The sequence below is a fragment of the Cherax quadricarinatus genome, chromosome 65, assembly GCF_038502225.1.
Source record: "Cherax quadricarinatus isolate ZL_2023a chromosome 65, ASM3850222v1, whole genome shotgun sequence".
Lineage (NCBI taxonomy): Eukaryota > Metazoa > Arthropoda > Malacostraca > Decapoda > Parastacidae > Cherax > Cherax quadricarinatus.
Window position 1 is genome coordinate 16842715 of NC_091356.1, and position 72089 is coordinate 16914803.

A 72089-nucleotide genomic window follows, 5' to 3' on the forward strand; every position below is an offset into this window, starting at 1 on the left:
TGGCCCTGTTTATTGCAATATGTTCAGTGATAAGGTTTAAAGGCCCCCTGCCCATCTGACCTAGGTTGGATCCCTTGGTTCTGGGGAACTGGGCTCGTCCCACCTGTTCCTTGTAGTCCTGGACCTGTGACAGCTGACTTAAAACCTCCTTGAGTGGGTACTGGAAAATTAGGGTTATTAAAACCCTTGTGGTTATTAGGCTGATAAATGGGTGGCTTAAACTTCTGAAATTTCTTATTCCTATTTGTGGGTGGAGAAAACTTACCATTATTAGTATGTAGGGTGTGGTAACTGCTACCAAATTTTTGGTTAGCTAAAAATCTGTCACCCAGCTCTATAGCATTATTAAAATCATCAAGATCCTTCTCCTCAAGATATGCCTTAAGGTCAGGAGGAACATTTCTCAAAAGATCCTCTAACAAAATTAAGGTAATTACACCTTCATAATTGCCTACCACCCCCTTTGAGCGACACCACCTATTTAGAAGTGACATCTTCTCCTTACCATATTCCACCAAAGACTGCCCTGACTGAAACTTTAGTCCTCTGAATTTCTGCCTGTACCTTTCCGGCAACATTTGATAAGCCAGTAAAACTACCTCTTTTAGCTTATGATAATCAGAAAAGGCAGATCCTTCTAAAGAACTAATAGCCTGTAACCCTTTACCAACTAATTGGGTTCTTGCTAATGTCGCCCATTCCTTTTCCGGCCAACCTTGGGATTTGGCCGTACTTTCAAATAACAGAAAAAACTGGTCTGGGTCTTTCTCTAGGAATTTGGGCACAAATTTTATGGCTTTATCCAAATGAAAAACATCTACCCTTGTGTCTGTGTCTGGGTGAGAAGCAAGCTGTCTCTCTTTTGCTCTTTCTTGAGCCCTAAGCTCCTCTAAGGCTCTCTGTTCCTGGATCTTTGTGTGCTCAATCCTTAACCATTCCTTTTCTTCTGCAACTAGGGTTAATTTCATTTGTAAAATAACTACTTCCTTATCCAGGTCCCTATCATGGGGATTTGATTCAATGTCACCTTCCAAATGCATGTCATCCACAGAATTTTCACCAGTGTCAGCCATTTTGGGAAATAATAGCACCAAATCTTACTACCAGCCACAGAACTTACTGATATAAAATAATAAAGCACACAGCAAGGTACATCTACTGAAGTAGGATATTCACAAGGAGTTGTCATGTGACTCCCTCAAATTAAAGAGAACTGCACACAAAAAGAAAATCCTGGCAGAAAAAAAAAATAAAAGAGCTACTGCACTTGCAAAGGTAAATTATTTCCAGAAATTTAGGTGAGCATAACCTCCCAAAAATCAGCAAGATTGTACCTGCAAGGGTAAATTATGCACAAAACATTAGGTATTATTAACATCCTAAAAATCAACAATATGGTACAGAAAGGTAAATGATTTATAGAGCATTAATTAATAATAACACCCTAAAACCAGCAATATTATACAGAAAGGGAAATTATTCACAGGGTATTAATTAATAATAACACCCTAAAAACCAGCAATATTGCAAACAAAGGTAAATTATTCACAGGGTATTAGTTAATAATAACACCCTAAAAACTAGCAATATTACACACAAAAGTAAATTATTCACAGGGTATGAATTAATAATAACACCCTAAAAATTAGCAATGTTGCACACAAAAGTAAATTATTCACAGGGTATTAGTTAATAATAACACCCTAAAAACTAGCAATATTACAAACAAAGGTAAATTATTATTTTAGTGTGAGTGTTATAGTGAATGTTTCCTCTGACCAACCCAGTAAAGAATTATTATTGACTTTCCAGGTTGCAAACTTGAATTACCACAAAAATTTGATAATTCTCCCATTGACAGGCCCCCATGTTACGCAAAAATGTGGGATAGCTGGGGGCTTGAGCCTGGTCTAAGGGCAAAGGTAAAAGTTACACACATCTCAAGCCCAAACCGGCCACCCCGGGCTATCCCAGTTAAAAACAGAAAGCGCTAAACCAGTATGTGTTACTTCAAGGGGTTGGTTAACAGAGGGTTAGGCAAAAATCCCAATTAGGAAAATATATCTATTTAATCACCATAACATAAAAACCTTAATTCTACACGCCCAAATGAAGGTACACACAGCTGGCTGGAGGTTCAGCCACCATAACACTAGGCTTCGTCAGCGTCAGGCCGTCATGGCACCACAAACCTCATTTCTTACTTTATCACTCATCCCACAGCACCCTGACCATGTCAGTGCCTGGGTTAACATACAGGTAAGCCATATGAAAGCCTATGGCTTGAATTGGATAAACAAAATGAGTGTATTATTGCAAACTTAACTTAAAATATACAGCATCTCCGACGCCAGCTTCTACCACCATCCTAACGTCACGTGACCTCCTCCCCCACGCTTACTCTGCGTACCCAAACATCCTTGGAAAATAAATCACTAACTCCATTCTTTATAATTATAGTTAGAGTACTTTACAGTACCTCCAAAAGCACATTATGAATTATAAAATTATTCCTTACAACTACAATATTCATATTATTATGGCACACTTCCCCACTAATATGTACATACGATGTCATGGAGAACCCTGCATAACACTGTAGTATACATTATAACACTATGTATACTAGGGTGCCACTGTAGTATGCATTATAACACTATGTATACTAGGGTGCCACTGTAGTATACATTATAACACTATGTATACTAGGGTGCCACTGTAGTATGCATTATAACACTATGTATACTAGGGTGCCACTGTAGTATACATTATAACACTATGTATAATAGGGTGCCACTGTAGTATACTTTATAACACTATGTATACTAGGGTGCCACTGTAGTATACATTATAGCACTATGCATACTACGATGCCACTGTGGTATTCACTATAACACTATGTATACTAGGGTGCCACTGTAGTATACATTATAACACTATGTATACTAGGGTGCCACTGTAGTATACATTTTAACACTATGTATACTAGGGTGCCACTGCAGTATACATTATAACACTATGTATACTACGATGCCACTGTGCTATTCACTATAACACTATGTATACTAGGGTGCCACTCTAGTATACATTATAGCACTTTGTGTACTAGGGTGCCACTGTAGTATACATTATAACACTATGTATACTAGGGTGCCACTGTAGTATACATTATAACACTATGTATACTAGGGTGCCACTGTAGTATACATTATAACACTATGTATACTAGGGTGCCACTGTAGTATACATTATAACATTATGTATACTAGGGTGCCACTGTAGTATACATTATAACACTATGTATACTAGGGTGCCACTGTAGTATACATTATAACACTATGTATACCAGGGTGCCACTGTAGTATACGTTATAACACTTTCTATACTAGGGTGCCACTGTAGTATACATTATAACACTATGTATACTAGGGTGCCACTGTAGTATACATTATAACACTATGTATACTAGTGTGCCACTGTAGTATATATTATAACACTATGTATACTAGGGTGCCACTGTAGTATACATTATAACACTATGTATACTAGGGTGCCACTGTAGTATACATTATAACAATATGTATACACATTATTGTCAGGGAGATTTTTTCCTCTGACAAAGAAAAGTTCTATTAGTAATATTTTGCACACGGCAAGCTAGACCTATGTAAGTACATGTAGCAGGGAGGCAGGGAGAGTAGCAGGGAGGCAGGGAGAGTAGCAGGGAGGCAGGGAGAGTAGCAGGGAGGCAGGGAGAGTAGCAGGGAGGCAAGGAGAGTAGCAGGGAGGCAGGGAGAGTAGCAGGGAGGCAGGGAGAGTAGCAGGGAGGCAGGGAGAGTAGCAGGGAGGCATGGAGAGTAGCAGGGAGGCAGGGAGAGTAGCAGGGAGAGTTGCAGGGAGAGTAGCATGGAGGCAGGGAGAGTAGCATGGTGGTAGGGAGAGTAGCATGGAGGCAGGGAAAATAGTAGGGAGGCAGGTAGAGTAGCAGGGAGAGTAGCAGGGAGGCAGGGAGAGTAGCAGGGAGGCATGGAGAGCAGCAGGGAGGCAGGGAGAGTAGCAGGGAGGCAGGGAGAGTAGCAGGGAGGCAGGGAGAGTAGCAGGGAGGCAGGGAGAGTAGCAGGGAGGCAGGTAGAGTAGCAGGGAGAGTAGCAGGGAGGCAGGGAGAGTAGCAGGGAGGCATGGAGAGCAGCAGAGAGGCAGGGAGAGTAGCAGGGAGAGTAGCAGGGAGAGTAGCAGGGAGGCAGGGAAAGTAGCAGGGTGGCAGGGAGAGTAGCAGGGAGGCAGGGAGAGTAGCAGGGAGGCAGGGAGAGTAGCAGGGAGGCAAGGAGAGGAGCAGGGAGAGTAGCAGGGAGGCAGAAAGAGAGACAGGGAGAGTAGCAGGGAGGCAGGGAGAGAGGCAGGGAGAGTAGCAGGGAGGCAGGGAGAGTAGCAGGGAGGCAGGGAGAGTAGCAGGGAGGCAGGGAGAGTAGCAGGGAGGCAGGGAGAGTAGCAGGGAGGCAGGGAGAGTTGCAGGGAGGCAGGGAGAGTAGCAGGGAGGCAGGGAGAGTAGCAGGGAGGCAGGGAGAGTAGCAGGGAGGCAGGGAGAGTAGCAGGGAGGCAGGGAGAGTAGCAGGGAGGCAGGGAGAGTAGCAGGGAGGCAGGGAGAGTAGCAGGGAGGCAGGGAGAGTAGCAGGGAGGCAGGAAGAGTAGCAGGGAGGCAGGGAGAGTAGCAGGGAGGCAGGGAGAGTAGCCTGGAGGCAGGGAGAGTAGCAGGGAGAGTAGCAGGGAGGCAGGGAGAGTGGCAGGGAGAGTAGCAGGGAGAGTAGCAGGGAGGCAGAGAGAGTAGCAGGGAGAGTAGCAGGGAGGCAGGGAGAGTAGCAGGGAGGCAGGGAGAGTAGCAGGGTGGCAGGGAGAGTAGCAGGGAGGCAGGGAGAGTAGCAGGGAGGCAGGGAGAGTAGCAGAGAGGCAGGGAGAGTAGTAGGGAGAGTAGCAGAGAGGCAGTGAGAGTAGCAGGGAGGCAGGGAGAGTAGCAGGGAATCAGGGAGAGTAGCTTGGAGGCAGGAAGAGTAGCAGGGAGGCAGGGAGAGTAGCAAGGAGTGTAGCAAGGAGGCAGGGAGAGTAGCATGGTGGTAGGGAGAGTAGCATGGAGGCAGGGAGAATAGTAGGGAGAAGTGAGAGTAGCAGAGAGGCAGGGAGAGTAGTAGAGAGAGTAGCAGGGAGGCAAGGAGAGTAGCAGCTAGGCAGGGAGAGTTGCAGGGAGAGTAGCAGGGAGGCAGGGAGAGTTGCAGGGAGAATAGCAGGGGATCAGGGAAAGTAGCCTGGAGGCAGGGAGAGTAGCAGGGGATCAGGGAGAGTAACCTGGAGGCAGGGAGAGTAGCAAGGGATCAAGGAGAGTAGCCTGGAGGCAGGGAGAGTAGCAGGGGATCAGGGAGAGTAGCCTGGAGGCAGAGAGAGTAGCAGGGGATCAGTGAGAGTAGCAGGGGATCAGGGAGAGTAGCCTGGAGGCAGGGAGAGTAGCAGTGGATCAGTGAGAGTAGCCTGGAGGCAGGGAGAGTAGCAGGGGATCAAGGAGAGTAGCAGGGGATCAGGGAGAGTAGCCTGGAGGCAGGGAGAGTAGCAGGGGATCAGGAAGAGTAGCCTGGAGGCAGGGAGAGTAACAGGGGATCAGGGAGAGTAGCCTGGAGGCAGGGAGAGTAGCAGGGGATCAGGGAGAGTAGCCTGGAGGTAGGGAGAGTAGCAGGGAGGCAGGTAAAGTAGCATGGAATCAGGGAGAATAGCAAGACGGTCTTCTAATTATGTCCTAGAATCTGTATTGATAAAGCCACTGGATGGCGAAACGTCTACAATAAAGATATCCAGACGTTGCATATGTGTCTTAACTTTAATAACTTTTAAAATAAAGTTATTTAATGCAGTTAATAATTATAATTATATTATTTTTTTAATAATTTAACTTCTAACTGTTCATAGAAATAATTGGAGGTTTGTTTAATATGTTTTGATTTATCGAGCAAGAAACGGTATTTTTTGGTTCACATTTTTGTGATTTAGTACAAAAGAATTCCAACATTGTGGTGCCGCCACCAGTAGAAACTGAATTAGTTATTCTGGCGAGAAGATCCAACCAATTGAGACCAGAGATTAATTGATGACGTAGATAAATAGAAAAGTAAGACCCAGCATCCAATCAACATCAGTTATGCCACAAAGGCTCAGCCAATCAAAAGATCATAAGAACATAAGAACGAAGGAACACTGCAGAAGGACTACTGGCCCATGCGAGGCAGGTCCAAGTCTTCTACCGGCTTAAGCCAATGCACCCGACCTAGTCAGGTCAGGTCACATTGACTTAAGGGAGGAACACGGCAACCGACCTGGTAGCTCAAGCTATCAGGTCCAACTCACACCCACCCACATCTACTCATGTATTTATCCAACCTATTTTTAAAGCTACACAACGTTCTGGCCTCTATAGCTGTACTCGGGAGTTTGTTCCACTCATCCACAACTCTATTACCAAACCAGTACTTTCCTATATCCTTCCTGAATCTGAATTTTTCCAACTTAAAACCATTGCTGCGAGTCCTGTCTAGGCTAGATATTTTCAGCACACTATTTACATCCCCTTTATTTATTCCTGTCTTCCATTTATACACCTCAATCATATCCCCCCTAATTCTACGTCTTTCTAGAGAGTGCAGATTCAGGGCCCTTAGTCTATCCTCAAAGGGAAGGTTTCTGATACATGGGATCAACTTTGTCATCCTCCTTTGTACATTTTCCAGAGAATTTATATCCATTCTGTAATACGGTGAGCAAAACTGTGCAGCATAATCTAAATGAGGCCTAACCAAGGATGTATAGAGTTGAAGAACAACCTGAGGACTCCTATTATTTATGCTTCTTGATATGAAGCCAAGGATTCTATTAGCTTTATTGCGAACACTTATGCACTGTTGTCTTGGTTTCAGATTACTGCTAACCAGAACTCCTAAATCTTTTTCGCAATCCGTAATATTAAGATCTACATTATTTAGTTTATATGTGACATGGTTATTGTCCTGTCCAACATTTAGAACTTTGCATTTGTCTATATTAAACTGCATCTGCCACTTCTCCGACCACTGCATCAGTCTATTCAAATCTTCCTGGAGTGCTCGAATGTCCTCGTCAGAATGAATTCGACGGCCTATTTTGGTGTCATCGGCAAACTTGCCGATGTCGCTCTTTATGCCCTCATCTATGTCGTTTATGTAGATTGTGAACAGCAGGGGGCCCAACACTGACCCCTGTGGAACACCGCTCGTGACGCTTCCCCACTCTGATTTCTCCCCATTTATGCAAACTCTCTACTGCCTATTTGTCAACCATGCCTCTATCCAGGAAAAAATTTCTCCTCCTATTCCATGTGCTTTAATTTTCCTCAATAGTCTCTGATGTGGGACCCTGTCAAAAGCCTTACTGAAGTCCATATACACAATATCATATTCATTACCATGAGCTACCTCCTCAAATACCTTAGTGAAAAAAGTTAATAAATTCGTAAGGCAGGAACGCCCCTTTGTAAAACCATGCTGAGATTCGTTGATTAATTTATGCTTTTCAAGGTGGCTACGAACTGCCTCGGCAATTATTGATTCCATAAATTTTCCCACTATGGAGGTTAGGCTTATTGGTCTATAGTTCGAAGCTAAGGACCTGTCACCTGTTTTGAAAATAGGTATCACATTTGCCATTTTCCACTTATCTGGCACCATGCCAGTTTGTAGTGATATGTTGAAAAGATTAGCCAAAGGTGTGCTAAGCTCCTCTTTACATTCCTTTAGAACCCTTGCATACAGTTCATCAGGGCCTGGGGATTTGTTAGGTTTTAATTTATCAATTTGCCTAAGGACCATGTCACTTGTGACCCTAATCGTGCACAGTTTATTATCGTCCTGTTCTACATAATTTATCATTACTGGAATATCGCTGGTATCCTCCTGTGTAAAAACTGAGAGGAAGTATGTGTTAAAAATTCTACACATTTCCTTATCACTGTCAGTGAGCTGACCCGAGGAACTTTTGAGTGGGCCTATCTTGTCCCTGATCTTACTTCTGTATACCTGAAAGAATCCTTTTGGGTTAGTCTTCGATTCTCTTGCAACTTTAACCTCATAATCTCTTTTTGCTTTTCTAATTCCCTTTTTTATTTCTCTCTTTAACTGAATATATCGATTTCTTAATTGCCCCTCTCCTCTTTTGATTTGCCTATATATGCCTCTCTTTTGACCAATCAGATATTTTAATCTATTGTTCATCCATTTAGGATCATTTTTGTTTGATCTGATTTCCCTATTTGGAACATAATTTGACTGAGCAGCTAGAACTATGCCCTGGAAAGCATCATATCGGCAACCATCACCACCTACCTGACCCTTAGTCAGGTGATTCCAGTTCAGCCCACCTTAGTAATTTTTCAGTCCTATGAAATCAGCCAAGCGAAAGTCAGGGACGGAGACTTGATTGCCATTATTAGGGGAATTCCATGATATATTAAAACTGAGTGATTTGTGATCACTTTCCCCAAGCTCATCATTAACCTCAAGATTATTAATTAGTGTTTCCCTACTGGCAAGAACCAAGTCAAGGAGGTTATTTCCCCTAGTTGGCTCTGTCACAAACTGTTTTAAAAAACAATCCTGGATTGTATCAAGAAAGTCACCTGACTCTAAATTTCCTGTCAAATTGCTCCAGTCAATCTGTCTATAGTTGAAATCTCCCATTAGCACAACATTTTCGTATGTAGATGCCTTACGAATTTCGTCCCATAGAAGTTTACTGCACTCCCTATCAAGATTTGGGGCCCTGTAAATCACACCCAAAATTAGTTTTTCTCGGCCCTCGAGAAGCTGTAACCAAACAGATTCAGTGGCTGACGCTTCTAATTTAATATCTTGTCTAACACAACAATTTAAATTGTCTCTGACATACATCGCTACTCCACCACCTTTTCTGTTGACCCTGTCAGTGTGGAATAATTTATAGCCTTGTATGTGACATTCAGAGGGCATCTCTCTATCTTTCAGATTGAGCCAGGTCTCTGTTATAGCAATAATATCTATGTTTCCTGCACTTGCAATTAATCTTAGCTCATCTATCTTATTTCTTACACTCCTGCTATTAGTATAGTAAACCTTAAGGGAGCTGGTCCCTTGCTGCCCTCTGCTGTCCCCCTTTGTTTGCTGACCTGATCTATTGTCTTTATTTATAACTTCATGCTGAATGCCTTTTATACATTTACTGTTTCCAACCCTAGTGTTGCAACCTGCTTGTTTCCCACACACACCCATACCTCTATCTTCCATCAGTTTAAAATCATAGGCATTTCACCAATGGCCTTCTCAATCGAGTCTGCAAGTGCTACCACCCCTGCCCCAGAGAGATGTACCCCATCCCTTGCATACATATCATGTTTGCCATAAAAGTTGTTCCAGTTGTCAATGAATGGGATTGCAAGTTTCTTGCATTCATTGACAACTGGAACAACTTTTATGGCAAACATGATATGTATGCAAGGGATGGGGTACATCTCTCTGGGGCAGGGGTGGTAGCACTTGCAGACTCGATTGTCACAGCCTGGATACTGGTGGGGGGACGCACGTTGTCCCCTTAGTCGCCCCCAGTCAGAAAATTTGGCGTGGATGCGCACATAAGAATATAAGAAAGAAGGAACACTGCAACATGCCTACTGACCCATGCCAAGCAGGTCCATGCCACCCCTCCCCCTGCTTAGAACAATGACCACCTAGTCAGGTCACTTCCACTTAAGGAAGGAGCACGGCACCAGACCTAGTATCACAAGCTATTCAGCTTCTATGACGGTACTCGGGAGTTTGTTCCACTCATCCACAATTCTATTACCAAACCAGTGCTTTCCTATGTCCTTCTTGAATCTGAACTTTTCCAACTGAAAACCATTGTTGCGAGTCCTGTCTTGGCTAGATATTTTCATCCCCTTTATTCCTGTTTTCCATTTATACACCTCAATCATATCCCCCCTACTTCTACGCCTTTCTAGAGAGTGCAGATTCAGGGCCCTCAGTCTATCCTCATAGGGAAGATTTCTGATATATGGGATCAACTTTGTCATCCTCCTCTGTACGATTTCCAGTGAATTTATATCCATTCTGTAATACGGTGACCAGAACTGTGCAGCATAATCTAAATGAGGCCTAACCAAGGAAATTTAGAGTTGAAAAACAACCTGAGGACTTCTATTATTTATACTTCTTGATATGAAGCCATGGATTCTGTTAGCTTTATTGCGAACACTTATGCACTGTTGTCTTGGCTTTAGATTACTGCTAACCAGAACTCCTAAATCCTTTTCGCAATCAGTAGTATTAAAATCTACACTATTCAGTTTATAAGTGACATGGTTATTGTCCCGTCCAACATTTAGCACTTTGCATTTGTCTATATTAAACTGCATCTGCCACTTCTCCGACCACTGCATCAGTCTATTAAATCATCCTGGAGTGCACTAATGTCCTCAATAAAATGAATTCGACGGTCTATTTTGGTGTCATCAGCAAATTTGCTTATGTCGTTATTTATTCCCACATCAATATCGTTTATGTAAATTGTGAACAACAAGGGGCCCAACACTGACCCCTATTTGTCAACAACGCTTCTACCCAGGAAAAAATTTCTCCTCCTATTCCGTGTGCCTTAAGTTTCCTCAAAAGCCTCTGATGTGGAACTCTATAGAAAGCCTTATTAAAGTCCATATTCACAATATCATATTCATTACCATGATCTACCTCCTCAAACACCTTAGCGAATAAAGTTAGTAAATTCGTAAGACAGGAACGCCCCTTAGTAAAACCGTGTTGAGATTTATTTATCAATTTATGCCTATCAAGATGGCTACGAATTGCCTCGGTAATTATTGATTCCATAAATTTTCCCACTATGGAGGTAAGGCTTATTGGTCTATAGTTTGAAGCTAAGAACCTGTCACCTGCCTTGTAAATAGGTATTAGATTTGCCATTTTCCACTTATCACTACAAACTGGCATAGTGCCTGATATGTTGAAAAAAATTAGCCAAAGGGTTGCAGAGTTCCTCTTTACATTCCTTTAAAACCCTTGCAAACAATTCATCAGGGCCTGGAGATCTGTTAGGTTTTAATTTCTCTATTTGTCTGAGGACCATGTCACTAGTTATTGCAATCGAGCATAGTTTATTATCGTCCTGTTCTACATAATTTATTATTTCTGGGATATCGCTAGTATCTTCCTGAGTAAAAACTGAGAGGAAGTAAGAATTGAAAATTTCACACATATCCCTATCACTGTCAGGGATCTGACCAGAGTTACTCTTAAGTGGGTCAATCTTGTCTCTAATCTTACTTCTGTATACCCTTGCAACCTTAGCCTCATAATCTCTTTTTGCTTTTCTTATTCTTTTTTTTATTTCTCTCTTTAATTGAATATATTGATTTCTTAACTGCCCATCCTCTCTTTTGATACGCCTAAAAATGCCTCTCTTTTGACCATTTATTTGGGATAATTTTTGTTAGATCTAATTTCCCTACTCGGAACAAAAGTTGTCTGGGTAGCTAGAACTATGCTCTGAAAAACGTCATATTGGGAGCCAACACCAGCTACCTGACCCATAGTCAGGATATCCCAATTTATCCCACCCAGGTAATTTTTCAGTCCCATGAAATCAGCCAATCAAAAGTCTGGGACAGAGACTTTATTGCAGTTTACTGGGTAATCCCATAAAATATTGAAACTAAGTGAGTTGTGATCACTTTCCCCAAGCTCATCATTAACCTCAAGATCATTAATTAGTGAATCTTTGTTGGCAAGAGCCAAGTCAAACAGATTGTTTCCTCTAGTTGGTTCTATCACTAACTGTCTTAAAAAGCAATTCTGTACTGTATCAAGAAAGTCACTAGACTCAAGATTTCCTGTCAAACTGTCCCAATCAATTTGTCTAAAGTTAAAATCCCCCATTAACACAACATTTTCATATCTAGATGCCTTATGAATTTCGTCCCATAACAGCTTACTGCACTCCCAATCAAGGTTTGGGGGCCTATATACCACCCAAAATTAATTTTTCATACCCCTCGAGAAACTTTAGCCAAACAGATTCTGTGTCCGATGTTTCTATTCTTATATCATGTCTAACACAACAATTTAAATTATCTGGAGTTTACCTGGAGAGAGTTTCGGGGGTCAACGCCCCCGCGGCCCGGTCTGTGACCAGGCCTCCTGGTGGATCAGCGCCTGATCAACCAGGCTGTTGCTGCTGGCTGCACGCAAACCAACGTACGAGCCACAGCCCGGCTGATCAGGAACTGACTTTAGGTGCTTGTCCAGTGCCAGCTTGAAGACTGCCAGGGGTCTGTTGGTAATCCCCCTTATGTGTGCTGGGAGGCAGTTGAACAGTCTTGGGCCCCTGACACTTATTGTATGGTCTCTTAACGTGCTAGTGACACCCCTGCTTTTCATTGGGGGGATGGTGCATCGTCTGCCAAGTCTTTTGCTTTCGTAGTGAGTGATTTTCGTGTGCAAGTTCGGTACTAGTCCCTCTAGGATTTTCCAGGTGTATATAATCATGTATCTCTCCCTCCTGCGTTCCAGGGAATACAGGTTTAGAAACCTCAAGCGCTCCCAGTAATTGAGGTGTTTTATCTCCGTTATGCGCGCCGTGAAAGTTCTCTGTACATTTTCTAGGTCGGCAATTTCACCTGCCTTGAAAGGTGCTGTTAGAGTGCAGCAATATTCCAGCCTAGATAGAACAAGTGACCTGAAGAGTGTCATCATGGGCTTGGCCTCCCTAGTTTTGAAGGTTCTCATTATCCATCCTGTCATTTTTCTAGCAGATGCGATTGATACAATGTTATGGTCCTTGAAGGTGAGATCCTCCGACATAATCACTCCCAGGTCTTTGACGTTGGTGTTTCGCTCTATTTTGTGGCCAGAATTTGTTTTGTACTCTGATGAAGATTTAATTTCCTCATGTTTACCATATCTGAGTAATTGAAATTTCTCATCGTTGAACTTCATATTGTTTTCTGCAGCCCACTGAAAGATTTGGTTGATGTCCGCCTGGAGCCTTGCAGTGTCTGCAATGGAAGACACTGTCATGCAGATTCGGGTGTCATCTGCAAAGGAAGACACGGTGCTGTGGCTGACATCCTTGTCTATGTCGGATATGAGGATGAGGAACAAGATGGGAGCTAGTACTGTGCCTTGTGGAACAGATGGTAATAAATGGTATAAAATACCGACACAATGGAAATATAAACACAAATGCAATATAATGTGATCCTTTATTGACAACGTTTCACCCACACAGTGGGCTTTCTCAAGTCACACACGGATCTACCTGGGGTTGGAAGGTACAAGAGTATTTATAGTCAGAATGTTGAGGTCAGGTGAAGAATGCTGCATCTGATGATCCACCGGGTGGGGTTATAGAGTCTTGGGTAGCTTGGCAGGGGTATTGGACAAGTTGTAGACCTTCTGCAGTGTTCTATGTTCTTATGTGGGATAGCGATGAAGAAGTTTCTTGGCGAGTGGTTCAGCTATGCTATAGAAGCCATTGTTCTGGTTGAAATTGTTGGTTGTAGAGATAAGCGATGATTCCAAAACCAAACGTGGTGTGATTATAGGCTTCTTCCTACGTGCACTCAGAATCTGCAGCAATGAGTTCCTTGAGGAAGAATGCACTATAATTGAACAAGTATTTTCCAAACTCCAATATCCTAGTCACTTCATCAGAGACTGCAGACGGCGGGCATTAAACATCTTCAACACACCCAGAGAAGACACTGCCGAGAAGAGATACATAGTCCTCCCCAACAACTCCATTGCCAAACATGTTTCCAACATCTTTGCCAAAACATCATTCCAAGTATCTACCTCCACAACCACGACCATCAAGGACATCACCAGTAGTAGACAGGACAAGCCTCCATCCTCTGCAGGGGTATACATAATTCCTTGTAATGACTGCAACAAATTATATGTGGGCGAAACATCAAGAGACCTCCAAACACGCATTTCAGAACACCAATATGCAAGCAGGACTGACGATACAAGGAATGCCTGTGTACAGCATCGCAATTCACACAACCATTTAATTAACTACAGAAACTCAAGACTTATAGCCACAGAAGACAACACTCAATACAGAAGAATCCTGGAATCATCGCTTATCTCTACAACCAACAATTTCAACCAGAACAATGGCTTCTATAGCATAGCTGAACCACTCGCCAAGAAACTTCTTCATCGCTATCCCACATAAGAACATAGAACACTGCAGAAGGTCTACAACTTGTCCAATACCCCTGCCAAGCTACCCAAGACTCTATAACCCCACCCGGTGGATCATCAGATGCAGCATTCTTCACCTGACCTCAACATTCTGACTATAAATACTCTTGTACCTTCCAACCCCAGGTAGATCCGTGTGTGACTTGAGAAAGCCCACTGTGTGGGTGAAACGTTGTCAATAAAGGATCACATTATACTGCATATGTGTTTATATTTCCCTTGTGGAACAGAGCTTTTCACCGTAGCTGCCTCGGACTTTACTCTGTTGACGACTACTCTCTGTGTTCTGTTAGTGAGGAAATTATAGATCCATCGACCGACTTTTCCTGTTATTCCTTTAGCGCGCATTTTGTGCGCTATTACGCCATGGTCACACTTGTCGATGGCTTTTGCAAAGTCTGTATATATTACATCTGCATTCTTTTTGTCTTCTAGTGCATTTAGGACCTTGTCGTAGTGATCCAGTAGTTGAGACAGACAGGAGCGACCTGTTCTAAACCCATGTTGCCCTGGGTTGTGTAACTGATGGGTTTCTAGATGGGTGGTGATCTTGCTTCTTAGGACCCTTTCAAAGATTTTTATGATATGGGATGTTAGTGCTATTGGTCTGTAGTTCTTTGCTGTTGCTTTACTGCCCCCTTTGTGGAGTGGGGCTATGTCTGTTGTTTTTAGTAACTGAGGGACGACCCCCGTGTCCATGCTCCCTCTCCATAGGATGGAAAAGGCTCGTGATAGGGGCTTCTTGCAGTTCTTGATGAACACAGAGTTCCATGAGTCTGGCCCTGGGGCAGAGTGCATGGGCATGTCATTTATCGCCTGTTCGAAGTCATTTGGCGTCAGGATAACATCGGATAGGCTTGTGTTAATCAAATTTTGTGGCTCTCTCATAAAAAATTCATTTTGATCTTCGACTCTCAGTCTGGTTAGCGGCTTGCTAAAAACTGAGTCATATTGGGACTTGAGTAGCTCACTCATTTCCTTGCTGTCATCTGTGTAGGACCCATCTTGTTTAAGTAGGGGCCCAATACTGGACGTTGTTCTCGATTTTGATTTGGCATAGGAGAAGAAATACTTTGGGTTTCTTTCGATTTCATTTATGGCTTTTAGTTCTTCCCGCGATTCCTGACTCCTAAAGGATTCTTTTAGCTTAAGTTCGATGCTTGCTATTTCTCTGACCAGTGTCTCCCTGCGCATTTCAGATATATTGACCTCTTTTAGCCGCTCTGTTATTCTTTTCCGTCGCCTGTAAAGGGAGCGCCTGTCTCTTTCTATTTTACATCTACTCCTCCTTTTTCTTAGAGGAATAAGCCTTGTGCATACATCGAGTGCCACCGAGTTAATCTGTTCTAGGCATAAGTTTGGGTCTGTGTTGCTTAGTATATCTTCCCAGCTTATATCGGTTAGGACTTGGTCCCACTTTATGTTTTTGTTATTGAAGTTGAATTTGGTGAATGCTCCCTCGTGACTAGTCTCATTTTGTCGGTCTGGGGCTCCACGCATACATGTCTGAACCTCAATTATGTTGTGATCTGAGTATATTGTTTTTGATATGGTGACATTTCTTATCAGATCATCATTGTTAGTGAAGATGAGGTCTAGTGTATTCTCCAGTCTAGTAGGCTCTATTATTTGCTGGTTTAAATTGAATTTTGTGCAGAGATTTAAAAGCTCGTGTGAGTGTGAGTTTTCATCAGAGCTGCCTCCTGGTGTTATTACTGCAACAATATTATTTGCTATATTCCTCCATTTTAGGTGCCTTAAGTTGAAATCCCCCAGGAGCAAGATGTTGGGTGCAGGAGCTGGAAGATTTTCCAGACAGTGGTCAATTTTTAACAGCTGTTCCTGGAATTGCTGGGATGTTGCATCCGGAGGCTTGTAGACTACCACAATGACTAGGTTTTGGTTCTCGACCTTTACTGCTAAAACTTCCACTACGTCATTTGAGGCATTAAGCAGTTCTGTGCAAACAAGTGACTCTGCAATGTACAGGCCAACCCCCCCCTTTTGCCTGTTCACTCTGTCACATCTGTATAGGTTGTAACCTGGGATCCATATTTCGTTGTCCAAGTGATCCTTTATGTGGGTCTCAGTGAAAGCCGCGAACATTGCCTTTGCCTCTGCAAGCAGTCCACGGATGAAAGGTATTTTGTTGTTTGTTGCTGGCTTTAGACCCTGTATATTTGCAAAGAAGAATGTTATCGGACTGGTGGTATTGTTGGTACTGGGGGGGGATTTTTTTTCCGGCATTAGTATCTGTATCTGTTGGTTTGGAGTGGAGGCCATCGACTGTGGTTCCACTCCAGGAATGACTGGATTTGGTGTACGATTTCTGCCATTTCCTGCCAGTTTTTTTTCCTTCCTGGCACTAAAAAACCTCTCCCTCTTGAGTGGCTGTGGCTACCCAGGTTTTCCCATGGCCTGGATGTTTTGTATCTTTTCGTCCCCTTTAGATGGTATGCCTGGCAATTTAAGTTATAGCACAGTCTTTCCTGTACTGAAGAGGTACACATTTCAGGGTGAAAAAGCTTACAGGAAGGGAGTTTGCATTTTCCTGTTGTCATATGGGCATGACATTTTCTAGGGTGGTCATAGTTGCATGTCCCATCTGTTTTTCCAGATTTCCCATGCCAGCAGATACCAAGTGCATAGTATGTGTACAGGCTTGGTTTCCGTTTGCCTTGGGTTTCTGTGACTGTATTCCCTGTTGGTGCATGTTTCCCTGTCTTACTCCTATCCTCCCTAGCACCAACAATGGAGCTCCCACCAGTTGTTTTTGGTAATTTATCCTCACTATTGCTATTGGAGTCCTCTTGTTTGCTATTTCCTGCGGTATTTCTAGTTTGCAATATTGGTTTTATCTTATCTTTGACTACACTTGTTTCCCTACTATGGCTCCTGTCCTCTATGAGGTCATTTATATGTATTCCTTCCTGCGTATAATTCCCGACTACCTGGACAAAATCTCCAGCTTCACCATTACTGTCTCCCAGGACAGTATCTCCAGCTTCACCATTTCTGTCTCCCAGGACAGCACCTCCAGCTTCACCATTACTGTCTCCCAGGACAGCACCTCCAACTTCACCATTACTGTCTCCCAGGACAGCACCTCCAGCTTCACCATTACTGTCTCCCAGGACAGCATCTCCAGCTTCACCATTACTGTCTCCCAGGACAGCACTATCAGCCCCACATTTACTGACTACCAGGACATCACCTCCAGCCTTACAGTTTGTGACTACATGGCCAGTATCAAGGGCAGTACCATTCAGCCCAGACTTTTTATGTTCCCATCTGTTGTAGAAAGCTTCCAGGTTTTCTATGAAAGCAGCTTTGATGTTATCCTCTTTTAATACCCTTGTGATTTTAGTCCACAGATTTTCCTCATTTGGGCATACCCAAAAACACTTCTCTGTTTTAATACTGCTTGTAGCTAGTTCTGGGATATCTGCACAAGGAGCATGACACCAATTTCCACAAAAATGACAATTTATCCATGTGGAAGCCCGTTTGTTTGACTGACCACAGACTACACAGAGCTTCATAATGATTTGAATGGTTGATTTACTGCAATTCTACTAGCAACCTCTTGAATATTATATTAATAACCTTAAATGAAGCTCTAGCTATTTGTATTTCTGTTTCTAACTCTTTTTGTATATTGGACAGCTTACCGTCACGTTCCTGATTTTTAATGTTTGTGTTTATAAGGGCGCCTACAAACCCATCCGTTTACAGTCTGCTTTATTGTCCAACGAAACTGTTTGAAACCAGTCCCGGGTTCGGACATACATCGCCACTCCACCACTCTTCCTGTTGACTATCAGTGTGGAATAGTTTATAACCCTTTATGCTGCATTTAGGTCTCAGTTATAGCATTAATATCTATATTACCTTCACTTACAAGTAATCTCAGTTCATCTATATTGTTTCTTAGACTCCTACTATTTGTATAGTAAACCTTAAGGGAGCTAGTCACTCGTTGCCCTCTACTCTTTATTTGTTGATCAGTTATTATTATTACAATCAAAAAGGGTGTTGATCAGTTGCCTTGCCTTTATTAGGAACTTTATTTTGAATATTGTCTTTCAAACATATTCCTGAGGTATCCTGGTAATATCTGCTGTTTCCAGCAATAATACTGCTGGCTGATTGTTTTCCACAAACACCCATACCTCTATAATCTATCAGTTTAAGGTCCTAGACAAGTCATCAATTACCCTCACAATCAAATTGGCTAATGCAACCACTCCATCCCCAGAGAGATGAACCCCATCCCTTGCATACATATCATGTTTGCCATAGAATTTGTCCCAGTTATCAATGAATGGGATTGCAAGTTCCTTGCAGTACCTGTCTAGCCAGCAATTTATACCAATTGCCCTAGACATCCATTCATTGCCCACTCCCTTCTAGGCAAGATGCTACATATCATAGGGATCGATCCCTTAGACCTGACTACTTCTATAGCTGACCTGTACTTATCCAGTAGCTCCTGTCTCCTGCCCTTCCCAATGTCATTTCCACCAGCACTAAGACAGATAATGGGCTTGTTCCCATTACCTGACATAATATTATCCAACCTGCTGACTGTCACCAACACCAGCTCCTGGGAGGCACACTCTGTCTGACTTTTCTATCTCTGTTACAAAAGCGCACAGTCCATATATCGTACCTGAGAGTCTCCTACAATCAGAATATTCTTACCTTGATTAGCAGGGGAGTCAGAGGTACCTTTAACCTCACTAACCACTGAAGTACACTCGTCTTGGAGAACAGAGAATCGATTTCCTACCTTCACATCTTCTCTATTAACCCTCCTTATCTTCCTTCTTCCTGAACTGTGAACCACTTGCCACTTAAAGCGGCTGCCACTATCACTGGTGGTAAGCATTTCCTCCTTACCAGCACCAACTATCTCACACTCACTCCCAAACACATCTATGCGAAGCTTCAGCCTCCTATTTTCCTCTTGAAGAAGTAGAACCTCCTTCTTCAACACTTGAACCTGAGATTCTAAAACACTACAACAAGCCATGGTGCTTGGTAACTCCTCACGCTAATACCCAGACAGCTCAGGACAGGTATGACCACACGTGACCACTGACCTCAGCATACTGGCGAGTATTTTTTTTTCAAAATTGTCTAAAATAACTGTTGATTCACATTCACAATATTGTGTATGCACTGTGTGCTTGTCTCAGCTGCTGTTGACATGAGGAATGCGTGTGGGAAGTTTGATTTGAATTGATTTTTCAGGATTTAAGTAAGGTATGATGAAGTATTTTTCATTTCCAGAGATGCTGGCCCCCAGAACTGGTGTCGAATTCATGGCCCCAGAGCTGGTGTCGACTGCTTAGCCCCAGAGCTGGAGTCGACTGTTTAGCCCCAGAGCTGGTGTCGACTGCTTAGCCCCAGAGCTGGTGTCGACTGCTTAGCCCCAGAACTGGTGTCAACTGCATGGCCCCAGAGCTGGTGTCGACTGCATAGCCCCAGAGCTATATGCCGACTGTATGGCCCCAGAACTGGTGTCTACTGCTTGGCCCCAGAGCTGGTGTCGAATGTATGGCCCCAGAGCTAGTGTTTACTGCATGGCCCCAGAGCTATATGTCGACTGCTTGGCCCCAGAGCTGGTGTCGACTGCTTGGCCCTTGAGCTGGTGTCGAATGCATGGCACCAGAGCTGGTGTTGACTGCATGGCCCCAGAGCTGATGTCGACTGCATGGTCCCCAGAGCTGGTATCGACTGCATGGCCCCAGAGCTGGTGTCGGCTGTATGGCTCCAGAGATGATGTCGACTGCATGGCCCCCAGATCTGATGTCGACTGCATGGCCCCAGAGCAGGTGTCGACTGCTTGGCCCTAGAGCTGATGTCGACTGCTTGGCCCCAGAGCTGATGTCGACTGCATGGCCCCCAGAGCAGGCGTCGACTGCATGGCCTCCAGAGCACTGATGTTTACTACTTGGCCCCAGAACACCGATGTCAAGTGTAGTTTCTATGGTAACTATTAATTTGATCAATAATTATTTTTTTAATATTTTTTTTAATATTTTAACAAAAATATATGGCCAACCCCCTTCAAGGTCTTGCCTTAGCTACGGTGAAGGGCTCTTGATCCAGTAAAGGGGGGTCCATTTTGGTACAGGGGAAGGTGCCATGTGACTCCTACGGGTCGAGAGCTGCCTGAATTTTAACAGTGATCTGCTAGGCTTTTGGCTCGTCCTTGGAGAAATTTCATGATATCAATGTTGATGGGAAATTCTTGAGACGTAGCTGAAAATTGTAATTATATTATTATTATTATTATTATAATCATGGGTGAGTGCTAAATCCATAGGATTATACAGCGCACGTGGGAGGGGGGGAAGTGGAAGGTGTTGGCCCCAATAACAGTATGAGTAAATGAATACAATGTATTCCAGGTTATATACATCGATGTGTCTCCGTGTAGTAATGATCTAAAACATTGGTATCCCCACTGACGTGTAGTAATGATCTTAGCCTCCCTAAGTTACTGGTAACCCAGCCGGAGCCGGGCGGTAGTGACATACAAGAATCCGCTTATTTCGTTGGATGGACCATAGACATGTCGCTCCTCCTGCATGACAGAATGATGATAGATGGACTGACTGGTGTCAGTCTCCCTCAGTCTAAAGTCAATGAAATTCATTTGAAGTTTTTTTCATATCGTTCTCGAACTGCTAACTGACATCCCAAGATTGTAATCTACTCCCTCTTTGAAGATATATATCTTAACCAATTTATCAGTTCTATCATGGATCTGAAGAACATTGTGAGACAAAATCCACAGAAGCTGCACTCAGACTACACTGACCACAATCCTACCATACCTGTTTCTGGCTCCTAACACAAGCATGCCACAATATATACTTCAGGAGCTGAGAGCACTTATGGGTGATAGAGAATCAGTTACTATTAAATTGTCAACCTTAGATGTATGGACGCAATTGAGTTCAGTTTGAAGGGTAGAAGCCAAGTTATTGATGTGTGTTCCAGTTATTGATGTGTGCTCCAGTTTCTTTGAGTCATCACTTTGTATGACAACAGCAGCACTACCAGCTGCACAAGTGTATGACAACAGTAGCACTACCAGCTGCACCAGTGTATGACAACAGTAGCACTACCAGCTGCGCCAGTGTATGACAACAGTAGCACTACCAGCTGCACCAGTGTATGACGACAGTAGCACTACCAGCTGCACCAGTGGATTGAACAGAACCATCAACAAATAATTTGTGAGTGTGCTGTGTGACTAAGTCATCAATACAGCTTAAGGCGTCATGCTTGACTTCAAGGCGAAGCTTTCATTGTGGTTTAAGAAGTTTTTTTGGGAAAAAGGAGGGATAATGGTTGGTTAGAAATGGTGTAATATCCCATGGAGCAGGGAAGTGCCGCTGTTGCCTTACCTGACATTGATCATGTATCTGATTCATGATGAGGTCAGTTCCAGTTTTTATGATCCATCTGGAGGAGTATTCACCAGTGCTGAGGAAAGTTTGGAGGGCTTCCGTGCCAGGGTTTGGATGGACTTGCCTGAGAATATTGACCCCAATGAGGACATTTCTTTCAGTGACACGATCTTTGATGGAATATCAATCTTTTCCGCATGTTCAAAATTTTGGCAGTACGAAGACTAGCTGGTGCTATTAGGTCAGATGCTGTGCTCCTTCCTTAAGTGAATATGAACTAACGTGACTGGTTAGGGCATTGGCTTAAGCCGGTAGAAGACTTGGGCCTGTCTCTCAAGGGCCAGTAGGCCTGCTGCAGTATTCCATCTTTCTTATGTTCTAAGATGATCTTCATTGCTTCAGCCTCCAATTTTTTTTCAGCCCACCAAGCTTCCAGTCTGACACAAGAGCAAATAGTAGTGGGAAATAACTAACCAATAAGCATAATAGATCATTTTCAATTACCACAACTCTAGGTACTCTCACCTAATCTTTGTACTGGCGACAGTGTCTTGTTACAACAAGTCCAAACCATACCACGGGCGGGGATTGAACTCGTGGCGAGTGAGTCGTAAAACTGCAGGCCAGCCCGTAAGTCACTGGGCCAGCTGGCTACAATAAGGTTCATTCAACTAGGTATATTTATACACCATAGAGAGGTTAGCACAGGCCACCACTCTGACTACAAATGCAAGATTTTACAGATGAATCTCCCGCCAGCATGGCCGTGACGAACTCTAGCTCATGTCCCCATCAAAGCCGTCATCATGATGGCAGCTTTGAATGTAAATAATCTTGAAGTGAGGTGTAGCAGAAAACTTTATATGATGTGTTGTAGAAAACCTTTTTATGAGATGTTGTAGAATCTTTTAATGAGTCGAAGTAGAATCTTAATACGAGGTAAAAAAAAATCTTAATATGAGGTGTAGTGAAATCTTCAAATAATCTTGGTATGAGTTGCATGTTAATCTAGGTATAAGTTGTATGAGAATCATGATTAATTATATGACAGCCAGTGATGAAAATATTATGTGATTATCTTTTCAAAATCCATTAATAAAATATTATTATAAAATAATATAATGAAGACTCACTCTGATGAGTACAATGTTATTCATCATATTCGTGAGGATAAGTTATTAAATACATTGAGTGATAATGTTTATTGAACTTAAACCAATTAATCAATACTTCAAACATAACAGAATTTTATCACTTATACAAAAGTGTAAGAATACACACTAAATATTCTTTTTGATCTTTACATAAATTTGTACATAAATTTAGATTGAATAAAAGTATTTTGATCTTACTTGAAAACCATTTACAATGAATTCAAAGATCACGACCCTTCATGAATAACAAGAGTACCTACTAGTTATAATCATATCTATGACTTTTAAAGAGATGGACCGGTAAGCCAGCGGAAGTCCTCGGTCTGATGACCAAAAGCTCTAGCTGTCGGTCATCTTATGACTAAGATATGCATCAGCAAACACTTGTCCTATTTCCTGACAGACATTATACCTACCCACCATGAATAACAAGAGTGAAGCAGAGAGGTGTCCCTATAAGTACAGGGAAGACAATAAGTCATATATATTTGACTGAAAGGCAAAGTAATCTAACCATGAGTTTTATTTATTAAATTATATGGAACAGGGTGGTCCCACTTCTTCGACACAGTGGGCCACTTCAACACTTAACTTATATGTCGAGGGCCACACACATTATATATATATATATATATATATATATATATATATATATATATATATATATATATATATATATATATATATATATATATATTATATATATATATATATATATATATATATATATATATATATATATATATATATATATATATATATATATATATATATATATATATATATATATATATATATATATATATATATATAATATAAAGATCACAGTAAACATGTGATTTCAGAATATCCAAAACAACCACTGTGAACGAATAATGAAATTCCAAGCGCTTTCGTGACTACTCACATTATCAAGGAACAATAAAAGTGATGCATCAAAGGGAGGCATATAAAGGGTCTAGACCACACCTCACCATTACATCCCACAACAAAGCAACACCTGACACGCGACTCATAAGAAAGAGAACACTCCAGCAGGCCCGCTGGCCCAACTAGACAGGTCCTTCACACAACCCACGAACAAACTATTCTACCCAAGAATTAAGATTTATTAATTATAAATGGATCTAATTTATATAAACCAAAGGAAATATTTATATTATTGTCAAAAATGCTTTTTATGAAACAAGATTCAATTATATTCCTGTCGATCATGGACTTGCTTGATACAACTTACTCAACTTTTTGAAAGTCAATTGGATGGTTAAAATCTCTCACATGAATAAACAGAGCATTGGAATCTTGTCCAGTTCTAATGCTATATTTATGTTGTTTTAATCTTAGTTCGAGACTTTTACCAGTTTGAACATAAACTTTATCGCAAATTTTACAAGGAATCTTATAGACACATCCGTCAGCATTTTGGGGGGAATTCTTTATCAAAAGTTTTTTTACTGTATCAAGATTTTTAAATACAACTTTGATATTAAAAGTCTTAAGAAGAGAAGGCATATCAACCAAGTTTTCATGAGCCATGAGCCTTCTAGACAGGGCCTACAGCTGAATTCATACAGATATACTACTACTAATGAGATGTCCGGGGTTGAGACCTATTTTTTTTTTTTTACCAGAGTCTCCATATCGATTCTGATATTGGTAGTGGCAAGTTAAAGATACTCCTCCAGTGTTTCATTTGCATCTGGTTTTCTGGTTTTAGATTTTACTTGCTTCATGGTAGAAAACGTACATTCACGTATATTATCTGCTGAAGCTGAAGCAGCGATGCGGCAGGACACCCTTGCAGACTCCTCCAGTAGACCAGCTCCTCCCAAAGAGCACAAAGAGTCCCACTGGGACAAACCGATCATGGAAACAATCGCCAACACAATACTCACCAACGCTTCAGGAGAGGACAAAGCTCGTCTCCTGGCGGTGAAGGCACCAAACTCAAGAGATTTCCGTCTAGCTGTTCCCAATTCCTCCCTGGGCACCCGTCTCGACCCACAGGCCATTCGGATTGGTGTTGCTCTTCGCCTAGCCGCCCCCATCCTCGCCGAACATAGGTGTATTTGCGGCAGGTGATAGCTGATCAATTCAGACTTCATGGTTTCGTGTGTCACACAGCAGAAGGGAAGTATGTCAGACATGAGGAGGTCGATGACATCATAAAGAGAAGCCTCGCCACAGCCCGTTGCCCAGCTCAACGGGAACCCCAAGTGCAGAGGTCTGACAGAAGTCAAAAGCGTCCTGATGGAGCCACTATGCTACCATGGAATAATGGAAAGCAGATTGCCTGGGACTACACCTGTGCCGCTACATTGGCAGACACCTACTTGCCATACTTCGTAGTGGAAGGGGGTGGAGCTGCCAGCCACAGGGAGACCCAGAAGATCCGCAAATATGAAGACCTTCCCCCTTGCTAAAACTTCATCCCAATAGGGTCGGAGACCTTTGGAGCATGGGGAAAGTGTGCTCTAAAGTTTCTCAAAGAGCTGGTTGAAAAGCTCATCATAGAAACCAAGGACCACAGGGCGACCACGTTCCTCTTTCAGACTCACTGTCGCGATTCAGAGAGGAAACGCCTGCAGCATTCATCGTCCAGCTTCACCGCCGGGGAGATGGACAAAGTATTCAAGATGTAGATCTGTGTTGTTATCTATGTTTTACTTTCTATTGTATTTTTGTGAATGTTTTGTCAATGTATTTTGTCTTTAAATAAAATATATATTAAATATAGGGGGTGGTAGGAGAAAATTTTCAAACAGCTTCAGGGAGAACCTTGAGTTTTCCCTAAAGCAAGTTTATTCTTTTCTCTGAGGATGAGGGTCCCCAAGACAGTTATATATATATATATATATATATATATATATATATATATATATATATATATATATATATATATATATATATATATATATATATATATATATATATATATATATATATACTACTGAACATTGAGTGCAGCTTTGGTGCAAACTATCTCAGCATGGGGAAACTATCCTTGCAGATCAACTTCCAGAAACTCTCCTGATTTTCATTTTTCTTTGCAAGCAACAATGGATTACACTGTAGTTCACACAGTTCAAGCTGAAGTTCTAGTAACTGTTTCCACATTGACTTCCATGGCGTTGTTAAATAACTGGTGATTGGGTTTCAGTTTCTAAAACTCACTAGAAAGAAAAAAAAAAAATTTCTGACAAAACATGAAAAGTCTGACTCGATATCTGCCATGAGTTCACGACAAGAAGTGTGCAAGATTATTATTTCTTCAACACACAATGAACAGTTGCAGCTTCTTAAAGAAGCTTGAGTTTGTTCAGCTAGTTGAGAAACATTTTGTTGTTTGCCTTGTTAGCTCAGCTTCAGCACATTCAAGTGGGCTGTCATGATTGTTAGCAATGCTAGTGTGTAAACAAAATACATTGCTGATTAGTTTGGTACATCTGTGTATTGTTCAGCTGTTCATTTTGAGGAAATGAAAGGATATCTTTTTGCAAATATTTTAACTACTTTGTGGCTCACAGACCACAAAATATCAACTCGCAGGCCGCTTGTGGCCGACGGGTCCGAAGTTAGACCACCCTGATATAGAATATTAATAGAGCTACAACAATATGCTGAGAACAATTGACCACACACATTTGTTCTGTAATTTCTCAGCAAAAAGAATTTTGTCCCAATTTATTCTGCATTTATTTTTTTCCCTAATGAATGCACACACACACACACACACACACACACACACACACATATATATATATATATATATATATATATATATATATATGTATATATATATATATATATATATATATATATATATATATATATATATATATATATATATATATATATACATATATATGTATGTATATATATATAGTGTGTGCATGCTGTGCCGAATAGGCAATTAGCAAGAACTCGTGTAAAATAGTCGTTTCTAAAATATTCTTTTATGCGTTTAAAAAAATATTTTTTTATGTTAATGTAAAAATTAATAATTTTGTACTAAAAGAACCTTAGAAAACTTATCTAACCTTATTAAAACAAGCACAATTTAATTTAGCCTAAGAAGAGTGCAAGAAGAGGCCATCCAAAAAACAGTGTAGTATTCACTCGAGAGTAAAAAAAATGAACAAAAAACTTTTATTTCTCTTAAAACATCTTTGTTCTCCCATAAAATATAATATTAGACAAAATTAATAACTATAAACTAAGGTGAAACCAAGCAAATATTTTAGTGAAATAAAACACCTATATTATAGTGTTAAAAAATATTGTGAAGTGAAACTAAATTATAATGTGGAAAAACCCAGTTAATATGTTGGAGAGGTTGTTCACTGTGTTGATGATGGCTGCTGATGGTGGTAGTGGTGACAGTGGTTACTGTGTAGATGATGGTGGCTGCTGATGGTGGTAGTGGTGACAGTGGTTACTGTGTAGATGATGGTGGCTGCTGATGGTGGTAGTGGTGACAGTGGTTACTGTGTAGATGATGGTGGCTGCTGATGGTGGTAGTAGTGGTGACAGTGGTTACTGTGTAGATGGTGGTAGTGGTGACAGTGGTTACTGTGTAGATGATGGTGGCTGCTGATGGTGGTAGTAGTGGTGACAGTGGTTACTGTGTAGATGATGGTGGCTGCTGATGGTGGTAGTGGTGACAGTGGTTACTGTGTAAATGATGGTGGCTGCTGATGGTGGTAGTGGTGACAGTGGTTACTGTGTAGATGATGGTGGCTGCTGATGGTGGTAGTGGTGACAGTGGTTACTGTGTAGATGGTGGTAGTGGTGACAGTGGTTACTGTGTAGATGATGGTGGCTGCTGATGGTGGTAGTAGTGGTGACAGTGGTTACTGTGTAGATGATGGTGGCTGCTGATGGTGGTAGTGGTGACAGTGGTTACTGTGTAGATGATGGTGGCTGCTGATGGTGGTAGTGGTGACAGTGGTTACCGTGTAGATGATGGTGGCTGCTGATGGTGGTAGTGGTGACAGTGGTTACTGTGTAGATGATGGTGGCTGCTGATGGTGGTAGTGGTGATAGTGGTTACTGTGTAGATGATGGTGGTAGTGGTGACAGTGGTTTCTGTGTAGATGATGGTGGCTACTGATGGTGGTAGTAGTGGTGACAGTGGTTACTGTGTAGATGATGGTGGCTGCTGATGGTGGTAGTGGTGATAGTGGTTACTGTGTAGATGATGGTGGTAGTGGTGACAGTGGTTTCTGTGTAGATGATGGTGGCTGCTAATGGTGGTAGTAGCGACAGTGGTTACTGTGTAGATGATGGTGGCTGCTGATGGTGGTGGTAGTGGTGACAGTGGTTACTGTGTAGATGATGGTGGCTGCTGATGGTGGTAGTGGTGACAGTGGTTACTGTGTTGATGATGGTGGTAGTGGTGACAGTGGTTACTGTGTAGATGATGGTGGCTGCTGATGCTGGTAGTGGTGACAATGGTTACTGTGTAGATGATGGTGGCTGCTGATGGTGGTGGTAGTGGTGACAGTGGTTACTGTGTAGATGATGGTGGCTGCTGATGGTGGTAGTGGTGACAGTGGTTACTGTGTAGATGATGGTGGTAGTGGTGACAGTGGTTACTGTGTAGATGATGGTGGCTGCTGATGGTGGTAGTGGTGACAGTGGTTACCGTGTAGATGATGGTGGCTGCTGATGGTGGTAGTGGTTACTGTGTAGATGATGGTGGCTGCTGATGGTGGTAGTGGTTACTGTGTAGATGATGGTGGCTGCTGATGGTGGTAGTGGTGACAGTGGTTACTGTGTAGATGATGGTGGTAGTGGTGACAGTGGTTACTGTGTAGATGATGGTGGCTGCTGATGGTGGTAGTAGTGGTGACAGTGGTTACTGTGTAGATGATGGTGGCTGCTGATGGTGGTAGTGGTGACAGTGGTTACTGTGTAGATGATGGTGGCTGCTGATGGTGGTAGTGGTGACAGTGGTTACTGTGTAGATAATGGTAGTTACACTGATCACTTTGTAGATTGTAGTAGTTGAGGTGGTGGTAGTGACATCTGTAACTGTGCAAGAAAGTGGTATTTGATGTTGGTGTTTGTAGTGATTCCAGTCACTGTCTTAAGTGACGATGATACCGCTTACTGTGTAGAAGAGGGCATGTTAATGTGAAGCTGTCTACTGGTGATTGGTTGATGGTCCATGTAACTAAGTGATCTACTGGTGGCTAACTGATTGCTGATTGATGTTATTGATGACAAACTTTGCTAACTTAGTAGTGTTTCTTTCATGGGTAATGATAGAAACACTAGTACGTTGACTGCATTATTGCTTAATGAGAAAATCTAAAATAAAGTCATCTCGTATTTCTACTCAAGAATTAACTCATGTTAACTTTGAGAATTCTGGAAGCGCAATATTGTCAGTGAGAGACATGAGAAATATTTCCAGCACAAGTATCACATCATGGTCAGTGAGACTTGGGAGACATTCCACTACCAGCATCAAAATAAAAACACAAAAAGTCACGAGAAATTTTCCACGACAAGCACTCATCAATATCTGTGAGACGTATGTGAGATATTTTATAACTAGCATCAAAACGAAATCAGTAAGATATATAAGAGATACTCCACTACAGGCATCACTAAAATGAATGAGAGGGTTAAGAGAGACAATGTCTGTGAGAGACTTTAGAGATATTACACCTTAAGCATGTCACCAGTCAGCGGGAGACATTAAAGATATTGAACCAGTCATGACAACAGAGTAAGAGATATGAGAGATATTGCAGTAAGAGACATGGGAAATATTGTACCACATTCATGACACAGTGAGAAACATGAAAGATATTATACCACAGTCATGACAACACAGTAAGTGATCGATCAAAGAATTGTTTCAAAACTTCTACATGCCGTCAATGCACTGGGACGTAATAATATTACTATTATTATTATTATTATTATTATTATTATTATTCTTGCATAAATGGTTCCCAGTTCGAGTACTTATTTTACATAATATTGAATATAAAATACTAGCCAAGGGGAAAGGGTATTTGAAACACTACTCTTCTCCTGCACCATATAGTTTCATATATATTATTTTCAGTTACAGACTCTCTACATCTGTTTGCTCTTATTTTTCCTAACTGCTTTTAATACTAACAGAGAGTAAGTTTGTATGTTTTAATGTGTGTTTTGTACCTTGGTTGGTAGTTACTTGATGAGTGTTGGTGCCATAGTTGTTGCTTATTTGATGAGTGTTAGTACCATGGGTGTAGATGATGAGTGTTGCTGCAGTGGTTGCTGGTTACTTGATAAGTGTTGCTGCAATGGTTGCTGGTTACTTGAGTGTTGCTGCAATTGCTGTTGGTTATTGGTTAAGTGTGGCTGCCATGGTTGGTGGTTACTTGAGAGTTGGTATCATGGTTGGAAGTTACCTGATGAGTGTTGGTACCATGCGTTTTGGTTACTTGATGAGTGTTGCTGCCGTGGTTGCTGGTTACTTGATTTGTGTTGGTTCCATGGTTGGTAGTTACTTGTTGAGTGTTTGAACTATAGTTGGAAGTTACTTTATGAGTCATGGTACCATAGTTGGTAGTTACGTGATTAAGTGTTGGTACAATGATGCTAGTAGTTCCTGGACACTGAAGTGAAGCACAGCTCAAACACGGCGACGCTCACTCTAAAGCAGTACCTCTCTTACATCCCTGAAAATAATGTAAATGGTGAATTATATATATCTATATATATATATATATATATATATATATATATATATATATATATATATATATATATATATATATATATATATATATATATATATATATATATATATATATATATATATATATATATATATATATATATATATATATATATATATATATATATATATATATATATACACATATATACACACATACATAGAATTCGCAGAACAGGCGAAATATTCACAAACACTAATCTCAGGTGGAAGAAGACTCGAACCTACGAACCTTGGAACAAGGTACGCAGTCTCCTTCGACCTGAGATTAGTGTTTGTGAACATTTTGCCTGTTTTGCGAATTCTAAACATTGTAAAAATCTCTCGTTGGTCGATGCATGCAGGGGATGAGATGAAATAGCTACCACCACCTGCCTGAATGCTGGCTGCCTTGGACCAAAACGTCTAGCGTTGGCTGGACGCCAAGATATTGGACCAGTGTGGTACGGTGAGTAAAGCACTGGATACCTTGTACTCACCTAGTTGTGGTTGCAGGGGTCGAGTCACAGCTCCGAGCCCCGCCTTTTCACTGGCCGCTACATGAGCTTTACCATACCTCTTCTTAAACCTATGTATGGATCCTGCCTCCACTACATCACGTGTGTGTGTGTGTGTGTGTGTGTGTGTGTGTGTGTGTGTGTGTGTGTATTCACCTAATTGTACTCAACTAATTGTGGTTGCAGGGGTTGAGACTCAGTTTCTGGCCCAGCCTCTTTACTGACCGCTGCTGGGTCCTCCCTCTCCCTGCTCCATGAACTTTATCATACCTCGTCTTAAAACTATGTATGGTTCCTGCCTCCACTAAATCGCTTGCCAGACTCTTCCAATTCCTAACAACTCTGTGGCTGAAGAAATACTTCCTAACAACCCTTTGACTCATCTGAGTCTTCAGCTTCCAATTGTGACCCCTTGTTTCTGTGTCCCATCTCAGGAACATCCTGTCTCTGTCCACCTTGCCTACTCTACGAAGTATTTTATATGTCGTTATAATGTCTCCCCTGATCCTCCTGTCCTCTAGTATCGTCAGACTAATTTCCCTTAACCTCTCTTCGTAGGACATCCCCCTGAGCTCCGGAACTAGCCTTGTTGCAAACCTTTGTACTTTCTCTAATTTCTTGACGTGCTTGACCAGGCGTGTGTTCCGAAATGGTGCTGAATACTCCAGTATGGGCCTGACATACACAGTGTATAAAGTCTTGAACGATTCTGTACTGAGGTACCGGAACGCTATTCTCAGGTTTGCCAAGTGCCCATATGCCGCAGCAGTTATCTGGTTAATGTGTGTGTCTAGCGACGTACTCGGTATTATACTCACCCCTAGATCCTTCTTCTTGAGTGAGGTTTGCAGTCTTTGGCCACCTAGCCTATACTCTGTCTGCGGTCTTCTTTGCCCTTCTCCGATCTTCATGAATTTGCATTTGGCGGGGTTAAATTCCAGGAGCCAGTTGCTGGACCACGCGTCCATCCTGTCCAGGTCTCTTTGTAGACCTGTCTGGTCCGCATCTGTTTTAATTCTCCTCATTAACTTCATATCATCTGCAAACAGACACTTCTGAGTCTATCCCTTCTGTCATGTGGTTCACATATACCAAGAATAGCACTGGTCCCAGGACTGACCTCTGTGGGACCCCACTCGTCACAGGCGCCCACTGTGATACCCAATCACGGACCATGACTCGCTGTTGCCTCCCTGTTAGGTATTCTCTGATCCACTGCAGTGCCCTTCCTGTTATATGTGCCTGTTCCTCTAGCTTCTGTAATAATCTCTTGTGAGGAACTGTGTCGAAGGGCTTCTTGCAGTCCAAAGAAAATGCAATCAACCCACCCGTCCCTCGCATTTATTACTTCAGTTACCTTGTCATAAAACTCTAGTAGGTTTGTGACACAGGATTTGCCTTCCATGAATCCGTGCTGGCTGTCGTTTATAACCTTGTTCCGCTCCAGGTGCTCCACAACTCTACTCCTGATAATCTTCTCCATGGCTTTGCATACTATAGACACATCAGTGACACTGGTCTTTAGTTTAGTGCTTCATTTCTGTCTCCTTTCTTAAAGACGGGGACTGCATTTGCCATCTTCCATACCTCAGAGAGTTGCCCAGTTTCAAGGGATGTGTTGAAGATTGTGGTTAGTTGCACACAGTGTCTCTGCTCCCTCTCTAAGGACCCACGGAGAGATGTCCGGTCCCAGCGCCTTTGAGGTATCAAGGTCACTTAGGAGCTTCTTCACCTCCTCCTCAGTTGTAATTCATCCAACACTTGTTGGTATATCCCTTGTTGGTGTACCCCACTGTTTTGTCTTCCCAGTGTCCCTTCAGCCTCCACTGTAAATACTTCCTTAAATCTCATGTTGAGCTCCTAACATACTTCTTGGTCATTTCTTGTGAGCTCCCCACCTTCTTTCCTCAGCCTGATTACCTGGTCCTTGAGTGTTGTCTTCCTCCTGATGTGGCTGTAAAGCAGTTTCAGGTCAGACATGACTTTCGATGCTATGTCGTTTTCGTACTGCCACTGGGCCTCCCTCCTTATCCGTGCGTACTCGTTTCTGGCTCGTCGACTAATCTCTCTATTTTCCTGAGTCCTTTGCCTTCTGTACTTTTTCCATTCTCTAGCGCACTTAGTTTTTTGCCTCTCTACACCTTCAAGTAAACCAAGGGCTCGTTCTGTTCTTCACATTATTTCTGTTACCCTTGGGAACAAACCTTTCTTCTGCCTCCTTGCATTTTGTTGTTACGAAGTCCATCATTTTGTTTACTGACTTTCCTACCAACTCTTTTTCCCACTGAACCTCCTGCAGGAAGGTCCTCATACCTGTGTAGTCGCCCCTTTTATAGTGTGCCTTTTCCCTTCCTACTCCTGTTACCCTCTCCACTTGTAGCTCTACGATGTATGCAAAGCTCAGAATCACGTGGTCACTAGCTCCAAGGGGCCTTTCATATGTGATGTCCCCAATGTCTGAGTTACTCAGGGTGAACACAAGGTCCAGTTTTGTGGTTCATCCTCCCCTCTCTCTCTGGTCATGTCCCTAACATGTTGGTGCATGAGGTTTTCCAGTACCACATCCATTATCTTGGCCCTCCATGTTTCGGGACCCCCATGTGGCTCCAAGTTTTCCCAATCAATCTCCCTGTGGTTGAAGTCGCCCATAACCTGTAACTTTGCTCTACTCAAGTGAGCTCTTCTTGCCACCTCAGCTAGTGTGTTCACCATTACTCTGTTGCACTTATCATATTCCTCTCTTTGCCTCCTGCAGTTCTGTGGTGCATTATACATCACTGCAATGACTACCTTATGTTCCTCTGACAATTGTACCTACTATGTAGTCCCTTTCTCCAATCTCATCCATTCCAGCTACTCTGCCTTGAAAATCAATTTGACTGGATTCTTTTTTCCTCTCACAAACCACCCAATTCTCCGAAAATTTGTCAGTTGGGTCATGTCGTCCTCTCCAATTGCTTTCATGATGCTTTCAATCGTTTTTTCTCCTCCCGTTTTATTGCTTGTAAGTTTCCCCATCTACTTCTTGGAGCCCATAGACAAAAACTGCCCTCTCCCTTTAGTCCTCCCACTGTACTTCCCTGAGCATCCAGTGATATGAATTAGTTCCTGCCATTGACACGTTGCTTCCTACTGTCTCTTCCCTAACTGGTGTCCCTGTGCTTATCTGTTCCTGGACACAGCACTTGTCTGTTAGAGCCTCTGTGTATAGTTTAGCTCCTTCGTTGTCTTTGGTCCCCTCATTAGTTCCTGTTGTTCTCCCTGCCTTTTCCTGGGCCCCACTTGAGTCTGATGGAGTCATCGCATACAGTATAGCTCCTTTGTTCCCTACTGTCCCCTCATCTGTGACTGATGTAACAGTTCTTGGTCCTTTGGTTCTTTAGGCTGTTTCAGACATTTTAGTTCTACTTAGCTCTGTGTCTTAGCTTTTGCTACTGTGATTTGTAACTCCCATTTCCTGTTCTCCTCAGCTATTTTCTCTTCCATTTTCTTGCCGAGCTCTTCCATCCTCCTCCCCCACTCCTCTCTTCTCGTGAGCTCTGTCTCCCAGTCTTCTCTCCCAGGTCCACCTCCTCACTTCATCCACCAGTCCTCTGGTGTGTGTGCACAATAAAATCACAGTAAACAGGTGATATCACAATATGCAGAAAAACCACTCTGAAAAAATAGTGAAATTGCAAGTGCTTTTGTGATTTCTCACATTATCAAGGAACGATAAGAAAACAAAACATCAACAGGAAGGCATATAAAGGGGCAAGACTACACCTCACAATCACGTCACAAGAAGACTACACCTCACAGTCGCGTGATAACACTCGACTCTGTGAAACACACCTGATACTCTACCCAAGCTTTAAGGTTTTTACTTGTCTAATGTATCATTAAATTCTTCCCAAATTTTTTTAATTATAAATGAATCAAATTTTTTTCAACAAGTCGTTCGTTTCCCACCTACGCAGGGTGACCCAAAAAGAAAGAAAATCCCCAAAAACGAAAATACTTTCATCATTCAACGCTTTCACTTCACTTATACATAATCACTATTTTTGCACAGGCACCCAGATACAACAGTTTAGAAGCATATATAAAGATACACCTTCATATAACCCTATACTGCACGAATATGACAGTATCCAAAGGCAGATTTTTACGAAAGTACTTAACCTTACTCTAGAAGACGGGCAGTGGAACCAAGCTACACTTTCTGTCAGACTAGGAGGCATTGGTGTCCGCAAGTCATAACAGATTGCGTTACCTGCTTTTCTGTCCTCATGCATTGTATCCAGAGGGCTTGTAGCAGCAATTCTCCCTGAACATCTTAGGGACAAGATTGGAGTCCAGGACCAAAAGTTCATTGATGGAGCCATGATTTGGGATAATCTAACGGGCTATGAAACCAGACCTGCTCCCCCCAACAACTACAAACAGTCGCACTGGTAGATTAGATGATTGCACTGGGATGGCGTGATAGTGGAGAAAATAGCCTCAACAATGCTTCAGAGTGTGTCAGGGAAGGACAGAGCCCACCTCCTGGCAGTGAGAGCTCCTCATGCAGGAGATTTTCTGTTGGCTGTTCCCAACTCCAGCCTTGGGAGCCTCACAACAGCCGGATGCTCAGCAGTAAGGGAGCCACCCCAACTATGCAGATCTGATGGCAGCCAGAAGCATCCAGATGGTATCACACTTCAAGCCTGGACAGACGGTAAGCAGGTGGTGTGGGACTACACATGTGCATCTACCTTGGCTGATACCTATCTCCAATACACCAGGGAGGAAGGAGGGGCAGCCATCAGCTTTAGGGAGTCCCAAAAGTCTAGAAAATATGGAGAACTTGCCCATCATTATATGTTTGTTCCCATGTTCATGGGGAAAGAGTGCATCTAAGTTCCTTGAGGAGCTAGGCAAAAGACTCATCAGGGTAACTAGGGATCATAGGGCAGCTAGTTTTCTGCTCCAGCAACTCAGCGCTGCTGTTCAGAGGGGTAATGCCTGCTGTATTTTGGATATGCGCCCCAGTTTTGAAGAGCTGGATGAGATTTTCGGATTATAATCAGTAACAAACATGTAACAATATGTACAAGACATTTATCTCTCACATCTCATGTACTGTATATGCCATCTTTATATCAACAATGTATCTATTAAACCTTTTTGTACCATATTATGTAATAAAATATACCTATTGGTAAAAACAATGAAAAGATGGGGAAGTGGAGTATGCAAACGGCTTCAGGAAGAAACCCAAAAATTCTTCCTTGAAGCCTTTTTATCCACTTCTCCGAGGATATGGATCCCATAATTTACACCAGAGGTGGACCCCATCCTAAAGATACAATATAAAAATTATATATATACCGTCCTATTACACACCCCTGCAAACTGCCAATATCTCAAACCCCTCCTTCAAAGTGCAGGCATTGTACTTCCCATTTCCAGAACTCATTATAGAAATAACCGGTTTCCCTGAATCTCTTCACTAAATATTACCCTGCTCACACTCCAACAGCTCGTCAGGTCCCAATAACCTTTCGTCTCCATTCACTCCTATCTAACACGCTCACACACGCTTGCTGAAACTCCAAGCCCCTAGCCCACAAAACCTCCTTTACCCCGTCCTTCCAACCTTCTCGAGGATGACCCCTACCCCACCTTCCTTCTCCTACAAATTTATATGCTCTCCATGTCATTCTACTTTGACCCATTCTCTCTAAATGACCAAACCTCCTCAACAACCCCTCTTCAGCCCTCTGACTAATACTTTTATCTACTCCATACCTTCTCCTAAATTCCACACTTCGAATTTTCTGCATCTCTACACCACACAGGACATCTCCAGTGCTTCCAGCCGCCTTCTCACTGCAGCATTTACAACCCCAATCTTCACACCCATATAAGAGTGTTGGTACCACTATACTTTCATATATTCCCTTCTTTGCCTCCATTGATAATGTTTTTTGTCTCCACAAATACCTCAATGCACCACTCATCTTTTTTCCCTCATCAATTCTGTGATTAACCTCATCCTTCATAAACCCATCTGCTGACACATCAACTCCAAAATATCTGAAAACATTCACTTCTTCCATACTGATTCTCTCCAATGCGATATCCAATTTTTCTTTATCTAAATCATTTGATACCCCATCACCTTACTCTTATCTACGTTCACTTTCAACTTTCTACCTTTACACACTCCCAAACTCGTCCACTAACCTTTGCAACTTTTCTTTAAAATCTCCCATAAGCACAGTATCATCAGCAAAAAGTAACTGTGTCAACTCTCATTTTGTATTTGATTCTCCATAATTTAATCCCACCCCTCTCCCGAACACCCTAGCATTTACTTCTTTTACAACACCATCTATAAATATATTAAACAACCATGGTGACATTACACATCCCTGTCTAAGACCTACTTTTACCGGGAAGTAGTCTCCCTCTCTTCTACACACCCTAACCTTAAACCTCACTATCCCATAAAAACTTTTTACAGCATTTAGTAACTTACTACCTAGTCCATATACTTGCAACATTGCTCCCCTATCCACTATCATATGCCTTTTCTAAATCCATAAATGCAATGAAAACTTCCCTACCTTTATCTAAATACTGTTCACATATATGCTTCAATGTAAACACTTGATCTACACATCCCCTACCCACTCTAAAGCCTCCTTGCTCATCCGCAATCCTACTCTAAGTCAAACCTTAAATTCTTTCACTAATAACCCTTCCTTACATTTATCCTGGTATACTCAGTAAACTTATTCCCCTATAATTTTTACAATCTCTTTTGTCCCCTCTCCTTTTATATAAAGGAACTATACATGCTTTCTGACAATCCCTAGGTACCTTCCCTTCTTCCATACATTTACTAAACAAAAATACCAATCCCTCCAACACTATATCCCTTCCCCCCTGCTTTTAACATTTCTGTCATGATCCCGTCAGTTCCTGCTGCTTTACCCCCTTTCATTCTACATAATGCCTCACGCACCTCCCCCACACTTACATCCTGCTCTTGTCTACTCCTAAAAGATGTTATACCTCCCTGGCCAGTGCCTCCTTTTCTTCGTCGATATTTAAAAGTTCCTCAAAATATTCCCACCATCTACCCAATACCTCCTGCTCCCTATCTACTAACTCCCCTACTCTGTTTTTAACTGACAAATCCATTTGGTCCCTAGGCTTTCTTAACTTGTTTATCTCACTTCAAAAATTTTTCTTATTTTCATTAAAATTTCTTGACAATGCCTCTCTCATTCTATCATCTGCTTTCCTTTTGCACTCTCTCATCACTCTCTTCACCTTTCTTTTACTCTCCATATACTCTGCTCTTCTTATAACACTTCTGCTTTGTAAAAACCTCTCATTAGCTACCTTTTTCTCTTTTATCACACCTTTTACTTCATCATTCCACCAATCACTCCTCTTTCCTCCTGCACCCACCCTCCCCACTGAAACTCTCCCACCCCCTTCAGCTTTGTTTCACTTAAATCCAGGACATCCAGCTTCTTCTCATTCATAACATCCACAATCATCTCTTTCTTATCATTCACACAAGATCAACGCACATTCAAGCATCCCACTTTGATGGTTTTCTTCTTTTTAGTAGGCTGTATAAGGAAAAGGGGTTACTAGCCCATTGTTCCCGGCATTTTAGTTGACCTTCATAACACGCATGGTTTATTTATTTATTTATTTATTTATTTATTATAAATTTGTGCACACATACAGAGGTACAAAAAAAATACAGATAAGAGCAGTATGCCAAAGCCACTTATACTATGCATAGCATTACGGGCTGGCTTAAAATTAACTTAAGATTAACTAAGCAATGATGAAGTCAGTGATAAAACATTAATGTAAACAGATTACTATAAAGCACAAGTGAGTATTACAAAGACAGGTCATATGAAGGATTCTGTTAGGTAGTGTATTTAAAAAATAATAAAGTTAGATTGGGTTTTAGGTTTAACATTTATGTGATATAATTGTGAGAAACATTTAAGATATACAATTTATAAGGTTCAGTTATTCAGTATTTATTTGGTTTTGGGTGAGTAAGTGATCTTTGAGTAGAGACTTGAACTTATAAACAGGTAGTGTTTCTTTTATATTTACAGGTAATGAATTCCAGATTTTAGGGCCTTTTATGTGCATTGAGTTTTTGCATATTGTGAGATGAACACGAGGAACATCAAAGAGTGATCTGTGTCTTGTGTTATGGTCATGTGCTCTGTTGAGGTTGGCAAGGAGATGTTTGAGGGGAGGGTTAATATCAGAGTTAAGTGTTCTATGTATGTAATAGGTGCAGTAATAAGTATGGATGTTTTGTATGGTGAGTAGGTTTAGTGTATTGAATATTGGTGGAGTGTGCTGCCTGTAGTGAGAATTTGTTATCATTCTAACTGCAGCCTTTTGTTGGGTAATTAGTGGTCTGAGATGGTTAACTGTTGTTGAGCCCCATGCACAAATTCCATAGGTGAGATAGGGGTAAATAAGAGAGTGATATAGGGCCAGGAGGGCTGACTGTGGAACATAGTACCGTATCTTCGATAGTATGCCTACAGTCTTGGAAATTTTCTTAGAAATTTAAAGAAAAGATTCTTATTCCACTTCCACATGGATATGAAAGGTAAAGCAATAAGACAAGATCTGTTAAGATAAAATCAAAGAAAACTCAGATGAGTGTGTATATATAAACGTGTACATGTATGTGCAGTGTGACCTAGGTGTAAGGAGAAGTAACAAGACGTACCTGATTTCTTGCATGAATCCAGTTTATATAAACCAAAAGAAATTCATATTTTCAAAACTGCTTTTTATGAAACATGATTCTATTATATTCCTGTCGACCATGGATTTGCTTGATGCAACTCCCTCAGCCTTTTGAAAATCAACTGGATGGTTAAAAATCTCTCAAATGAATAAACAGAGCCTTAAAATCTTGTGCAGTATTTATGTTTTAATATTAGTTCGAAACTTTTGCCAGTTTGACGTAATAAACTTTATCGCATATTTTATAAGGAATCTTATAGACACATCCGTCAGCATTTTGGGGGGATTTTTTTATCAAAAGTTTTTCTACTGTATCAAGATTTTTAAATACAACTTTGATATTAAAAGTCTTAAGACGTGAAGGCATATCAATTAAGTTTTCATGGTAAGGGAGAACCAACGTATTTTTTGTTGAATAAAGCTGGTTGTCCCTTTTTGAATTGTAAAAAGTATTTCTGGAAATTTTAAAGGATTTATCAGTTAAGCTTCTTGGGTATTTTAGATCATTAGCCATTTCATAAATTTTGAAGATTTCTTCATCTATGAATTCTGGACTACAAATACGTAAGGTTCTCAGAAACATGGATGAGAATACTGACAGTTTAACACTATCTTGATATGTAGAATAATAGTGTACATAGGAACAGTTATTTGTTGGTTTTCTGTAAATTTTAAATTTGAGTTCGTTGTTAACCTTAATAATTAAAACATCTAGGAAAGGCATTGAGTTTTCTTCGAACTCAACAGTAAAATTTGTAGAATGAGCCAAACCATTTAGTTTACCGAAGAAATTGTTTATATCTATATTTTTAGGCACAAGACACAAAATATCATCAACATATCTATACCACTTTGCTCTATTAGGAAGGATTATGTTAAGCAATCTTGTCTCAAAAAATTCCATGTATAAATTACTAGGAACAAGTGAGAGAGGATTTCCCATTGCCATACCAAACCTCTGAGTGTAAAACTCGTCATTAAACACAATTTTGCATCAATAATAGAAAGCTTAAAAAGTTTAATGATAGTGGGAGCTGATAATGGTAAATTGTAATTAACAAGTTCTTCAGATATGAAGCTTAATAAATCATCAACTAGAACTTTTGTAAACAGGGAAGTAACGTCAAAACTAACCATACTGAAATCATTTCAGTCAGTCAAGGTGCTTCATTAATCCACTAAATCTAAGTTTTTTGACGCTGAAGTTAGAATTTTTTCAAAATATATTGAATAGATTTCTATGGAGAACAGTCATACAAACTGAAAAGTGTGTATTTTACGCGATAAAGTTTGGAAAACTATAATTTTCTTAATTTGGTTCGATTATTAAATAAATTTTTGTACAGTTTTATGTTTTTGAGCCTTCATTACCCCCGAGATTTTCATTTTTACCCCATATGGGGTAATTTACTCCAGTTCCCTGACCCCTGTATTAACCCATGATGCATTTCCACACGAGTTATTTTAATCCTTCAGTAACTTCATTCAAGTTCAGTTTCATCTTTGGGTAAGAGTACAAAATACCGACGAAGATATAATAAAACATGTGAGTTGCTCCAAGCCTTGATCTAGAAGTTTGAAGCAGTGTATTAGAAAGCATAGAAGCACATAGTAGGGATGACCATTACAAGGAAGAACAACTAACCCAAAGACGAGATCTGAAAAGTTCTTTGATTACAATAAGTAGCAATTTTAATATTAAAAATCTTAGCCAAATTCTTCCCCACCAAGACACCGCCATCACCTAGAAGTGGAAAATTGGATCAGTACTGTGGACCTACTGGCTCATACCAACTTCCAACGGAGGGAAGGGGCGAAGGGGTTGTGACCCCCATCCCATTTCTCACAGAATGGGGGAGGGGTGAGTTGCATACCATACCAAACAGCTATGACGAGACACACCGTCGTTCTGCTGACTAGAACTCACAAAACAACTCAGTCGATTGTTGGTGTAAGAAAACTCCTATTTTAAGACATTCTAGAAAAGACAACCACAAGTTCTTAGTGTAATGATATAGATAGCAGGATAAATTAAATTAAGTTAGGTATACCTCTGAGTTGAGGAAGACTTCTTTGAATTAGGACCATAACTTAAACTGGTATCGAATTTGCCAGACATAATGGCTAGACACTAGGTCAGCGATTTATTTCACACCCAGAAAGTGACCCGCAAAGCTAGTCGGAGTTAGCTGCAGGAAAAAAGTTACTGGAGCAATGCCATGCAATATTGAAATACATTGAAACAGTCTTAACGGAAGTGCCTATCAGCACTAACTCTTATCTGTGCTCTGATAATTCAAGGAATAGTTGAGGCAGGCACACCACGTTGAAACACAAGCAAGGTGACTCTGCCGAGTGAGACATCAACAGTAATTTTCCCTGCCGTGGTATATTATTAACCGCGGATGCAATACAAAGTTTAAGGGAGAATTCATTGAGTGACTGTGGAGTTGAGTAACGTTGAAATGAATCGACGGGTATGTTTACTCAACAGTTTAACTTATCCAGTAATAGAGAACGTTAGTGTATCCGACGAACTGTCCACAGTATTCTAAGACAGTGTTTAACGTGACTAAAGCAACGAACAGAAGTTGGGATGTCCTTGTGATCCATCGAGGTACAGCAGTAGTATCTTCAATATTGCCACTGGATATCGTCATCCAGACGACCTGGCTTACAGACACTGCATTGGTTAGAGTTAGGGATGCTACAGAAATACTGACTTTGCTTCTTGATGATGCCATAATATATCGACGATCTGCCCACTCCAGGTAAATCACATGATCTCATTAGGTGTCATATACCTGATATAGTGGATCATATGAAGCTAGAGTACGTGTTTAACTATTGTTACTTCTGTCCACAACAGCTACGGAGGATATATGGACGGCTGTGTGAAGGAAAGACTACAGTGTGCAACTGCTGTGGCCTTTAGGTCATCTACCCTTAAGATAAGTTATGTGTAATTATTAACTCTCACCTAAAATTCATAAATTGTCATTTAGTCTTAGTTTCCACATGCAGCTTTCTCTACCCTTCATAATCCAGCTAGCTTAGCCTCGTTAACTCGACTGTACCACTATATAAACTACGTCTGTGATCATATCAGTAGAACTGAAGAAACTATTCATGGCAAAGCATTTCCTCAGTGAAATATCCCAATACTGAATGTGTTTTCCTTTACTCTCACTCTAATAGATTTCATTCGATTTCACCCACAAAAATGTTAATTTCTATTTTTGTATTATCATCAGTATTAAACAAATTCTTCAAGGATTCTCTCTATTCCCCTAATATCTCTATATCTTTAATTAATACGAAATTAGTATTATTCACTCTTAAGAAATTCAACCATCTGGTGTCTTGGTTTCTCTCCCAAACTGTCGTAGTCTCACATTTCTGGAAAACTACTTTCATCTGCTTCCTTGGATTCCAAGTCACTATTTTTCCTTTCCTCCACACAATACACTTTCCTCTTAATAATTTTGAATTAAATTAAAGCATCTTAATATTCTGCTTCACACAATTATTCTTCCATACATTTCTATAATGTATAGCACTCATATTTGTATATTTGCTCTCCTTTCATAAATAATTATACATTACTCCACTAATCAATATTGTTGCTTCCTGACCTGTCCGTCTTAGTCCACTAAACTCTTGTGTACACACAAACTTTAATCTTCAATACATCATATTGTTTACATTTAGGTAATTTAGTGGTATAAAGGTTAGACTCAAGAATAATAAATTTCTTTTTATTGAACATGAGTGATTTTCAATATATTTTATATTATTATCTGTCTTTGAATTTGTATGGTAATTTACCTTTCTTATAGTGGAACACAACACTGGCAACCAGTTGTACACACATTACTAGAAGATTCAGTACTGAGACATTTTGTTTTACACAGTCCAGTTGCATTTTGAACATGGCAGGTTGGCTGTTGCAGGTAACATACTGTTGAAGAAAATATCAGTTAAATTCAAGTAACATTGAAATTGAAGCTTAAAAAAAAATATCCAAACTTAATTTAAAAAAAAATTAATAAAAAATATTTAAAAAATAGCAAAACGGGTTTAATTAATTAATCCAGGAAATAATAATAATAATAATAATAATAATAATAATAATAATAATAATAATAACAATAATAATAATAATAATAATATACCATGTAAAATCTCGCCTTAAGTCAGACATGGTTCCTGCATATTTATAAATGAGTTGATTACTTACTGTCACAACAAGTGCAGTTTGTGTTACAAGTATATGCTGAATTCACTTCCGTTGCTAGATCAACAAGGCACTGTCTGCTGTCAACACATATTCCAGTGGCACAATTTGAGGATGAAGCACAGCTGACCATTCTTAAAGAGCAACACTTACAGGCGCCGTTGCTACACCCTCCAGTTACCTCAGTTTCCTCAGAGAGGCAAGACACTCTGCACGTGCCGTATCCACTATCACAAGACGGCTGCTGTTCACTACAAGCTGTTCAACAAGAATGAAAGTAAACTATAAAACAACAACAATGAGTCACATTTTATTAACAATTCTTATGTTGTTAATTTTAATTTTAACCAATTTCTGGCAAATGCAAGCCACAGAATGTAATTTTTCAACATCTTAAGAATGTAATTCAGTAACTGCAGTAAGTACAAGAGTTCATAGCATACATCCTGGTAAATGTTAAATTGTCAGAAGCAGATTTATGAACACCCTGTTGAACATGAATTGTGAACACCATATTGAACATGAATTGTGAACACCATGTTAAACATGAATTGTGAACACTGTTGAACATGAATTATGAACACCCTGTTGAACATGAATTATGAACACCCTGTTGAACATGAATTATGAACACCCTGTTGAACATGAATTATGAACACCCTGTTGAACATGAATTATGAACACCCTGTTGAACATGAATTATGAACACCCTGTTGAACATGAATTATGAACACCCTGTTGAACATGAATTATGAACACCCTGTTGAACATGAATTATGAACACCCTGTTGAACATGAATTATGAACACCCTGTTGAACATGAATTATGAACACCCTGTTGAACATGAATTATAAACACCCTGTTGAACATGAATTATGAACACCCTGTTGAACATGAATTGTGAACACCATGTTGAACATGAATTGTGAACACCCTGTTGAACATGAATTATGGAGACCCTGTTGAACATGAATTATGAACACCATGTTGAACATGAATTATAAACACCCTGTTGAACATGAATTATGAACACCCTGTTGAACATGAATTACAAACACCTTGTTTAATATGAATTATGAAACCCTGTTGAGTATGAATTATGAACCCTGTTGAACATGAATTATGAACCCTGTTGAACATGAAATATGAACCCTGTTGAACATGAAATATGAACCCTGTTGAACATGAAATATGAATACCGACATTAAGCATGAAATATAAGCGCATTACTGAACATGAATTATAGACACTGAACATGAATTATGAACAGTGCTGAACATGAATTATGAACACTGCTGAGCATGAATTATGAACATTGCTGAACATGAATTATGAACACTGCTGAACATGAATTATGAACACTGCTGAACATGAATTATGAACACTGCTGAACATGAATTATGAACACTGCTGAACATGAATTATGAACACTGCTGAACATGAATTATGAACACTGCTGAACATGAATTATGAACACTGCTGAGAATGAATTATGAACACTGCTGAACATGAATTATGAACACTGCTGAACATGAATTATGAACACTGTTGAACATGAATTATGAACACTGCTGAACATGAATTATGAACACTGCTGAATATGAATTATGAACACTGCTGAACATGAATTATGAACACTGCTGAACATGAATTATGAACACTGCTGAACATGAATTATGAACACTGCTGAACATGAATTATGAACACTGCTGAACATGAATTATGAACACTGCTGAAGATGAATTATGAACACTGCTGAACATGAATTATGAACACTGCTGAACATGAATTATGAACACTGCTGAACATGAATTATGAACACTGCTGAACATGAATTATGAACACTGCTGAACATGAATTATGAACACTGCTGAACATGAATTATGAACACTGCTGAACATGAATTATGAACACTGCTGAACATGAATTATGAACACCCCGTGGAACATAAATCATTACCATCCTGTTGAACATGAACTCATATATCCAACTGTTCAGTAAAATGTACTTGTAAATATATAAAAATAAATTTAAAATATTTACATAAAGAAAATAAAATACCTGGTTGATACATGAAGTAATAAATGAGATGTTAAAATATTATTGTGAATTTTGAAAAAATCAAATATGATTATTTGTAATGAAAATTAAAATAAAAGTGAATTATAGTATTTTAGGAAGTAACAACTGTATACACAGCGAGGTGTATACCTCAGTGGTATATACACAACGAGGTGTATACCTCAGTGGTATATACACAACGAGGTGTATACCTCAGTGGTATATACACAGCGAGGTGTATACCTCAGTGGTATATACACAGCGAGGTGTATACCTCAGTGGTATATACACAGCGAGGTGTATACCTCAGTGGTATATACACAGCGAGGTGTATACCTCAGTGGTATATACACAGCGAGGTGTATACCTCAGTGGTACATACACAACGAGGTGTATACCTCAGTGGTATATACACAACGAGGTGTATACCTCAGTGGTATATACACAGCGAGGTGTATACCTCAGTGGTATATACACAGCGAGGTGTATACCTCAGTGGTATATACACAGAGGTGTATACCTCAGTGGTATATACACAGCGAGATGTATACCTCGGTGGCATATACACAGCGAGGTGTATACCTCAGTGATATATACACAGCGAGGTGTATACCTCAGTGGTATATACACAACGAGGTGTATACCTCAGTGGTATATACACAACGAGGTGCATACCTCAGTGGTATATACACAGCGAGGTGTATACCTCAGTGGTATATACACAGCGAGGTGTATACCTCAGTGGTATATACACAGCGAGGTGTATACCTCAGTGGTATATACACAGCGAGGTGTATACCTCAGTGGTATATACACAACGAGGTGTATACCTCAGTGGTATATACACAACGAGGTGTATACCTCAGTGGTATATACACAGCGAGGTGTATACCTCAGTGGTATATACACAGCGAGGTGTATACCTCAGTGGTATATACACAGAGGTGTATACCTCAGTGGTATATACACAGCGAGATGTATACCTCGGTGGCATATACACAGCGAGGTGTATACCTCAGTGATATATACACAGCGAGGTGTATACCTCAGTCGTATATACACAGCGAGGTGTATACCTCAGTGGTATATACACAGGTGTATACCTCAGTGGTATATACACAGCGAGGTGTATACCTCAGTGGTATATACACAGCGAGGTGTATACCTCAGTGGTATGTACACAGAGGTGTATACCTCAGTGGTATATACACAGCGAGATGTATACCTCAGTGGTATATACACAACGAGGTGTATACCTCAGTGGTATATACACAGCGAGGTGTATACCTCAGTGGTATATGCACAGCGATGTGTATACCTCAGTGGTATATACACAACGAGGTGTATACCTCAGTGGTATATACACAGCGAGGTGTATACCTCAGTAATATATACACAGCGAGGTGTATACCTCAGTGGTATATACACAGCGAGGTGTATACCTCAGTGGTATGTACACAGCTAGGTGTATACCTCAGTGGTATATACACAGAGAGGTGTATACCTCAGTGGTATATACACAGCGAGATGTATACCTCAGTGGTATATACACAGCGAGGTGTATACCTCAGTAATATATACACAGCGAGGTGTATACCTCAGTGGTATATACACAGCGAGGTGTATACCTCAGTGGTATGTACACAGCTAGGTGTATACCTCAGTGGTATATACACAGCGAGGTGTATAACTCAGTGGTATATACACAGCGAGGTGTATACCTCAGTGGTATATACATAGCGAGATGTATACCTTAGTGGTATATACACAGCGAGGTGTATACCTCAGTGATATATTCACAGCGAGGCGTATACCTCAGTGGTATATACACAGCGAGGTGTATACCTCAGTGGTATATACAGAGCGAGATGTATAAATCAGTGGTATATACACAGCGAGGTGTATACCTCAGTGGTATATACACAGCGAGGTGTATACCTCAGTGGTATATACAGAGCGAAGTGTATACCTCAGTGGTATATACACAGCGAGGTGTATACCTCAGTGGTACATACACAGAGAGGTGTATACCTCAGTGGTACATACACAGCGAGGTGTATACCTCAGTTGTATACACCTAGGTAATATATACCAATAAATTGGTTTAAGAAGACAAGTGAGCATGATACTCAACTAGGTAAACCACTACCTACTAACAATACAGGAAACATGTGACCACATTGTCTACCTGTGACCACATTGTCTACCTGTGACCACATTGTCTATCTGTGACCACATTGTCTACCTTTATCCCCATGTCAAATACGTCCTTTTGTCAGGTCAAAGTGTGTCACTCACACTCCGCTCTCCGCCTATATATATTGGCATTTTAATCTCTGTGTTACAAGTGATCAATGTTTCAGGACGTTTTGTAATAAATATTTCTCAGTGTTTGCTCATGTGTCTTTTGAAACATACATCCCAGTGCTCTAGAAACATATATCCCAGTGCTCTTGAAACATATATCCCAGTGCTCTTGAAACATACATCCCAGTGCTCTTGAAACATATATCCCAGTGCTCTTGAAACATATATCCCAGTGCTCTTGAAACATATATATCAGTGCTCTTGAAACATACATCCCAGTGCTCTTGAAACATACATCCCAGTGCTCTAGAAACATATATCCCAGTGTTCTTGAAACATATATCCCAGTGCTCTTGAAACATACATCCCAGTGCTCTTGAAACATACATCCCAGTGCTCTAGAAACATACATCCCAGTGCTCTTGAAACATATATCCCAGTGCTCTTGAAACATATATATCAGTGATCTTGAAACATGTATCCCAATGCTCTTGAAACATATATCCCAGTGCTCTTGAAACATGTATCCCAGTGCTCTTGAAACATATATCCCAGTGCTCTTGAAACATATATCCCAGTGCTCTTGAAACATATATCCCAGTGCTCTTGAAACATATATCCCAGTGCTCTTGAGACATACATCCCAGTGCGCTTGAAACATATATCCCAGTGCTCTTGAAACATATATCCCAGTGCTCTTGAAACATATATCCCAGTGCTCTTGAAACATACATCCCAGTGCTCTTGAAACATATATCCCAGTGCTCTTGAAACATATATCCCAGTGCTCTTGAAACATATATCCCAGTGCTCTTGAAACAAGTATCCCAGTGCTCTTGAAACATATATCCCAGTGCTCTTGAAACATACATCCCAGTGCTCTTGAAACATATATCCCAGTGCTCTTGAAACACATATCCCAGTGCTCTTGAGACATATATCCCAGTGCTCTTGAAACATGTATCCCAGTGCTCTTGAAACATATATCCCAGTGCTCTTGAAACATATATCCCAGTGCTCTTGAAACATATATCCCAGTGCTCTTGAAACATGTATCCCAGTGCTCTTGAAACATACATCCCAGTGCTCTTGAAACATATATCCCAGTGCTCTTGAAACATATATCCCAGTGCTCTTGAAACATATATCCCAGTGCTCTTGAAACATACATCCCAGTGCTCTTGAAACATATATCCCAGTGCTCTTGAAACATATATCCCAGTGCTCTTGAAACATACATCCCAGTGCTCTTGAAACATATATCCCAGTGATCTTGAAATATATATCCCAGTGCTCTTGAAACATATATCCCAGTGCTCTTGAAACATACATCCCAGTGCTCTTGAAACATATATCCCAGTGTTCTTGAAACATATGTCCCAGTGCTCTTGAAACATATATCCTAGTGCTCTTGAAACATACATCCCAGTGCTCTTGAAACATATATCCCAGTGCTCTTGAAACATATATCCCAGTGATCTTGAAATATATATCCCAGTGCTCTTGAAACATATATCCCAGGGCTCTTGAAATATATATCCCAGTGCTCTTGAAACTTATATCTCAGTGCTCTTGAAACATGTATCACAGTGCTCTTGAAATATATATCCCAGTGCTTTTGAAACATATATCCCAGGGCTCTTGAAATATATATCCCAGTGCTCTTGAAACATATATTCCAGGGCTCTTGAAACATATATCCCAGTGCTCTTGAAACATATATCCCAGGCTCTTGAAATAAATATCCCAGTGTTCTTGAAACATATATCCCAGTGCTCTTGAAACGAATATCCCAGTGCTCTTGAAACGAATATCCCAGTGCTCTTGAAACGAATATCCCAGTGCTCTTGAAACGAATATCCCAGTGCTCTTGAAACATATATCCCAGTGCTCTTGAAATGTATATCCCAGTGCTCTTGAAACATATATCCCAGTGTTCTTGAAACGTACATCCCAGTGCTCTTGAAATGTATATCCCAGTGCTCTTGAAACGTACATCCCAGTGCTCTTGAAATGTATATTCAAGTGCTCTTGAAACATATATCTCAGTGCTCTTGAAACATATATCCAAGTGCTCTTGAAACATACATCCGAGTGCTCTTGAAACGTACATCCCAGTGCTCTTGAAACATACATCCCAGTGCTCTTGAAATGTATATCCCAGTTCTCTTGAAACATATATCCCAGTGCTCTTGAAACTTATATCCCAGTGCTCTTGAAACGTATATCCCAGTGCTCTTGAAACGAATATCCCAGTGCTCGTGAAACATATATCCCAGTGCTCTTGAAATGTAGATTCCAATGCTCTTGAAACATACATCCCAGTCCTCTTGAAACGTACATCCAAGTGCTCTTGAAATGTATATCCCAGTGCTCTTGAAACATATATCCCAGTGCTCTTGAAACGTACATCCCAGTGCTCTTGAAATGTATATCCCAGTGCTCTTGAAATATACATCCCAGTGCTCTTGAAACGTACATCCCAGTGCTCTTGAAACATACATCCCAGTGCACTTGAAATGTATATCCAAGTGCTCTTGAAACATATATCCCAGTGCTCTTGAAACATATATCCCAGTGCTCTTGAAACATACATCCGAGTGCTCTTGAAACGTACATCCCAGTGCTCTTGAAACATATATCCCAGTGCTCTTGAAACGTATGTCCCAGTGCTCTTGAAATGTATATCCCAGTGCTCTTGAAACATATATCCCAGTGCTCTTGAAACGCATGTCCCAGTGCTCTTGAAACGTATATCCCAGTGCTCTTGAAACGTACATCCCAGTGCTCTTGAAGCGTATATCCCAGTGCTCTTGAAACGTACATCCTAGTGCTCTTGAAGCGTATATCCCAGTGCTCTTGAAACGTACATCCCAGTGCTCTTGAAACGTACATCCCAGTGCTCTTGAAATGTATATCCCAGTGCTCTTGAAACATATATCCCAGTGCTCTTGAAACGTATGTCCCAGTGCTCTTGAAAGATATATCCCAGTGCTCTTGAAACGTACATCCCAGTGCACTTGAAACGTACATCCCAGTGCTTTTGAAACGTATATCCCCGTGCACTTGAAACGTACATCCCAGTGCTCTTGAAACGTATATCCCAGTGCTCTTGAAACGTATATCCCCGTGCTCTTGAAACGTATATCTCAGTGCTCTTGAAACGTATATCCCAGTGCTCTTGAAACCTACATCCCAGTGCTCTTGAAACCTACATCCCAGTGCTCTTGAAACCTACATCCCAGTGCTCTTGAAACCTACATCCCAGTGCTCTTGAAACGTATATACCAGTGCTCTTGAAACCTACATCCCAGTGCTCTTGAAACGTATATCCCAGTGCTCTTGAAACCTACATCCCAGTGCTCTTGAAACCTACATCCCAGTGCACGGTGACAAACTAGTTCTGCTCAGCCTTAATGACCCTCGTATAGATGGAAAACTTGAAACACAATTAATCATCCAACTATAAGCTCTTCAAACACTTGTCACATATAAGTTTGGTATATAATATTTTACAAAGTGGGTCTGTGTGTCAGAGAAAAGTGTCAGGCATATGAACAAAAGATGCACTTACTGAGTCATCATATGACTAAGACCTGACATAGGAAAGATTTTCTCTATTGCTAGACGAATGAAAGACTTCCATAAGAGGTGTACATATTAAAATTTACAGCACAGAAAAAAATACAGTAGATATTTTACGTTACATATTGGTATCCTTATATTAAAATCAATGTGATTTGAAATGACTGTATTAATACAGCTGTAGTCGGAGATTTTCTTTAAAAACCTGCTCATAAATGAATCGGAATGTCAATCATTTGTGTCTGGCGTTTACCTGGAGAGAGTTCCGGGGGTCAACGCCCCCGCGGCCCGGTCTGTGACCAGGCCTCATGGTGGATCAGAGCCTGATCAACTAGGCTGTTACTGCTGGTTGCACGCAATCCAACGTACGAGCCACAGCCCGGCTGGTCAGGTACCTACTTTAGGTGCCCCGAGATTCAAGGGCAAGAAAAGTATGTTCTGCTTTCTGATCAGATGATACGAAATGACGTGATGGCTGATCAGTACGAGATGGCTGATCAATATGTGATGGCTGATCAGTACGTTATGGCTGATCAATACGTGATGGCTGATCAATACGTGATGGCTGATCAATATGAAATTGCTGATCAATGCGGTTTGGAGATATTTTTATGAGAGACGAAGTGAACCATAGAATTGATGAAGGCAAAAAAAAACTGGATAGTTCAGCGAGACATTCTTAGAGACAAGGAACTTTATCCATGGAGGCAAGAATGGAAGGGGCATTGTATACCTGAGTATATTGGTACCTATACTGTTGCATGAGTGTGCCGCAAGCTGGAGGCAGTGGAGATGTCGTCTTTGAGGGCAATGTGTGATGTGAATATTATGCAGAGAATTCAGAATTCGGAGATTAGTAAGAGAGGTGTGTGTCGGTTTCTCAAAATTATTATTCAGAGGGCTGAGGAGGATTTGTTGAGAGGTTTCGAGATTTAGGGAGGGTTGAGAAAATTAGGATGATGAGATCTAATAAATATTGGGTGGAGGACAGAATATGTAGAGGTCGTCCAAGGCAAGGTTGGAAGAAGGGAATAATGGAGATTTAGCGTGCTAGCTGCTTGGACACCCATCATGCTTGTGTGAGCATATTAGACACGAGTGAGACAAGTATATCACGTGTAATTACGAACGTTTAGTTGATTTTCTTTAATTTTTTAAAGTGACAATTTTACTTGTGTTAAACTTGATTTTTATATTTTATTTCATTTCCTTATAGAACATCTGATGAAGGGGTGGAGTTAATTTCGAAAATTCATTATTAATATATGCAAATAACCCGCACATAGGAGATAGAAGCTCATGACGTTTCGGTCCGACTTGAAGTGGGGGGAGTAGTAGTAGACAGAAAGAGGAAGGAATTGAGACAATAGTAGTTATAGTGGTAGTAGTAGCAGTAATGTAGTAGTTATAGTGGTAGTAGTAGTAGTAATGTAGTAGTAGTAGTAATGTAGTAGTAGTAGCAATGTAGTAGTAGTAGTAATGTAGTAGTAGTAATGTAGTAATAGTAGTTATAGTGGTAGTAGTAACAGTAATGTAGTAGTTATGGTGGTAGTAGTAACTAATGTAGTTATGGTGGTAGTAGTAACAGTAATGTAGTAGTTATGGTGGTAGTAGTAACAGTAATGTAGTAGTTATGGTGGTAGTAGTAACAGTAATGTAGTAGTTATGGTGGTAGTAGTAACAGTAATGTAGTAGTTATCGTGGTAGTAGTAACAGTAATGTAGTAGTTATGGTGGTAGTAGTAACAGTAATGTAGTAGTTATAGTGGTAGTAGTAACAGTAATGTAGTAGTTATGGTGGTAGTAGTAACAGTAATGTAGTAGTTATGGTGGTAGTAGTAACAGTAATGTAGTAGTTATAGTGGTAGTAGTAACTGTAATGTAGTAGTTATAGTGGTAGTAGTAACAGTAATGTAGTAGTTATGGTGGTAGTAGTAACAGTAATGTAGTAGTTATGGTGGTAGTAGTAACAGTAATGTAGTAGTTATGGTGGTAGTAGTAACAGTAATGTAGTAGTAGTAGTTATGGTGGTAGTAGTAGCAGTAATGTAGTAGTTATAGTGGTAGTAGTAACAGTAATATAGTAGTTATGGTGGTAGTAGTAGCAGTAATGTAGTAGTTATAGTGGTAGTAGTAACAGTAATGTAGTAGTTATGGTGATAGTAGTAACAGTAATGTAGTAGTTATAGTGGTAGTAGTAACAGTAATGTAGTAGTTATGGTGGTAGTAGTAACAGTAATGTAGTAGTTATGGTGGTAGTAGTAACAGTAATGTAGTAGTTATAGTGGTAGTAGTAACTGTAATGTAGTAGTTATAGTGGTAGTAGTAACAGTAATGTAGTAGTTATGGTGGTAGTAGTAACAGTAATGTAGTAGCTATGGTGGTAGTAGTAACAGTAATGTAGTAGTAGTAGTTATAGTGGTAGTAGTAGCAGTAATGTAGTAGTTATAGTGGTAGTAGTAGCAGTAATATAGTAGTTATGGTGGTAGTAGTAGCAGTAATGTAGTAGTTATAGTGGTAGTAGTAACAGTAATGTAGTAGTTATGGTGATAGTAGTAACAGTAATGTAGTAGTTATAGTGGTAGTAGTAACAGTAATGTAGTAGTTATGGTGGTAGTAGTAACAGTAATGTAGTAGTAGTAGTTATGGTGGTAGTAGTAGCAGTAATGTAGTAATAGTAAAAGTAGAAATGTAGGGAAGTAAATATTCTTCCCTCAGTATAAATGTTTGACTTACTTAGTGCTATGTGGCACTAAAAATATTAACCGATATTATTTTAAGGAAGTCTTTTTATGTTATGAATATTCTGTGTAATTCTTTGATCATACAATACTCTAGTTTATATTTTTAAATGCATAAGTATCTTTAAGTTAAATGACTTTTGACTTCGTTTTTAATTAGCGACATAATACGACAAAATTCTCGAAGAGTTCCTAGTCCTTAAAGCATTGATGGCGATATTCTGTGATCGACTTGGTGCTCAGTGTTCAGCCATGGGTTGTTTATGGCTAGGAAATTTTTTGGTAAGGGGTGCAATGCAGTCGCAATACAACTGCAATGTAACTGCAATATTGCATAGCTTCTGACGATGCACAAAATACGAAAGATCTAGAGCTAAAGATTTCCATCCCCACGTGGCTTGTTCTGCATTAGAAATTGGTCAGTGTAAACATATGTTCAGGAATAATGATGCTCATTCATATTTCCCAATTGTTTATGTGGTTTACAATACAGACAAGATGAAGAATTAGACAAATGTGCAACATCTGGGTATCTTTACTATCGATATTTTTCCATTTAGTGGCTTTCCATACAATTTCAAGGAGATGTCCTTGAATTCGTATTGATAAAGCCACTGAATGGTGTAACGTCTAGAGTAAAGACCCAGATGTTGCACTTGTGTTTAATACGTCATACTTCCCAGTGTCTCAAATGTACGCTCACACTAAAGCCTCAGTAAGAATCGTATAAGATAATTAAAATTAGACAATCTCTACTTACTATCGCAGCAAATACAGCTACTTCCTTTACACGAGAAGTTTCCAATTGGATTAGGACATCTTCTCATATCCCTGCACTCGCCAGGGCAACTAGACTGGTCTTCACATCTGGCCAGACGCGTCGTGCAACACTTGCAGCCAGTTCCTCCGCAGCTTCTGTGGATTTCACGCTCGAAGCTGTCACACTGTTGTTTGCAAACTCCGTGCCCATCGTCACAGAAAGGATGGGCGTTGCACTCTGATGAAATATATATGTTGCATGAGACACATCATCGTGAGTGTTGATATCTGCGTAGCTACTATCTGTTACCAAAATGTGACATAATTATGTAAATATTGCCTCACTGCTCATGACTGTACCTATTGCCCACATTTATGGATAATATATACCCATTATCTGTGTATTCACTGCCTATATATGCTTACAATTGTCTACCTACTGCCTCAAAACATGATAAAATATTAAGAGTGTAATTTTTAACTTCTAAGTGTTGTGGATCCACTGCCTGCAGGTCTGAACAACTATTTAACTACATTCTACCAGCATCATATTGGATTTTAAGGTGGAATTAAATGCTAATTAACTTTTGGGTATAATGACAATATTGCTGCAGTGCAGGTGAGCAAAATGAAAGATTGCTAATGATTTAATTCGTAGGATCAATTTACGTTGGACACAATATTCCAACGAGTTTTTTAAATTTCCATTTTGTCTTTATGTTGGAGATGAAACCTTTCCTTTCTCGCTCTTTTTTTGTAACCATCACCATATCAAAAATTCATGAAGTGAACATTGCAGTGGCGCTGGAAGATGTTATAAATTTCCTATATAAAAAGAATTATTCAAATATTAATATCAATATCTTTATGACTTCAAATAGTTGATGACATGATATTCACAAGCTAATTTAAACAATTAAAATCTCACTACAAGACCTGAAAAAGTTAAAGCAAGAAATATACACAACGACTAATATTCAGAAACTTGAAAAGTCATTAACTTAGACACAGGTGTAACACCTGGTTCAACACCTGGTGCAATACCTGGTGGAACACCTGCTGTAACACCTAGGTATCATTATTTTGTAAATCTTTTGTCAACCAGTGGTTTTATCAGTACAAAACAAGGACATAAATGGAAGAATGTAGAAAACTAGATAAACAGTCACTCAGTTTTGCCGAACTGTAAACAGAAGACAGTTAACACAAATTTGGTTAAGCAAGGTGTTTTGAATATACTAATACATGGATATTCATCGGTCTTACTGTATAACCCCAGGCCCCTGTACTTCAATGATGTGAAAAAGGTGTTCCAGTATTGCATGACTCCAGTCCCTTGAACCTCAATGAGCTAAGGAAAGTGTCTCAGTATTGTGTGATGAATGGTTTTGAAAACCGACAAGTTGAAGAATTGAGACACTTATGCAACACATGGGAATCTTTATTGAAGAAACGTTTCGCCACACAGTGGCTTCATCAGTCCAATACAAAGTATTGGACTGACGACCTACTTACACTAGTGGCAGGTCCCACTGTGATCCCGCCTCCTCCTGCTTCAACTCATCTCACCGCAGTATATAAGCCGCCTCTCTGGCCCTGTGCTGCACTTCCTACAAGAGTGATGGACTGAACACATCGATTCCAGGTTGAGGGACTGATTACCTCAAACTTCTACTCTCCTTACCCATTTCTACTTTGTATTGGACTGATGAAGCCACTGTGTGGCGAAACGTTTCTTCAATAAAGATTCCCATGTGTTGCATAAGTGTCTCAATGTCTCAGTATTGCATAACCTAAACCCCTGTACCTCAATGAGCTGAGTAAGGTGTCACAATATTGCATAACCCCAGGACCTTTTACCTCAATGAACACGAGAGGATTAACGAAGATGGCACCATAAGTTTATAATCCAGTAAAGTATCAGAGCTGAAGATTTGAAAGGAATCAGATGTATTCACAGATTATTTCATGGACACTAATATTCCAATTAGTTCAAAGATAAAAGTAACAAATTTGGACACATAAAACCCTAAATTAAGTCAAATATTCCACTAAGAATCATCACCTTTGAGGCCAAACTAAAACCAAATTCTCTAGTTATGTCAGGGAGATCAATATCCTAAGATACACCGGCACAATAAGTTTAAAGCCAAATAGAATTTGAATTATCAAGGTAACAGTGTTGACAAGCTGAGGCACATATTTCAACCATTGAGCAATCCGAGAAACATATCCATATATTCCATAACCCAAGTCTCCTGCACCTCAGTGCAAGAACAATGGAGAGTGTGGCATAAGATAATAATGTAGTTAAATATTAGTTTTGAAGATAAGGAAATCAGAAGATGCATTCACAAGTCATCATAAGAAAACTAATAATAAATTGGAACGTACACAGGCCAACGTTCATTCATATATTTTAGAGGGACCAAAGAGACCGATATCCTGAGATACAAGAGCTTTAAGCCACTTAGATGTTTGACTCTAAGGTAACCAGTAACGAAAAGTTGAAACTAATCAGACGCAACACTCAGAAATGATCGCATGGAAAGCAGAATTTCATTTTTTCCAATTTAAAAAAAAAACTTAAGCAACTTGACAAAAATAATCAAAAAGTAAGACGGTAAGACAGTACAGAAAGTAAGTACATAACATACAAACTTTCAACAACTGTCTTCATTGTACACAAATATTATAGATACTTAAAAGTCGAAGACTGTGACTTATTTCTGATCAGAAGAGACATTCTAAAAAAAATCACAAATAATTAAATAGATAAGTAAAACTGGAATCTGATAACTTAAACAATTTAACATCAAGAAAAATTTAAAGCAGACCCGGAGATGCATTTTCCAGTTAAAGTTATTTCAGCCATTGAAAATCAATGGCCTTTACAGGTTTTATATTTTAATCAGAGGAAAGTGCTTAATCCATAGGGATCACTAAAACGACGATAAGCCAGCGTTAGATAAGTAAAGTTCGGTGGATCAAGAGCGCCTCACCAACAACGGGGCAAAATAATGGAATAATAATGAGAATGAATATAGACATTAGAAGTAGCAAACTGTCACCTAAACACTCCATTAAATATAGCAGTCATCAGAGTAGCCAGTCTCCACCAGTCAGAGTAGCCAGTCTCCACCAGTCAGAGTAGCCAGTCTCCACCAGTCAGAGTAGCCAGTCTCCACCAGTCAGCGTAGCCAGTCTCCACCAGTCAGCGTAGCCAGTCTCCACCAGTCAGCGTAGCCAGTCTGCACCAGTCAGCGTAGCCAGTCTCCACCAGTCAGAGTAGCCAGTCTCCACTTGTCAGGGTAGCCAGTCTCCGCCTGTCAGGGTAGCCAGTCTCCACCAGTCAGAGTAGCCAGTCTCCACAGGTCAGGGTAGACAGTCTCAACCAATCAGAGTAGGCAGTCTCTACCAGTCAGAGAATCCAGTCTCCACCAGTAAAAGTAGCCTGGCTCCACCACTTAGGGTAGCCAGTCTACACCAGTCAGCGTAGCCTGTCTCCACCAGTCAGAGTACCCAGTCTCCACCAGTCAGAGTAGCCAGTCTCCACCAGTCAGCGTAGCCAGTCTCCACCAGTCAGAGTAGCCAGTCTCCGCCAGTCAGCGTAGCCAGTCTCCACCAGTCAGAGTAGCCAGTCTCCACCAGTCAGAGTAGCAAGTCTCCGCCAGTCAGTAGTTATTCTCCACAAGTCAGGGTAGCCAGTCTCAACCAATCAGAGTAGCCAGTCTCAACCAATCAGAGTAGCCAGTCTTTACCAGTCAGAGTAGCCAGTCTCAACCAGTCAGAGTAGCCAGTCTCAACCAGTCAAAGTAGCCTGGCTCCACCAGTCAGGGTAGCCAGTCTCCACCAGTCAGAGAAGCCTGTCTCCACCATTCTGGGTAGCCAGTCTCCACCAGTCAGAGTAGCCATTCTCCACCAGTCAGAGTAGCCAGTCTCCACCAGTCAGAGTAGCAAGTCTCCGCCAGTCAGTAGTTATTCTCCACAAGTCAGGGTAGCCAGTCTCAACCAATCAGAGTAGCCAGTCTCAACCAATCAGAGTAGCCAGTCTTTACCAGTCAGAGTAGCCAGTCTCAACCAGTCAGAGTAGCCAGTCTCAACCAGTCAAAGTAGCCTGGCTCCACCAGTCAGGGTAGCCAGTCTCCACCAGTCAGCGTAGCCAGTCTCCGCCAGTCAGAGAAGCCTGTCTCCACCATTCTGGGTAGCCAGTCTCCACCAGTCAGAGTAGCCATTCTCCACCAGTCAGAGTAGCCAGTCTCCACTAGTCAGGGTAGCCAGTCTCCATCAGTCAGAGAAGGCTGTCTCCGTCAGTTGCACAAATCATTACGCAAGTGTTGAAAATTTGAAGCCGACTGAATAAGGCGATACCGAACAGTAAGGGAAAGTTTGTGAGAAAACAGATAGAAATGTTGCTGAAAAATGTTCCCCAAAACAGGAAAAACTCTCCTTTTTAATCTTTAAAACACTGAAACAGGGATTTTACTATTTTTTCAGTTTTCTTTTATCATTTACATTCTATTTAAAATTCTCTGTAATCCTGTAAGGAGGAATATTTAACTTTGATTTAAAGACAAATTCCATTTGACAAAATAGCAAATTTGTACCCACCCAGACCAAAATTAAAAGCAAATACTTCCTATTAAGATACACCATCAGATAGCATTTGAAGCTGATTAAAGAAATATTCTCTACTTGTCACATGGGAAAGAATTTACTTAATAAAACAGGTAAATTGAAATTTATACAGTTCAAAATGAGTTACATGCTGCATTTTAATAATTATCACAAATAATAAATGTTTGAAGTAGATCAGGCAATTCAAATTCCAATAACTGATCTGATTCCAGCTTTTCCAAGTTTATTAACTATTTCAATAAGACGTCAGATTTGCACCTGTTGGTACTAAATTTATGACTAATAATATTCTGAAGCCACATGAAAGAATCATTCTGTGTTTTAGTTAATGAAAAAAAATAAATATTATTTATTCAAAAAATTTAGCAATTTGGGACTTATTGAGCTAACAGCAGCGGGAGATTGTGTTCAGAAAATTCACACCAGTAGTAAAACTGGAATCATTCTCCACTTATGGCACTGATTCAAGTGATTCTACATTTTACTACATCAGTAAATTTGCGTGCACTTACATAAAACATATTGGGTACTAAACTCTCCCTACGAAGCATCACCCATTAAACATTTTTGCCATTCAGCCAAAATTTCAGACTATTTTACACAAAATGGTCAGATCTGCACCGACGTCAATTTTTATAGGCGTCTTTTTTTTTTTTTAAAGTTAAAGTTACCCCAGTTCTTCCAGGAATTTGGTCCATATTAATAATTAGATTAGGCGGCGTTCTCGAGTTACGAACAGAGGAAGAATCTTATAGCCTCTTAACTTTTAGTATAATAGTTTTAATAACAAGATTGGTTTCTAGTAAATAAATGGAGAATGTCTATTTTGATAATCAAGATGTCTCCGTGTCTGACTTCTTTGTGTTATTCTAGCTAAAATCTCCAAAATGTTCTCAATTTGCCAACAACATCTAGGGGTCTTAAAGACTATCGTGAAAAGAACTGTATGTTATTTACCTTAAGTTTAAATAAAACTTATTTAATAACTTAAATACTTGTCAGTCTTAGTTAAATAAACAGTTTCACTGATTTTGTCTTCTCTTACGGAAGAAATTGGGTAAATTGAAATACAGTGGAACCTCTACTTACGAACCTCTACGGTCGATTATTTTGTTTCCAGATGCCAGCGAAATTTCCAGATGCGAGCGGGCCTCAAGGGAAGTTCCTTGACTCACGAAATCGTAATGACACGATTGCAAACAAACCATACCACGGGCGGGATTGAACCCGCGGTCAGAGAGTCTCAAAACTCCAGACCGTCGCGTTAGCCACTGGACCAGCTAGCCACAATAAGATTCGTCCAACTAGGTGTATTTCTACACCATAGGTCACAGTGATGCCTATGCTAACCTACCTATGGTGTAGAAATATACCTAGTTGGACGAACCTTATTGTCCAGTGGCTAACGCGATGGTCTGGAGTTTTGAGACTCTCTGACCGCGGGTTCAATCCCGCCCGTGGTATGGAAATTTCCTTGACACTGGTGAGGGGTTCTTGCTCTTGATCTAGGGAATTGGATTTCATTTGTTTGTTGGACTATCTTATTGAAACTTGAGCATGTATGATGGAAAAATGCTTCTTAACATACACCAAAATTGAAAGAAATCGGACAGTAAATAACGGAGTTTACCTCTCAGCCATTAGCCGCCCCTGGATCACTTCCACCTTATCAACCTTCTCCAGCATCTCTTCTCCAAGGTAAATGCTGTATTATGTATTTTTATTATTGTTTTCCTTATGAAACTATGTAGTGATCTAATGGAGTTTGCCTTACAAACACTCCTTTTCTGTTATAATAAAAGCATGGGAAGGTATGTAGTCAGGAGCAGGAACAATGGCCCCCTTGTGCTGCCGCCTCCACTACTACTACTACTCAAATATGTAATGACATATTTCATTCATTTTAATGTATATATCATGTTTCTACATTATTAATATTGATAATGTCATATTAGATGAATTTTGATAAATAAGCTGATGTTAAAGAAATATTCAAGTATTTTGTCGTGCCTGGAATTTCACTGGGACGGATTAATTCCATATCAGTTAATTTAAAAAAGGGAAATTGACTATACAAACGAGCAAATCCAAATGAGAGCAAGGTCACAGAGTGGATTAAACTTGTAAGTAGAGGTTTCACTGTACTACATATCAGAAGATAATTTGGTTAACTACGACCATTCAGCATTAATAATAAAACTTCCGAACGGCTTCAAACTTAATATGCTTGTGTATTGTAGAAAATGTCTTCGAGATGAGAAGAAAATACTTCTGCAGTTTACCTTCAAAGGTGGTGTTTCTTAGTGGAACAATGAATTAGATCTGAGATGTGTATGGTCTAATTTAATACTGAAAGTGATGTTACTTTGATATCAGTTTCCATGTGACAAGTTGTGGATGTCTCTTTTCATTCACATTAAATTTTCAGAAGTAATACTTAGATGCATTACTAACTTATGCTGTACTGCACTATTCCAGTCACGTGGCACAAGAAGCTAGGGTTATGCAACACAAACATATCTAGTTACAATACTCTCAGTATCATAACTTGCTGTCACAACACAGTCCGTCATAACTTACTGTCACAACACATAGAGAGTGGCATCACCCACTGTCACAACACAGTCTTTAATTACTTACTGTCACAACACACACAATCTGGCTCTGAGCAACACTGATCTTCCAGTGGATAGCTGCACGTTCTAAAGTCTACACAAAGGCCACTACTATTATCAGGTGTAGAGCAGTTAGCCAAGCGTGTTGTGCAACACTTGCAACCTTTGTTGCCACATTCTCCCTTTATCTCACGCTCCTCGCTACCACATGATTCTCTGCAGACTCCATAGCCGTCGTCGCAAAAAGGTTTGGCATTACATTCTGTTGGAAAAAAAAACTATGAACAAAAGTAAACATTATACAAGCAGCAAAGACAATGTTTACATACAGTCCTTTTAATTTTTAATTTGTTTTCTAGAGTTTTAATTGAAAAAAAAAATATATGTAAAATCCCAATGCTGGCCTCCAACATGTGTAGAAAATATTAGATATACAAAATGAAAGAAATAATTTTGACAACTACCCTTCTGATGGAAGGTTGATTGCCAAGGTGGGGAAGGAAGGAGTATTAGACTTAGTTGTTACACTGGGCAAGATTGGTAAAGACTTTCCACCGCAAGTGGCAGCAGTATGCAGAGATGAATGAAGCAAACCCGCCGTGCTGTTGCTTTGGTAGGAGACCCATATTTTCCTCTTTTCTGTTCAATCGGCCGCTGGCGGACACAAGTTATTGACGGTTGGCTGCAAAGGCACGGTTGCTTTGAAGACTATAATTACAACAATGTTCCTCACTGCGAGTTGAATCCCCGTCCGTACCGGTAGGTTTTTTTCCCTCCTGTCATTGGGTTTGTACCTGAAAATGCCCGATATTGACTGAAAGGGTGTTCAAATAAAGGTCGTTACTACAATCCTGTATTTATCACCCAGGGAGTGGCTACTGCCCTGTGGTTAGTACCATCCTTCAGTGGTCAGTGGACTAAGGACAACTGGAGAGTTGGTGTAGTATAGTCTGACTCAGTTATGATGGAAGGCAGCTAGCTTGTGCACTGTTGCTCTCACTTACCAATCTCATTTACCTGAGTGTAGATCTAAGACCTCCGTGAATAGTGAGATTGGATTTCATTAGACAGGTGGAGTGGTGTGTGTCTAACAACCACCTTCGGTGGACTGCCATTTTTAGCGAAGAATAAGCAAGCATCGGTAGGTACGATTTTATCCTGATTGTTGCCTGAGTAATCCTCAACATTATCTTTACACCTGTTACTGTATTTATTTGCCTCAGACTACTCGGCTAAGTCAAAAAAAACAACAACAACAACAACAAAATCCATGACTACATATTTGCCTTATTCTAGAATGACACACCAGTTTAATAGCAGTCTTTAAAATTCTGGACAATCAGCTACCACTCGTCTACTTTGTGCAAACCTTTGTATTTGTAAACCTTGTAAGTCAGTGGTACAGTGCTCCATCTGTTACATGTTACCATCATATTTCGATTCCCTCCCCACTTTTTTTTTTTTTTTATATATCGACAGTCATTCATTTTGACTTACCGTGAGTTGAGGCTATATGGCTATGGTTATTATAACTGATGCACTCTGAATGCTTTTGGGCCTGTGGGAAGGGAGAGTTGGGTCACAGCTGGTGACCTCTGACACGGACACGTCTGTGAATCCTTCCTAAATGTAAGTCTTATAGCTCAGTGGTACAGTGCTGGTCCTGCTGCTTGTTTGGACTACTTGAGGTTTATCTTGAGTAGCTGGTAATCCTTCGTATACACGAATGAAGGGCACTGAAGAGTTATGGTCCCTTAACATTTATCGAGTTCTCCCTCGGTGTACTGATCGCTTCCCTGCTTGGCATTGGAGGTATCAGCACTATTTGTCAAGATTCTTGTGTTCCTTGGCAATTTTGGAGTGCAGGTTTGTGATGAATCCCTCCAATATTGTGTTGTATTTTTCTTGCCTATGTTCTAATAAATGCAATTCTAGGGACTTGAAGTGCTCTAAGTAACATAAGTGCTTGACTGAGTTTACGAGCTGTGATTAGTACACAACAATATTCCATCCTAGATAGAACGAGTGACGGACGAGTACCATCACGGGTTTGGCATCTCTTGTTTTGAGGGTTTTAGTTACTCAATCTTCCATTTTTTCTTGCAGCTGAAATAATAAAATTGTTGTGCTCCTTGAATGTGAGATCCTCTGTATCACTCAGTTCTCTAACGTTTGACTTACTGAAGTTTGTCCTCATTAAACTTCATAGTACTGTCAGTGGCCCACTGGAAGACTTGGTTTATATCAGCTTAGAGGCTAGCTGTGTCATCTCTGGATCCCACTTTAATACAAATTTTAGTGTCGTCTGCAAAGGATGATACAGTATTATGATTTATACCCATGTCAATGTCAGAAACGAGACTGAAAAAGTGAAGTGGGGCAAATATTGTTGCTAGTGGCTGTAGCAGCCCCTGATTTCATTCTTGTTTACTATTAATCTTCAGGTTCTGTTTGTTAGCAAGTTAAATATCTTTTGCCAAACTTCAAAGTCATTACGTTTTATGCGCATTTTGTGTGCAGTTCTTCTGTTAATTAACTGACAGTCGTGCATTATGACTTATCTTCAGTTTATAGACAATACACAGCTTTAAAGGGTATTAGAATAAATGTACTGTGAATCTGAGGCTTTGGGAATGGACAGTTGGGTTACAAATGGTGACCTCTGATGCAGACAAGTAACAGAAATGCTGTCCGTGAATCATTCTTATTTGTAAGCATCGTAGCTCAGTGGTACAGCGTTCGACCTTTTACCTCTCAGGACCACGGTTCGAGTCCCAGTCTATTATTTTATTAGTTCAACATTATTATTATTATAATCAAAAAGAAGCGCTAAGCCACAAGGGCTATACAGCGCTGCAGGGTAGGGAAGGAAGCGAGGGTATTGGATGGCAGAAGGGAGGAGGGATGATCAGTAGGTTACAGAAAACAGCGGGGCAGGGGATAGTACGGGGGTAGAGGGTAGCAAGAGATTGAAGTAGAAAGGGTTGAAGGTATCAGAATTTGTGAAGTCAGTTGTTGTCAAAAAGTCAATGAGAGAGTCTGGATGAAAGGTGGGTCCATCAGCAAGAAGGGAAGGTAAAGAGAGAGCAGCAGAGCGAAGACGACGACGGAGGTAAATTCTGTGTGCTCGTTGATAAAGTGGGTAGTCCAACAGAATGTGGCTGACTGATAATGGAACTTGGCAATTCTCACAGAGAGGAGCAGGGCGCCTCTCCATGAGATATCCATGAGTAAGACGAGTATGGCCAATGCGAAGACAGGAGAGAGTAGTCTCCCAACCTCGACACTGGTGATAAGAAGACGGCCAGTAACCTATACTCGGTTTAATAGATTGAAGTTTGTTGCCGAGCATAGTAGACCAACGTTGTTGCCAACGGGTGTGAAGCTGGGAAGATATTGCAGCAAAATAGTACGTAAATGGAATACCTCTACATGAAACTGGTAGGTCATGTACTGCTGACCGCGCAGCAGTGTCTGTCTGTTCATTGCTCTGTACGTCAACATGACCAGGGACCCAACAAAAAACAATATCTTTATGCTTGGTAAAGATGCGGCATAGCCAAAGTTGGATACGGAGGACTAAGGGGTGAGGTGTATCAAATTTCTGTATAGCCTGTAAAGCACTAAGGGAGTCTGAGACAACCACAAATGATGACACAGGCATAGATGCAATACGGATAAGTGCTGTAAGGATGGCATACAATTCAGCAGTAAAAATACTAGCCGAAGATAGTAAATGCCCTTGTACGACGCTGTCCGGAAACACTGCTGCGAATCCTTAGAGCCATCTGTGTACACAGCAATGAAATGGGAATGAGAGTGAAAGTGGTCAAGAAAAAGAGAGTGGGAAGCGACCGTAGACAGTTGGGCTTTCGAGCAAGGGAGAGAGAAAGAACAGACTCGAACAGCTGGAACTTCCCAGGGGGGTAAGGAAAAGTGAGATGCTACATGTACATAGAAAGGTGGTAATTGAAGAGAAGACAAGAGCGAATGAAGGCAAAGAGAGAAGGGACGGAGTAAACAGGGGCTGCGAACAAATAAAGAATGTCTACTAATATCAGTGACCATTCTATAAATGGAAGGATTGCGGAGATCATGAGAGCGTACATAGTAGCGAAGGTAATGGGCATCACGGCGATCAGATAAGGATGGAACGTTCGCTTCTGCATAGAGGCTCTCGACAGGGGAAGAGCGAAAAGCACCAAGGCATAAACGTAATCCTTGGTGATGAATGGGGTTAAGGCTAGAGAGAGTAGCAGGAGATGCCGCTGAATAGATCTGGTCACCATAATCAAGTTTCGATAAGATAAGGGTGGAATGTAGGCGAAGGAGGGTTCGACGATCAGCTCCCCATGAAAGATGAGCAAGGGTTTCAAGAAGGTTCAGCCGGCTGTGACAAGTTGCCTTCAGAGAGGTAATGTGAGGTTTCCAGGATAACCTATGATCAAAGAGGAGGCCCAGAAACTTGACTGTATCACGTTCAGGGATACGGGAGCCATAGAGGTACAAAGGATGATCGGAGATGACAGAGCGTCTAGTGAAAGTAATTTGGTGGGTTTTAGTGCTGGAAAATTTAAACCCACGTGTGGTGGCCCAATTGGAAACATGGTCGACTGCATGCTGGAGAGAAACTGTAATAAGGTGACAGTCAGCGCCTGCACAGGCAATAGCGAAGTCATCAACATAGAGTGATGACCAAATATTTGATGGAAGACTAGAGGCCAAATCATTAATAGCAAGGAGAAAAAGTGTTGTGCTCAGAACACATCCCTGGGGGACACCTTCAGCTTGGATAAAGTCTGGGGAGAGCACATTATTAACCCGAACACGGAAATGCCTGTCAGTTAAAAAGTTCTTAAGGAAGGATGGTAGATTGCCTCGAAGGCCTATGGAGTGGGCTTGGGCTAAAATATTATACCTGCAAGTTGTGTCATATGCCTTCTCAAGGTCAAAAAATATGGTAATAACTGAGTGGTTATTCGCAAAGGCATTACGAACATACGTATCCAAGCATAGTAAAGGGTCTATGGTAGAACGTCCCTTACGAAAGCCATATTGACGAGTGGAGAGACTGTTGTGTGTCTCTAAATACCACACTAAACGTCTATTTACTAGGCGTTCCATCACTTTGCAAACTGCACTGGTAAGAGCAATGGGACGATAGTGGGAGGTTTCATGTCCCGTAGTGCCTGGTTTGCGGAAAGGGAGAACAATGGCGGATTTCCACAGCTGTGGAAGAACTCCTTGTGACCAAATAAGATTGTAAAGGCGTAATAGGACTGCAAGGGCTGACTGATGTAAATGTTGTAGCATACGAATATGAATGTCGTCGGGCCCAGCTGCCGATGATCGGCAAGCTGAGAGTGTTGCCTCCAGTTCTTGAAGTGTAAAAGGCACATTATACTGTTCTTCTCTGAGAGAAGAAAAGTCCAAGGGTGCTAACTCTCTGGCAGACTTTGAGGAAAGAAATGAGTGGCATAGATGGAGTCCCTGAGAAATACGTACCAGATGATTGCCAATTTCATTGGCAACATCAAGTGGGTTTGCTATATCAACACCGGCAACCCGCAGAACAGGAGCCGGGTCAGGAGAATATTTACCACTCAGTTTTCGTACTTTTTTCCAGAATGCACTCATAGAGGAAGCAGAGGTGATGGTGGAGACAATCTCGCCAGCAAGTGCGTTTAGCGTCACGGATGACACGGCGAGCGATCGCACGCTTCTGCTTAAAATCAAGAAGTCTCTCTGTGGTTCTATTGTACCGGTACCTGCTCCATGCAGCGCGTTTCAAACGTACTGCACGAGCACAAGCAGGAGACCACCAAAGCACGCATTTCTGAGAATGCCTGCCCGAAGTTTGGGGTATAGAATGAGAAGCTGCGGTTAAAACGGAGGACGAGAAGAGGTGTGAAAGCTCATCAATGGAGGACGAAGAAGGAACCTCTCTAAAAACAGTTAGGTGTGAGTAAAGGTTCCAATTTACCTGATCAAATTGCCAGCGTGGGATGCGAAGAGGTGGTGAATATGAAGGGGAAGTAAGAATGATTGGGAAATGATCGCTGTCATGTAAGTCTGGAAGAACAGACCAAGTGAAGTCTAATGTGGCGGAGGAAGAGCAGACTGAGAGATCGATGCAAGAGAGAGTGTGAGTCCGAGGATCAAAATGGGTGTGAGTACCTGTATTTAAAACATGGAGGGGGTGGGTGGCAAGAAAAGCCTCTAACTGAATGCCACGGGAATCACAGTGAAACCCCTCCCCAGAGGAAATGGTGGGCATTAAAATCACCAAGTAACAGAATCGGTTGTGGTAATGACGAAACAAGAAAGGCAATATCCGGAATAGATAATGCCCGAGAAGGAGAGAGATATAAAGAACAGAGCGTATACCACCTATGCAAGTGGATACGGGCTGCTGTGTAATGCAGCGAAGTACGAACAATTAGCTGATGGTACGGAATATCAGTGCGTAGAAGAAGGGCACTTTCATTAAAGGTCCCATCAGGAAAAGGATCTGAAGAATACAATAAATTATAGCCTGAGATGGGAGAGATAACAGCAGAGTGTAATTTTGGTTCCTGTAAGCAAACACCAACAGGGGAAAACTGGGAGAGTAACATCTGAAGCTCACCCCGATTACCCCTGAGGCTGCGTATATTCCACTGTAAATAGGCCATGATTGGCAATGATAAAGATACCTGAAATCCGCAGGTAAGGGTTCCTACGGACTAGAGGGGTTAGAAAAGTCCACATGCAGAGGCAGTGGAAAACGTTCAAGCAGCGAAGGAACGGTGCGCTGTGAAGAAAGGAGTTGCGCAGATGGAGTAGAGGATAGAGAAGGAGCGGAGGGTGGATCAGTGTCCATTGATGGTTTGGTCTCTGCAATATATTCAGAGATTGCTTCAAGTGTTTCAGAATTCAGAGACGTCATATGGGAGACAATATTGTATGAGTAAAGATTGGAACTGTAATGGACTGTACCAAGGTAGGGGGGGGGCGAAAGGGTGGAGGGAACTGGAGAAGCGTGGAAGGGGACAGAAGAGGCAGAAACCTGGGAGGTGGCAGAAGAGGAAGAAACTTGGGAGGGAACAGGGGAGGAAGGTACAGTACGAGGAGGAGGGTGAACCTCTACACTTGTAACAGAGCCAGTGAGAGGGGGAGTACCAGGTACAGAGACAGGGAAGGGAAAATGAGGAGGTGGAAGATGGGTAGGAGGTGATAACGGACCTTTTTTTGACTTTTGAGAAGGGGAGGGACAATTGGGAGGAGGTGTCATATGAGATCTCGTCGCTACTGAGGCTTGTGAGAGAGAACACGAAGAAGCAAGATCAGACTGAGACGTTGAAGTAGGGACGTCTGAGCCGAGGACAGCAAAAGAATTAGCTACAGGAGTGACTATGGGAGAGGTAACCACAGAGGTGGGTGCAGAAGATGGGATACCAGAAGTTGGGGGACGTTTTGAAACACGGGAATAAGAAACACGTGGTAGTCTCCCTTGGAGGCGGAGATGAGAATCTGCCATGGCATAAGGGAGACCTTCTGCCTCTTTGAGGTAACGGATTTCCCGCTCGTTTAAGTAGACTTGACAACGGCGAGAGTACGAAGGGTGAGCCTCATGACAATTAAGGCAAGAGGGAGGTCGATTGCAAGATGTATTAGAATGGTCATCAGCACCACAGACTGGGCATTCGGCGATAGATCTGCAATATTTCACTGGATGGCCAAATCGCCAGCAATTTCTACACTGTTGCAGTGTAGGGATCACCTTTCGAACTTGTAACCGATGTCCTGCTACATAAACTGAGGATGGGAGTTCACGGCTGTCAAAAGTTAAACGAGCCACATTGCTAGGGTATCGTCTCCACCCGCGGGCAGGAAGAACGTAAGTGTCTACCTTGAGGATTGGGAGATCTTGGAGTTCCAGCTGTTCAAGAATGTCAGTGCCACATGTCTGGAAATTTTGTTGAACTATGGTATGGGGCAGAATGACGGTACCACTACAAGAATTGAGGGAATGATGCTTTTCAATAGTGACAGGAACAGTATTGATATGGGAAAGACGAGAAAGCTCATGAGCCTGGGTAGCATTCTGTACGGTGATGATGCGCGTACCGCTCTTAAGAGCATGAAAAGAAATATCTTTACCAACATGGCATAGGAGTGCCTTGCCAATACTGTGGTCAGAAAGATAGGCGGTAGAGGAAGTCGGTCGTAAAGTGAAGAATTTAGTCCATTGTGCAGTCTGAAACTGAGCGTGGAAAGGTAGTGAAGGACGTGTCGATCTTTTCTGAGAAGAACAAGAAGGTGGAGAAGTATCATCAGCAGGTAATTGTCGTTGTCGTTTAGGCGTGGGACCAGAGTTGGTCCGACGTGGAACGGGCCGGCGATTCGAAAATTGCTGCACTGTAGAGGGAGAGGCCAGAAGCATAGTCAGAGGAGAGCGAAGGTCAGATAATTCGAAGGAGTCAGTCGAGGCCTCAGTACCTGAAGCGGGTGAGGAAACAGCACTGGCAAGAGGTACAGAGGCATGAGGAGTGTCCGAAGAGTGGTCCAAAGACGAGGCGGGGTCAGAACGGGGTGCGGTATCAAGAAGGGGCCCGGGGGTAGCAGGTTCATGGACTAGGGCTGCCATGGTTAGGTTACTTCTTTCTTTTTGTTTTTAAGAAAAAAAAAAAAGAAAGAAAAGAAAATAAAAATAAAAAAAAAGAATAAAAAAAGGGGAGACCGGGGAGGGATAGTTCCTAGGAGGAATGAAAGGGCCAGAAATCTCCCTCTGCGCCCAAGAGGACCTCAGCACCGCAAGTAGCACAGATGCAGCATGGAACCCGTGCCATACCCTACCCATCATGCCAGTAAACCGGCAATCCGGGATAGCAACCTCACATCTGCCGAGCTACCTCGGTGGACAAAAGAGAGGGTGGCCGGAAATCCGCCACAAAGCATACCTCCTTCGGCCACCACCCCCGGAATCCGAAAGGTGGCTTCCAGAGATACACCCGTCGCCCGAGAGACACCCAAAGCCACCCTCCGGGATACCGGAGAGGGATCAGGACATCCCCAGGCAATCCAGATTCCATGGCAAACTACGCCACCGCCATGAACCTCAACGGAATGGGATGCACCCCGGTACCCTTTCCCCTACCTAGGAACTAGCGTGCCTGTGAAAAAAAAAAAAAAAAAAAAAAAAAAAAAAAAAAAAACAAAAAAGGAAGGGCAAAAGGAAGGG

At 41.0% G+C, this 72089-nt stretch overlaps 1 long non-coding RNA gene across 1 annotated transcript; it reads right to left on the reverse strand.

The window, feature by feature from the left end:
• Positions 1-29822: 29822 nt before the first annotated feature.
• Positions 29823-55851, reverse strand: LOC128700609 (uncharacterized). The gene is made up of 4 exons (XR_008408782.2): positions 55615-55851; positions 44165-44419; positions 43753-43885; positions 29823-30587 (listed from the first exon to the last, which is right to left on the reverse strand). It is a non-coding gene; the product is annotated as an uncharacterized lncRNA (long non-coding RNA).
• Positions 55852-72089: the final 16238 nt, after the last annotated feature.